Source organism: Conger conger, chromosome 5 (genome assembly GCF_963514075.1).
Source record: "Conger conger chromosome 5, fConCon1.1, whole genome shotgun sequence".
NCBI lineage: Eukaryota > Metazoa > Chordata > Actinopteri > Anguilliformes > Congridae > Conger > Conger conger.
In genome coordinates this window covers 44,910,385-44,981,691 of record NC_083764.1, presented here as the reverse complement: position 1 = coordinate 44,981,691, position 71,307 = coordinate 44,910,385, and the positions used below count along the sequence as shown (strand labels likewise).

The following is a 71,307-nucleotide window of genomic DNA, read 5'->3' as shown; positions in this document are numbered from 1 at the left end:
CACGACTCCCGACAAACCCAAGACGGCTTCTGAACACAGAAAGGTAAATTAACTTACGGTCGTTTGTTATGAGTACACCATCGAGACGTTGTTCCTATTTGGGAATTGTCATCTTATTGTTAACATGTTGGTGCAGTTTCTTACAAGTTGTGTTTGTTGCTTTGTCATTTTAGTCGTCTAAGCCCATCATGGAAAAACGGAGAAGAGCGAGAATCAACGAAAGCCTTGGCCAGTTGAAAACACTCATATTGGACGCGCTGAAAAAAGATGTAAGTAGCGATAGTTATACCATTACTGGGTCTCTAATTGGCAGAAATCGTCTTGTTTGAAAATACTGAGATGATATTACATGCAGTGAAATCCTATTTTTGACGCACTCTTGTTATAAAGCAAGAAATAAGCTCGTAACTTGTGACTGAATGGTTTTATTAATAGCCTACATTTTCTATTATACAGAGCTCCAGACACTCAAAGTTGGAAAAAGCGGACATTCTTGAAATGACAGTGAAGCATCTCCGAAACCTCCAGAGAGTACAGATGACTGGTAAGTCCCCGGTCGGAATCTTCCTCGAACAGATTATAGCCTAGCTGATTTCTTCCAGACATCCGTCTGCGGTTTGGATGCCATTCGGCAGCAGTTGTACCGGTTTGGCACTTAACGCCGTTCCCACGGTCCGGGCGTATTTATAGAATCCACTTTTCTGTATGTGGTGATTTGGAATAGTAGCCTCAAGTTTCGCCTATTGCCATAGTCATATTTTGTTCAATTTCTACAAATATTAAACACGATATTCTCACTATGTCCACTATCACAAGTTTTGCCTCGTTACCAATTAAGAGAGGCCACAGGCACGCGCGATCTCATAGAGAAAGCTACTTTTAAAATTTGATGTTGACGGAATGCGTGGACCATCCATGACCGTGTTTTAATTTCTTCCAACAGCTGCCCTCAACACAGATCCCTCCGTTCTGGGCAAATACAGAGCTGGATTCAGCGAGTGTATGAATGAAGTGACGCGGTTCCTGTCCACCTGCGAAGGGGTGAACACTGAAGTCAGGACTCGGCTCCTCGGTCATTTGGCCAGCTGCATGTCCCAAATCAACGCCATCAACTATTCCACACAGCACCAGATCCCGGCCGGCCCGCCTCAGCCTGCATTCAACCAGCCCATGGTCCAGATTCCCGGAGGGTCTCCGCAACTGAACGGTGTACCTTGCAAGGGTGGTTCAGCCGTCGGTTTACAGTCAGAAGCTTCTAAATTGTACGGCGGGTTCCAGATTGTGCCTGCTTCGGACGGACAGTTCGCATTCTTAATTCCAAACGCTGCCTTCGCGACAAGTGGACCAGTTATTCCCGTGTACGCCAATAACGTCAGCACACCGATTCCAGCGGCGGTCTCCCCTGGCGCGCCGTCGGTGACCGCAGACTCCGTATGGAGACCGTGGTAATGAGCGGCTCTGCTCTAGAGACTCTGAAACGAACACTTATTTTTTAGCTTCTCCTAGAGCTCAATGAGATTATCTTTTAAAAGTCTATTTTTTGTATTGAATTGTATGAAAGTGAAGACGACGCACTATATTTGTATATATAAGGGGAAAGTTCATATTGAAATGCGATATGTATTGTACGTCTGTGTTTAAATTGCATTTTTATATTTGAGGTGTCTTTTTTTCTCATGTGATGCCAAAGATATGTTGAATGCTCTTACATATTTCTTCCTTTTGGAAGGCAAATAAATTCTAAAAGAAATCTACCAGAATGGATTGTGTCCATGTTTACACACAGCTGGGAATGGGAAGAGACAAACGTTTTCAATACCAATAGTTCAGTAATAGACCAAAGAGATGTATTATTATTCGTTTTTTATTCTGTGTACTTCTCTTGCTGGTGGTTGGCTTTTTACATTTATGTGTCTGGGCCTTTGTTTCCTGTTGGAGCTGCAGCTTCTAAATTAAACTATTTGTAAAATAACTGCTGAAATCAACTAAACTAAACCTAAACCTCTGAATGTTATAATGCTGTTTGTAAACCTGGCTATACCACATTACACTATGTAAGTAACTTAATTCGGAGCCCCTTGATATACTATTTTATCCCTACTTTAATTTTACACGGTAGAAATGCCAAATTATTGATTATATGAAAAGGCCTTACCTTAGGCTATTTATGATCAATCAAGAAACATTAATTGGAAAGATCTATCACTTTTTTATTCTTATCAAGTTTGATGAGAAATCAATTATGTGGCTGACAATATAGCTTGTGTTCTTTCAACTTTGCCATAACATAAGTAACAGTTCGTAATATTGCCATTTGAAAGCAGTAGTTGAATGAGCCTTCTTTTGAGATCAGATCTGCATTGCCAAGGGGCTAATGCTGGTAGTCTGAACACGTAAAAAAGAAATGTAATTTTTTTTAGTGGGGGGTTGGGGGGTGTACCATGTAGTCAGGATGAGCCGGATGAAGCCAGCGCACTCGCACGTATCCTGTTTCAGGCCTATGAAGCACAAGACATGTCCTAACTAAAAATGGTACACATTCAAGCGCCTCAAGATTCCAGGTGCAGCGCCCAGCACTAAATCCAGTCTCTGAAGGCACTTTGAATATGGCCCTGAAGCGACCTGGGTATTTTCAGAAACAAAAAACATGCATCAGCGTGCAGGAAAAAGCGAGACTGGACAGGACGAGGGTAGACAAAAATATCCACCGTCGCGAGACATCCGGGCAAAAAAAAAAAACTCAATTGCAGGTCAAAGATTACTGAAGGATTTACCCTTGTGTTACAAACAGAGGTTTCAATACACATCAAATTCTCAGTGTAAACATGCTCACCTGCACTCAGCAATGGAAGGTTTAAGAAGAGCGGATACACTTTATCTAGTACTTCAGGCTATTTTGCCAAGAATATCTTTGTCTTCTGTGCAAGCTATCACATACACATACAAAGTATATGCTCAGGGAGAGCAACACGGTTTTGTGGTTAAGAGCGCTGAAAATCGAAGGTTACAGGCCTAAGTCCCTGGCGATTCCGTGTTTGTTTAACTTCGGGCAAGAATTGCTTCTTTAAATATACAGCAGTGTCAGTGAATAATATCCACATTGTATAGTGATGCAAAGCATCGTGGGTAGTGGTATCCGCTACTCAAATTGAAAATCTAAGGGCATGCAGGGGTGGGGGAAATACCAGTTAAATATCAATAAGTTGTTAATGGAGGAACATTTCTTCCCAGTGTATAATTAGACACCAAGAATGGACCACTAGCGCCCTCTAGAATGATGCCGGCTCATCTTGTGGAACGGGTCATTGCAACTATAAGATGCTGTGACCTAATATGGGATTATTGTGTAGCGGGTGGATTCAGGATTAGGATACTGGAATCGATGGTATTCAGAAACGAAAGGTCTGAGTGTGTAAGGGAAGCTGTAATGGAACGCGTTGGGTTCTTATCCGGTGAAAACGATAGCTTGCGTGGAGGTCATCTGTGTCTTTGTGAAATGATGAAATGGCAACAAAAAAAAAAGCGTCCAGGCTGTGCCCGTGCTTGCGTAACACAACCCCCGTTCCTCCCGTGGTTCCGTTGGCCGAGGCCTCGCCGACGCGCGGCCCTTCTTTGAAGAGAAACGGAGAGGCCGCTCCTGCCCCAAGGGCGTCGAGAGGGCACACATGCCATCCTTTCCAATTTCCATCACACTCGCTTTTTGTGGCGTGGGAGCTCCTTGGTTTGCGCTGGAGTGTACCGTTGCAAACGGGCACAGTTGGGAAATGGGGAGGGGAGGGGGGGGGGGGGGTGGTCTCTCATGAGCCGTGGGGGCTACAGGAGGCTGCCCTCCTGTAGAGAAAGGAGACCCTCAGACGTAGCGGTGGAGAGGTACCCACGTTCCCCAGGCCTTGCAGCTGTTCCAGCTCCGCCTGGACCGGCGGCCTGTAAACAGTTTTATGCCCGTCTCGTGTTACGGGCGGAATGGCGCTAGCCGAGCGACCGTCCGCGCGCGCTACGCCGCCACACCCCCGGGGCCCGGCCATCACTCACGTCAATTAACATTTCCCACACTCGCCGCGCATGTTAGCAGAGGAAAAGCGCGCTCTCCGTTTCCTGCTCGGCTCTTAAGCGCTAGCATATGGTGCAGTCCTCACCCCCCCCCCTCCCTGCTGTCCTCGCCGCTGTCTTTGATTGTGGCCCAGACATGCAGGAGCTTCATGATTTAAGCCTGGAGCTCGCTGTACCAAGCCCCTGGACTCACTCTCTGGCCAAGGTGTTTTTTCAAACCCTCCCCTTCGCTCGATCCCCCCCCCCCCGCACCGCGCTCCTCCTGCAGTTGCGAGGGAGGGCTGTTTCTGGCAGGAAATGAATAGCTCCCAGATGAGCTCAGGAACCTGAGAGGTCGTGAGAACGAGGCGAACCCCCCTCCGCAGCCGGCTTGCTGCCAGCCACCCGGGGAATGTGGGAGAGCGTCTCTCTGACACACGAATCAACTCCTGCTCGCCTGCCTGGAAACGCTGACAGACGAGGCCGCGGGGGCGTTCGGGGGGGGAGGAGGGAGGGGGGGGGAGCGGGCGGGCGGGCGGTGGTGGGGGAGAAGGGAGGGAGGGAAGGAGAGCTCGCGCTGGGCCCCTGCACACCCTCTTGGCGCTGTCCACCAGGCACGCTGCCCGCCCCCGGCTCCTGTCCCACACAGGTGTGGCGTGTCAGGGCGTCTGGCGGGGAAGGGGGGGTGGGGAGGGGGGGGGGGAGAGGCTCCCGCTTCAGATCTCCTCCACAGGCAGGGGGAGCGGGGGGACCGGCCCGTTTTAACTGCACTCTCTCTGCACTGCTTTTCCTCCACAGCTTCTCTCAGGATCCTGCACCCATTCTAGTGACTTCTTATAAATGTTATTATAATTTCATATTTCATTCAGCCTGATAAACATTATCAGAATTAGACTTTTTTTTTTTTACTGATATAGCCCTGATATAAGTTTTGATTTGATACACCAAAATCAGCTCATATGGGTGTCTCTGAACATAACAGAAAGCTGAACAAGGATTAATATGTCCAAAACAAAGGTGTAGCACTATTACATCTATAAACTCCATTTAAGTATCCATGTTGAAAATGTGGACTATGCATATTGCAATACATTGATATGGATATTAGCATTGATATGGAGTGCAAAAATACCAGTTTTATTCCTTTTTCAAAACATTTGTCTTCTTATGCTTGTAAAGCAGACTGGTATATCTCCTCAGAGAGGTTCACAAAAGCATCTCTTTGTTTTTCTTTCTCTTTGCTACTATGGCAACTTCTTGATAAAACAAACAGAAATTGCATGTACCAGCTGTTCTGCAATTTGCATGAAAAAACATGAATACAAGTTAAAATGAAGAAGTTTTTATTAGGTACAAGGAGTAAAGGGGTCTTAATGTTTTATACTTTTTCAAACTCGACAAAACTGACTATGTAATAAATATGTAAACCTATTTTTTAGGAGGCTTTAGTTTTTAACTATTGTGGAACATTCATAGGTCTGAGCTTTGGTATCTATGCTTGTGTCCACCTGTATGAATCCATTCCAGCAAATAGGTTTGTCTTTGTAACTCATTCCAGAAAATCAAAAACCTTGTGTGTTCTGGCAAGCTCAGGGATTTGGTGTTGATCAATCACACACAGGCACCAGGGACCAAACAGGGGGGCCCAATTTAAACAGGGCAACATTGTGTTTCCTGTTTTTCTCACCTCATGAGGACTGCCTGTTTGAGTCCCAGCATGGACACTGCTCTAAGCAGTAGGTCTCACTGTGGTCTGTGAGTCATTTGTGGTCTGAAGGAATCCCCCTGGTGGCTAATGCGCAAAACTACAATTTCATGGAAATTCCCTTTAACAGTGCTTTGCTAGCTGCTGTGGTGCTGTGTTGATATTGTATAGCCTTTAAATGAGAGTTTGAAGTTTGTGGTTTCATTTCAAAAAATGAATGTAAATGTTTAAGTGATGTAATTGTGGTCAATGGAGAAAAATTTGAGAACAGAACAACAACTGATTCACTCATTCACTATGGCGAACTGGATTGAAAAAGTATGTAAGTATTAAATTGTCAAAAGATTTTTAGAGGCAGTGAAATAGATGAATGTGAGATTCTCAAGGTTCATGCCCTGTAATGGGAAAGTATTAGAGTAATAGAGTTCAGGATGTACAAATAAATCAATAAAAAGGTGTTGACATTTTTTGTGTGGAATTTCACACTCCTGTTATGTGATCCACTGTACCGAACTTGACAAACACTGGTTGGCAAGCGGAAAATGTCCATGGTCACATTCCAGGTGTTTAAGGTATTTCTCGGACCTTCATTACTGTCAAGACCTCTAACCCCTCTCTGGAGCCTTGTCCGCTCCCCTGGTTGCTGCTGTCTTGTTGGAGTTTGGACCAGGTCAAAGCACTGACTAGAGCCATAATGGACGCAACCAGGTGTGAGGATGTGAATTTCTACGTATTCCACAAAGTAACATTAATAAGGCCCAGAGGCCCCATGGATTTAGACAGAATGAAAGGAACGCTGTCAAGAACAGTCTATTAACTACTTGAATGTGGGATAGGGGTGTTCTGTGAAGTGAAAAAACACCAATTTCCCCTTTCTATAACTGCTGTTGAATGCCTGCCCTGCCTGTTCCTATGACAATGACATGCATAGTGGCTCTCTGCAGTGGTAGGGCTGCTCAGTGGCTCTCTCAGCTGTGTTTGGGCTGATTTGTGGTGAATTTGTGCTGCCTTCCATACACCAAACGATAAGGACAGAGAAAATGGCATCTTGTTGTGAGGCCAATACCTCTACGTTTCTATTTTTTTGTACTTAGCGATGGAATTAAAAATGTGTTTTTTTTATGGCTTTGACTGACTTGAGGAGAGGTTGTAGAGAGGAAGTATATGATTTGGTCCTGCTTATGCAGATATGAGCTACTTCATGCAGTGTGATTTCTCCTTTGTGTTATAGTGGTTAACTGAGGTTTTGTAGCAGACCTATGGCTATGAATGGGAACCAGGTTCAGAAAAAATAGTCCAACAAACTTTCCATGACAAGGAAAGTTCAGATAGAAGATAAGATATGTAAGAACTTAAGTAATAAAGAAGTGAGAACTTAAAGAGCACTGTCAAGACCATATATGGGGTTTATGGTACATGTAGTATATATCCAACACTTCATGTCAGGGAGAACTCATTGGACCCACAGTCATTTCCTCTGGTTGAGAATGAGATGCATAAAGCAGGGAAGTGTTTGTACATGTTGAGTTCACACGACAACAGTGTTAGCAATAAAAGATAAGCATGTACCTTGAACCACGTTTACTTATTTACAGTAGCTTGTATTTGTATTGCTGTCTCTGAGTATGCTTAAATAGTTCAGAATAAGTGCTCTTCTCAAAGATGCTACTACCTTGAGCTCAAACCTGACACGTTTTCAGACACATATTCTAACTGCTGAAAAAGCTTCGTGCCCACTTGAAACCACTCACGAATTAAATCCTTCAAAGTGAGATTCTGTCTTCTTAAAGAACTCAATATACTATACACACATCAGCAAATAGCAAGCTTAAGCTCTTGATCTTACACTTGATCCCTCTGATATTTATTGATTTCAGTGAACCGTGCTGACAACTCCACCTCTTGGTTTTACAGTACTGTGCCGGTGACAGTGTTTTCATAGTCCTGCTGTGCCACTCTTTCTCCCATTATAAGATATTAGTGCTTGAATAGAGGCATTCACACAGTACTGGCCTCTGAGATAATGTCATACCGTGGGAAGGAAGTGGACTAGCGACACATACTATCTGTGTATTTGAGCCTCCGAAAATAAGCACTCTCTGCCACCATTGCACCATCTCATTTTCAGTGTTTTTGAGGGAGTGTGTGTGCATGTATGCATGTGTGTGTGCAGGAGAGTCAAAGAGAAAAAGATAATATTTGTGTCTATTAATGTGAGAAAGAGTGAATGTGTTTTTGTGTGAGAGAGTGAGAGAGAGTCCTATAGAGAGAGAACAGTGAGATGAGAATAGTAATGTGAGAAAGAGTGAATGTGTTTCTGTGTGAGAGTGAGTTTGTGTGTTTATGCGTGTGCTTATGTACGTGCGTGTAAATGCAGGCATTGAAACCATGTGCGCGTCGATGTTAATGCTTTTTATCCTCGAGGTTGAACATCCTGCTCCAGGCCTGTGTGAAAGTCGTAGCTGCAGTTGCTCAGCGGGGGAGGGGAGGGGGGGGGGAGCTCTGCACTCTGTGGCTCCACCGCAGCTGCCTGCACGCCGAGGTGCCTGCGTGCAGCAGCGCATGTAGGTCACGACCCCGCTGCCTTCCTGGAGTGCTGCAGTGACCGGTGGTATGCCTTTTTAAGTGGCTGGCCTTTACTGGGAAACCCGAGGTCAGAGCGCGCGGTCGTAAATAAAAGCCGGGCCCTTTCTCCAGCCGCTCTGCAGGTGGTCCGTGAAGACGCACATTAGCGGATTATTAGGCTCGCGCGCCGAGCCTCGGCAGGTGTAACCAGCGCTTAACGGCCCGGCCTCTTCCCTCAGGGCGAACTAAAACAGCACTGTGCACTATATGGAGAGAGGGAGAGACAGTCAGAGAGAGAGAGAGAGAGAGAGAGAGAGAGGGAGAGAGAGAGCAGGAGAAAGAGAGAGACAGTCAGAGAGAGGGGGGAGAGAGAGCAGGAGAGGGAAAGAGAGAGACAGAGAGAAACAGTCAGAGAGAGAGAGAGAGAGAGCAAGAGAGAGAGAGATGAAAAAGGAGAGAGAAGCCCACAAACCACACCTTTCACTTCTGTGCCAGTTAAACACAGTTCACACAGTTCTCAGTCAAAACATCTTTACCAGCTTTACCAACTTAAAGCTTTATTTCCTTCCTGTCCCACGACAAGGGGTCGGTGAGTCAGAGCAAATTGTACTGCATGAGAAATGCTACAGCGGAAGAACAGCGGGCAGTAGAACAGTCTAGCAGTGCTTTAAGTCTGCATGCAGAAATAGAGTGTGCTTACTTTTAGAGTGGAAAATGCATTCATTGCCTGCATGGCGTATATCAGTTATTACCACCCCCACCAGGATGGTAATATAAAAAAATAGAACCGGAAAAGTGCATTTACAATGGTTTTGGTTTCATGTACCCCACATTCATCTGTGAACTGCTTAAACCCCTGGGCTTTATTTTCTAATTGACGTCTGCAAATATAATTGGAATTTCAAAGTTAAGTCACATATTTTAACTGTGGGGAGATATTCAACCAGGTCATTATTGCATTACATTAAATTGGGAGACACTGTTATCCAGAGTGGCTTGCAATGCAATAGAACATACGAGATTGCATCCATGCTTGCAGGCCAGCGATGTACTGGAAGTAATGTCCTAAATGTAAGTTAACTTATGGCATAATACAAATGCAAACAATAATAACAATGCAAAATAGAATGCAAAGCAGGCACAGATGGTGCAGTGGGTAGCACTGCCGCCTCACAGCAAGGAGGTCCTTGGTTCGAATCCCTGGGGCCTCTCTGTGTGGAGTTTGCATGTTCTCCCCGTGTCTGCATGGGTTTCCTCCGGGTACTCCGGTTTCCTCCCACAGTCCAAAGACATGCAGGTTAGGCTGATTGGATAGTCTAAATTGCCCATAGGTATGAGTGTGTGAGTGAATGGTGTGTGTGCCCTGCGATGGACTGGCGACCTGTCCAGGGTGTATTCCTGCCTTTCGCCCAATGTATGCTGGGATAGGCTCCAGCCCCCCTGTGACCCTGTTCAGGATAAGCGGGTTAGGATAATGAATGAATGAATGAGAATACAAATCAAATACATAATATCCATAATAATAATAGGTGAAGGAAATCATGGTCATTCACATAATAGCATTTTATTAAAACCAGTAATATCCATGTCAATTTGTCACTCAGTGGACAAAGCACTTCAGTTGAGCTGGTCAGTTGAATTAGAATTTCTGTTTTGTCTGTTCACTAGTAGTGACATTTCCACCACAAACTTGACTCGGTTACAATATACAATTTCTAAATAAACATGTGTAGCACAACCACAGTGAGACCCTCCGATTATACATGCAGCTTGAAACAGCCTTTCATCTTTTTGAAAAGACCTGTTCCTCATAAAAGATGTCAAAATAATGCAGCCTCAAAACTTAATGCTCGATGACAGTTTGTGATACAGCTCAGTGGTGCTCTCCTCTTCAACACTCTTCTGTAATATCCGACTTATAAAAATAGAATAAAGATAAAACATGATCTGAGACAGTTTTATGAACATATTTTATGTGCAGCTTTGAATTTGTGGTTTATGAGGATATCACTAACAGCTGGCGTTAATTACCTTGGCTGTGTAAAAGAAATTGCAGTTCATAGTGATGATGCCAAATGAAATGATCTCCTATTTGAGTCATACAGTATGGTAATAGAATTACTGTACTTTATTTAATTTCCGGTCAACAGGATGTTTCAAGCCATTTCTGACAATTCTGTGTTTGTGTAATTACATTACATTACATTGCAAGGCATTTAGCAGACACTCTTATTCAGAGCGACGTACAATGAAGTGCAGATTGAACACAAGAACAAGTGTGAAGAGGACCCAAAAGGACAGTACGGTTCCGAGTCCTAGCGTGCCCATACAGATACAATCGGAACCCTTGAAGAATACATCAACTTACAAACTAGCATACCACAGTTGGCAGCTAGAATACCCTGAGTACAACAATACAATAGCCAATGCAAAACACAACAATATCTATATATAACTATGTAAGTGCCATTATAGTCTATGGCATATACAAGGCATATACAACTATTTCATGTGCCAAAAATATGATATGTTCTCAAACAAAATATCCCTAATTAAATTATTGTTAACTGCACAATTTGAGATTAGAGAAACTGATTCAATCAATTTTCATTTAATATAGACCATTAAAATACTACTCCGCACTTAATTATCATCACATATTTTCATTTTCAAGTGGTGCTATGCCACCATTACTTCAATCATCTTCATGATTAAAAATTGTTTAAACCGTATAAACTTATAAACTATAAACTTGTCTATAAACAGTTAATATTTCATCATATGATATCTGTACTCATACAAGCAGATTGTCATAAGGGAATTGCATTCAAAAGTTTCATTTTTAAATGAAAATGGAATTCTTGTAAGCTCATTGGGCGGGGGGGTGCATTGTTTTGTTGTGTAAATATCTCGGGACGCACTGGTGGTGTTCATGATTGCATCTATCTTAACAGATGCTCCAGGACCTGTAGAATTTTTCATATAAAAAAAGACCACCTTAAAAATGCATGGCATCTAATTAATCCTTCATCAGTTTCACCCTTCTTCCCTCCATTGGAATTACATGGTACTGCATGTGGTGAAACTTATATTTCTGGTTGGTGCCTTGCATGGCAGCTAACTGCCGTTGGTGTGTGAGTGTGTGTATGAATGGGTGAATGAGAAGCATCAATTGTACAGCGCTTTGGATAAAGGCGCTATATAAAGGTGCTATATAAATGCCAACCATGTACCATTTATGTAAGTAATCATAAGATAATCACTTATGATTATCTGCTTAAGCAGGCGGTTTTAATGTTGTGGCTGATTGATGTATGTCTGATCATAGGATATGACTGTACATGCTTTAGTCTGGAGCAAAGTGATGTGTGATTATCGTCAAAGAGGCCTTGACTGGGGCCCACCAGTCTGTGGTGACAGTAACTCTCATTGTTTTTTGCAGGAATGCGTTATTTACCTTGGCCCAACTGCTTCTATTCAATCATGAAAGTCATCGTTCCCAATGTTGTAGAGTAAAAGGTCTGGGAATTACATTTTCCAATTGTAGAAATCACTTTTAAGCACGTATAAAATTGTTAGCCAACCTTTTGTAGAAAATTGAGGTAAGCAAGTGTCAGTTCTGAGCTAGATGTGCGATTCATACTGACACTTTAGGTGCATTACCATCTTAGCTGTACTAACTGTGTGCTGCATTACCAGTACAGTACATTTCTGTCCAGACTTTGTCCACTCCCATTATTACCGCTTTCAGACAGACACGGTTCTGGTTCTGGCTCTGGTTCCGGTCTCAGAACCTTGGTGCTTTCTGGTGAACCAACCTGCATCCGTACCAGTTTAAGCAGAACCAAAGTTCCACTGCCCTCCATCATCAACGGAGGGCTTTGCTCAATGCACAAGGCAGGCGGAATATGGCACGCCCACTGATGACGTCATGGTTCGCAAGCTTTCTGGTTTCAGCTGACAACCAACTTTTCAGGTTCCGAACCAATTTATTTTCGGTCTGAACGTGCCGGCCAGTTCAAAATTAGGTTTGGGAACCGGTACGGAGCAGAGACCAAAGTGTTGTCCAGTGCCACTGTTTTGGTTCCAGTGCCTGGGTCTTGCCAGCTCTGACTGAGGCTGTGGCATGGTGCCACCTAAAGAGTTTCATGTGGAAGGGTATTCCCCTCAATAACAACTCCTCTAGTCAATCTGGAACCTGTGACCTGCCTGTACCATTTGAGTCACTTGCAACGGCAGCTGAGCAGTTGGATTTTACTCTGGAAAAGCAATCGGCTGACTTACAGAGCAATGTGAACAGTCATGATTGTGCTTATTTGGGAATTTTGTGCAGTTTCTACAACAATTTGGCATATTAGGGAACAGAGACAAAGACGTTAGCTCCCTCAAAACAAAGGCGGACCAGAGGTTATTTCTCAATTAGCTCAGTAATTGGTCAGCTGCACTGTGATAGCTCTGCAGTCCAATGTACACATGAGAATGTTCCGACTCTCATACCCATACTCTCCTTTTCTCCGAAACACACAGATGTTCTCTACAGCTGTTTTTTTAACAGAGAGCCCCTGCAGGTTCTTTCTTCTAATTCAGCCAGTAATTTCATTGCATGTTTTTTTCATGCCTACCACACAATCCCCCCCCCCCTTCTCCCCAACTGATGTCCTACACTAACCAAGTGCAGGTGAAAGGGCATCAGCCGAACCCACTAGACACCACATCCTGTAAAAATGTCACTTAAATGCCGTTTTATACAGAGCCCCTCTGTCTCTGGGCCCCTAGCTCTCTCGCTTGCTCTTACTTTTTTTAAATAAATGTCTAACAGGAGTCTGGGCCTCTTAAGGGGCTCACACTAAAACCCAGAGCCCCCTTCCATAGTAAATGTTTTAGCTCTGTACTCACTCGCGATGGTTCATGGAAAGGAGACGCTTGTTAGTTGGGGTTTTTGTCGTAGTGCCGCAGGTTTCTCTGAGCCAAGCTTTATTTGGACTGCTCGGCTCTGTGTTACAGGATATGTCCTTGAGACTGAAGACTTACTGAAATATACATAAATTCTCCACCTGTGTGTATGATGCTTTGTAACCATTACTATAGCAACTGGCTAGTCAGAAGGCCAAACTAAAAAACTGTGAACTACAGATAGGGGGACAAATGAAAGGAAAAACCAACATAAAGTGTCTTAGCGTACCCTTGTCTTTGTGTACACCGCATATGCACTCTCCCCAGAATACGGTGAAGGATGACTCATCTGGCCATATCACTTTTTTTCCACATGGTTTTTGTACCACTGAATTCTCAAATGTGCATTTGTCTTTGTAACAAGGGATTCATGCACTACAACCCTGGTATAATATCCCTCTCTTTGTAGTTGTCAACGGACTGCTTTTGCCGACAACAGTCTGATCACTTCCTGCATTGACATTCTCGGTGACCTGAGGAAGAGTATTTTTTTCATTGTTCCTATTGAAACACTAACCAGTTGAGCAATCTTTGTGACTGAAGCTCTTGCCATCCTTGCCCCAATAATGAACCCTCTTTCAAAGTCACTTCGATCTTTTCCTCTTGCCGTCTTGATCCAAATTCAAGGTCAACTGGGCCTGCTCTGCATTTTTCTACATGCCACAGAGCATTACAGGATGCTAAATGCTTAATTGTATCATGCAGTACACCTGCACGGAGGCTTCTGCATTCATTCCTCCACTCATTTATTCAGTGTTCTCCTTTTCTCTCTCCTCTCCTTTTCACCTGTCACCTTCCTGTCAACTTTGACCAGTCTGGCCCTTCTCCTCTCTCATTAACAGGGTGTTTTTGCCCGCAGAACTGCTGCTCTCTTTTTGTTTTTTGCACCATTCTCTGCAAACTCTCTGTCTGCCACCAACAGCCATTCCACAGTCAAAGTCATTTAAATCTAATTTCTTCCCCATTCTGGTGTTTGGTCTGAAAAACAGCTGAACCCGTGTTTAGTTGCTGCCACAAGATTGACTGCTTAGATATTTGCATTAACAAGCTGGTGTACAGGTCTACCTAATAAAGTGCTCATTGAGTGTACAGTAGGCCTACTTTACTGGTAAGCAAGGATTCTCAAGCATGTAACAGGTTCTATGCTGGGCTGTGCCATATTTAACGCTGTCTTTTTGTGTGTTTTCTTAATGACGGTGTTAAAGGAGCATGGAAATGAATGGTACTTAAGCTGAGTAATGGACCCCAAGTGCCTTTACATTTTTTATAGTGTAAAAGTGGAGTGCCCTGGCAATTCCCTGTGGGTGGGGGGACGCTTATCTGGGGTGCAGGATGGGAGGGCGGGCCACAACAAGCTCAGTGCCGAAACGGGAGCCCAGCGCTGATGGACTGGGCTGGGCGGGACCGCTTGGGTGAGCAGCATGTTATGCTGGCTGCCCTTCTTGCTTTGGGTGAGAAGTTCCGCTCAAGTGGACCTGAAGTATGCACATGAAGCTTTTGTGATAAAAACAGGTCTTTTCATTGGAACCTACCTCCCTACAAGGAGCAGCAAATAAATAAATAAATAAATAAGTAGTTGGATACAGGTTGTTTTTCATCTGGGGACCAGCTGGATTTCTCCAGGACAGTACGGGTGAATAATGCATATGCAGGTTCTGGTACCTCATCTTATGATGCTGGTCTGTTGGGGCCCCTGTAATTGCCTGTAATGCTTTCCATCTTTCTAGCAGCGCACAGGTGTCTCACGGCCTTCTGTGTTTCTTCTCAAGGCCACTCAGGCCATGAGAAGGAAATTGGTATCAGTGGATTTAGAGGGGAAATAGGCTGAGCATGAAACTATTTTGTGATATTTTAACCCACATGTGCTTAAGTAATTTAATTTAATTCCTTTTGAAGGGGATAAATAGTTTTCTGAAGAAAGACAGCAATAGCAGTTGGGTAGTTTTTCAGGGTCCTGGTTGTTTTCCAGCAGTTTTTGTTGTTTAAGTGAAAAGTCTTATTAAGAGGAATAATCCGGAAAGAAGTGGAGGAGCAGGTCACTGGGCTGTCAGGACAGGGCCTCCTGATACAACAGTAGATAGCTCTTTAGTATGCTTTACGTCTTCCACCGATTATCCAAATTGACGTTTTTAGGATCATCGAACAAGGAGGCGTTATCTGGCTTTTAAGCAAGCTGAGAGTGAGAAACACATTCTTTAATAGCCTTTGGAGAAGCCTCTTTGGATTGGGGGGGGGGGGGGGGGTGTCATTTAGATTGGTGCTGGGCTGGATTCTCTTTTCGGTCCTTTGATGGACACAACAGCAGAAAAAGAAGATCTTTAGGTGAGTAATGTTGGCAAATCCTGGCATCTCACCCACCCCCACCCTTTTATTTTCAGTTCTGTTTTTGCTGCTCATTTATCCCATTGCCTGTCAGCCTTGCACAGGGAGATGCTCATTATGCAGGTAAGACAGGCAACTGTAGAGTGGTTGCTGGTTAACTGGGGGCGGATTGAGAAGCGGTTAGTTCTTTCTTCCCCAGTACCTCCTGCGTAAATTCATAGTGGTGGGATTAGCAAGGCCCTCTGAGCAGGGGTGGGGGCTTCAGAGAGCGGAGTGAGAGGTGTGGAAAGCGGAGCTGACGGGGGCACTAGGGCCTCGGCCCAAATCCAGGGTTCTGTACAGCTGTGGTTTCCCACACCTCCATGGGCCCCAGACCTCACCACCAGACCACAACCATCACAAGGGCCTTCCTTGCCTCATAAGACTGAGGACTGCTAGCCTTTGCTCCCATATTCCCCCTCCTTAGTTAAATTAGTGTTAATTCATTTCTAACCAGACCTGGGTCAAATTCGCAGTTGTTTTGGATTTAAATACTTTTCTGTTCTCGATTGATCTTACCCAGTGTAATTAAGCCGACCAAGAGGACCAGGGTTTTCACTTTTTGAGAGTATTTCATTGTCTGTACCAGATAATCACGGTAAAGCAAAGAAAAGTATTTGAATCCACAATTTTGTATTTGACCCAGATCTGTCTCTAACCAAGGAAATGTGCTCTGACAGATTTTACACTGAACTTTTTACTCTGTGTGTGTGTTCTGGTGTTCACCACAGAAACTGGTGTGTCCGGGGTTTCTGTTTCTGTCTCAAACTTCATTCTCACAGTCAGTAAAGGCCATTTCTGCTCCTCTTGCTCCTCTTGCTACAATGCTTCAAGAACCTACTGCTGCCAACCAAGAAATAACTGAAATAACCACAGGCAACACACCCATGTATCTGTGCTAGTGATTATTCAAAGTTCTTAAGATTTATTAAGAATATATCGCCAATGTAATATCTCTCACCACGTCTATATGGGATATATTGTACACATCTTTTTCGCTGATGTCAGTGCTTCTGTCTCTGTGGACCGTTAATGACAGGTGAAATTCATGTTTCAGAGTACCAGAACAAAGATTTCAGCACAGAATGAAAACAGTTAGTGAGAATGCAGGCATGTTGCCGCAGCATGGGAATGAGTAATCGTACAGCTGCTGCAGGTTCGGGGAGTGGAGAGAGCAGCAGTCATGGCCAAGCTCAATCTTACCCAGAAAGGGCCGGTGTGGGTGCAGGCTCTTGTTCCAACCAAGCGGCTACACTCTTGATTCTACTAATCAAGGTTCTTAGCAAAGACTTAATGGTTGATTAGTAGAATCAGGTGTGTAACTGCTTAGTTGGAACAAAAGTCTGCACCCACACTGGCCCTTTCTGGGAAAGATTGAGTATTCCTGGCCTAGCTTATCCTCGCTCACCAGCTGTGTACTCCTGCATTGACACACAGAGCTTGGACCAGGATCTTAATAACAGGATAAATCCACAGGTGTGAGCTGTACTCACGAATGCTAGGGATCTTTGCCAGTTTGTCCATTCCTCATATCAACCCAACACTAACTCAGTCCCAGGCAGATGTCTTCAGCTGATGTGTTTGTTGGTGTGGAAATACCCGCTGGTCCTCTCTATTTGTACGTGTTTACTCAGCCATTTTGGTCAGCACCTCTGTGAGAAAGCTGTTGTTTAAAATGAACAAGTGTGAAGAATTGGTACTCTGCTGATGCAGGCCTTTAGCAGGAGAGGCATATGGTGTACAGTAGACCGGAGCCATGTCCAGGTGGATGACACTGTAAATAGTGCACTCTCTTGCCTTAACACCTCATTTAGCACCCCTGCCCCACCCAGAAAATTGCAATCGCAGTTGTGAGACTTTCGGTCCTTGGCAAAAGCAAATTGGTGATATCTAATTCAGGATGAGTGTGGTTAGGAATTCATGCTGATTTCTCCACATATTCTTTTCACCTGGTCCTCTCCTGTATCACGGCCCAACCAGTCTCACTCTGATGCCACCCAGACACTCTGATCTATGGCCAAATGGCAGGTACGTTGTTGGAAAGATGGTGTGTGCAGGATTAGTTCTGAAAACAGGATTAAGATGGATGGTGGGATCAGGGGATAAAACATATTTCACTCGTTTCCCTTTGATCAGTGAGGGGACACCGGATCGCTGGGGAGTTTTATTTGGCAAGAAGCTGCCGTTAAGCAAGAGATGTTATCTCCTTTCAGCTGCTGTGTTCCTGTTTGGGTTATCCTGATGACCGCTCACTGACCTCAGCCAGAGGGCTTTTCAGGACACTCTAGTCCAACAGTAGGGATTACATGAAGGACAGCACGGCAACTGTTTTTAGTAATAATAATAATAATACCCGACTGCTGAGATGCATGGAGCTGTTCTGTAGGGCAGCCGACTCTCCAGCCTTACGAGGGTCTCCCCCGCACACCCGGGTCCCAGCCATGACACGTTCTCGGCAGTGGTCCCATCTCTGTCTGCTCTGTTGCCCTCTCTGCTTTCTACCTGTCCGAATGATGCAAAAACAAAACAGGAAAGGAGGCTGGACTAATGAACTGAATAATAATAATAATAATGATAATAATAGTTTTTCTATTTTTTTTTTTTTTAATTCTTCTACATATTGTTACACTACATTACATTACATTACATTAATGGCATTTGGCAGACGCTCTTATCCAGAGCGACGTACAACAAAGTGCATTCCCATAACCAGGGGTAAGTGCGCTTAAAGACCCTAGAGGGAAGTACAATATTGTGTTTTGTTTTTAACATGCTTATACAGTCAAAGGCTATCATATTAAAATCTTGCCATTCACATGACAGAGATAAATATTTGTATACCTTTGGAGTTTTTATTGTTCTATGTGGTTTTTCGTGATACAAGTTTAAATATTTTTCCCAGTTTTGCCACATGGAAAAGGTATTTCTTGTTTTTTATTTTTTTCAGAAAATACCTTTCACAAATACTCCCACTATAGTAATCTTCAAGAAGTAACTAGCTGGTGTTTACTTTGGCAGATAAAATATATTTTCTGTATTTTTCACTGTATTTTTTCTGTATCTTTCGCAAAATAGATTTTGATCTTTTTAATGATGTTATGAGAAGGCATGAGCTTTTTTATTATATGCTTTGTTCGTTCTACTACCTTTATTTACTGCAGTTTGCTGTATCTGGATGCTGGTGCAAAATGCTTTATGTCCAACAGTAAATTATATTTGTCATTGAATTGTGCAGCTGAACTGTGATACTAATGACAACATTCACCATTGTATGCATACACACCCATGTTTGAATTTGATGTACGCAATGGTAACCAACATAATCTTGAATTTATAGTTATTCAATGGTTTACCTCATTATTGCATCAGCATAGTATGTACAGTACACTTGAAAATTCACTCATGAGTAACAGTAAAAAACAAGAAATTGTGGGGTTTCAGGATATTGTAGTTAAAAAAGGTTTGTGCTGATATTGTGAATACACAAGGCCTATGTGTGGTTGTGGTCAACACGTCTTGAGGTGTTAGATTGGGAGTCTCTGTGTGGAATTTCAAGGCACTTGACTGCTCTCACACACTAAGTGCCAGGGCTAGCATAATCTAATAAAGGCCTATGCTGCTGAATGGGGCCTGTAATCAGTTAGTAATGCTCTGAGAGCATCACTCGGATGTGGCAGCTACGCTCCGGCCTCGAAATAGGGAGGGGGGGGCCAGAAAAGTCCTGGAAATAAAGGCTTTTCCAGCATAAATCTTATTCATGGCAAACAAAGTGGTCTCTGCAGGAAAAAGGGTCTTTCTGAAGATGAAGCCAAGTCATTATCTCCAGGCTTTTACTCCCGGCGAGTCCCCTGACTGGACTTCTTTGTGCCTAGCAGCAGGTAGCGCCTGGCAGAGTGGGTCATCGCTGGGGCCCTGCCCCCCATTGTGGCGGCCGCCCAGCCTGCCTAGCCTGACTCAGGGGTCGGAGGTCAGTCGCCCGCTGTGAGGTTCCATACCTGGGCTTTTGTCCTCGGATGACAGATAATTTAGAAAATCAAATTTATTTTCCCATGCCCATGCCTTTTATGGTCCTCCCCCCCCTGTCTCTTTTGTACCAGTCTGCGTATGGCTGCGGTGTTAAATGTTTAAACTCGCACAATTCCCGGCTCATCTATTGAACATCACACAAGCCATTCTGAGACATTTCCAATGTGATTGTGCTTCCTGGAGACCTGACGTTGACAAATCCACCGCTGCGTCTTCTGTTCCTTGGGAGAGTTGATATTTAGATGTTTAGACTGCACTAAAGACAGTTTAGAGCATTGTCTCAGTCTGAATGGGACACCATATGTTCCCATGTGGAGTTTTTAAACTTAAATACTCTATATACAGAGAAAAAACATTCTGCTGTATTAAGGCCGTACTGCTCTGAGAACTGATTGTAATCATTTACTTTGGTGCAGCATAGCCGTTTTGCGAACGTTTGCATAAAATACATTTGCACTGTACCACAGGCATTCCGAAACACTTGGCAGGCAGGTTTATGCACTCGGGAGCATGTGACACTGCAATCCAGTTAATTGAGATGTTTTCCTCCCTTATCCTGACATTACAGTTTAAAAAGGGATTGGTTTTGTGGGACTGATGAAAGAGGGAGATAAGTGACTCTTTCTGTGCAGGGGAATCAGAGGCATCGGGGCTGGGCTGGCACATCGCTACGCGCGTCGTTGCTAATGCTTTCTGAGCTCACCGGGAAAGCAGAGCGCAGCCGACAGCCTGAAAGCGTCCTCCTGACAGGCAATTATGAGTGAAGTGCACCTCTTACCGCGCGTCACACAGCCATATTATTTATATTGTAGGAGCTCGTTCCTTTTGATTTCTCCCCGCCGCGGGTAAGTGTTCGCCTGGCAGGGAAGCTAGCAGCCCGCTCGAGCCGGAGAATGGAGAGACCCACTTAGCAGTTGGCTAATCGAATGACTTCCCCAGCATGGAGCCCAGTGTGAGCTCTGGTCCCAGCGGGGCGGAGGCGAGAGGTTGCCCGGAGGTTACAGGTACCTTTCATCCCGCCTCCCGGGACAGCACCGACATCCTGCTGCTAGAAATTTGTCGTCCCGCTCCGGTCTTTCTCTGAGACTGTCAGCGAGGGCCCCTGATGAGAGATTTGTTGATATGATAACTCGATTAGGCCGCAGGACAGAGGACGTGGTGGCAGACTGCCAGAGGGGCCCGGGGAAGCCCCCAGATCCCGCTGGTTAACCTCTCCTCGGGAGATCGGCTGTTTGACCTCCTTATAATCCGCACCCCCTGGCACTAGACAAATCACTGGCACAGGTCACAGTATGGGTCAGAAGTGGACATATTGGAGCAAAGTGGAGGTCAGAAAGCACCGCGTTGCAATAGAGCACTTCACCGGAAACACACTGGCCGGATTCCAACACACGGGAACTTTGTCGCAAGCCAGCCTCTCCGTTTGTACAGTAGCTGTTTTTGCGACGAGTCTTAACATTCTGTATACTCCCCTTGTCCTAAGGGTCAAAAATGACCTGTCTTCACTAAACCCCTAAAATAAAGCCGCTTAATTGAAATTTGAACCCAAAATCTATTTTTCATGAAGAAATAACCTGTCACTCATCACAAACTTTCAAGATAATTGAGGGGTTTTTCTCTGCTGTTAAACATAGTGGCAGGTAATTTTTGACCCTTAGGAGAACACAGGGGTTAGAAAGGGTTCTTATATTGAATTTTAGGCCATGGTGGTCAAGGCTGGTAGAAGCCCCATTTCCTAACCTCTCACCTCTTCTGCCATCTGCTGTGCCGCTGTGCTTTTCCCTCCCCTTCACCTCTATCTTCACACACTATGATTCAAATTGTTCTTGTTTATTTATGTATTATTTATTACTTACATAGAGTGACTAGCATTGCTATCATGACTATTTACATTCAATATATCTCACAAGAGCAGGAAAACACTTGAATGAAATGGATGATGCCAGTCCTCCTCTGCTGGAGACAGCTGCCATACGAATGAGAAAATTCACTAGAAACCTCCCGAATTTTCACATGATAGCACTGTATACTGGCACCAGTTATTTTGACGGACTAATTGTAAACTTGTTAATTGTGAAACTACCTATATAATGGCCACTTCAGTCCCTTCTTCTTTTGATTATCCTGTTAATTTAATAGGGCATAGTGAGAAATTGTGTTTATTTTCTTCTCTACGGACATTTATTTGGACAGGGAGACCTTCGTTTTGGTGAACACAAGAGGGAGAATGGTTACTGTTTTGAATTGTGCCCAATATATCTCTGTCAGCCCAAGTTATTTGCAAAATCTCCTCTTAGGGGACACGATGTATTAAGCTCACGTCTCAGCTTTATCCGAACAACTGACTTGGGCAATACTGGGGCACCATGAAAGCCAAACAGGAGCCTCCCCTATCGGGTTGGCCCTTTGAGGGAGTTCAGAGAGATACAGAGCGGCCCGCCTTTGTTTGGTGTCTCAATGACCGCTCCCTTTGTGGCCGTGCCGGCCCCCATAAAGGAAAGGGGTTGCTCTTGTTTGCCCAGAAGGAGGTTTAATAGCCGGGGGGCGGAACAATGGTGCGGCATTCAGCGCGCTGACGGCTCATCGCGGGGTGCTCCGAGAGCGGGCCATCCCGGGGAAGCTTGCGATGACACGGGCCAATGGCAGGGGGAGAAAGCGGCCATTGAGGCGGCAAGCAGGTCCCATCTGCCCCCCAGAACCTCCTCACCTTGCCCCTGCACGGCCAGGGCCCTCCCCCTGCACAATGGGCAAATTTAGTGTGTCGATGCGGCCCAAAACGTTCACTTTGGAGAACCGTGGAGGGGAATATCAACGGCGTGGACCGGGCATGGTTTATTCATCGTCCTGCCCCTTTCCTTTCACCCAGTTCCTTTCCCTTTGAGTCCCTCTCTCCTTTCTTCCCATTCTCCCCTTTTCTCTTGTCCCTAAACTTTCGCTTGATGCTATTTTCCCCATACCTTGCAAAGGGGTGGACGACAAGAATTAAGTTAGTTCTGCCCTGGCCTCACTATTCATTTCGGTCCCCCGCGGAGGCAGGTATCTGGAACAATGATTAAAGAGTCATTAATCATTGGGACTTATGATACTTTGACATGAGTCCCTGGACGGACATTGCTAATATGAACTTGCCGTGCTTGCATCGCGGTGCATTGGCCTTTGCGTGTTACGTGCAGACATGCAACTTCTCGTAAGTTTACTTCACACAGAGCTACGAATGTAATACAGTGTAATGTATTGTATTGCCATGTGACTTGATAGCCTCTTTCAGCGCTCGATATTTCATGGGGTACATGCTGTGTTCTATAAATTCTAATGCTAGAGAGAGAAGGAAATGGCATGTCATAGTAGTTTGAAACAGGAGAGAGAGCGAGTTGGCTGTGAACGTGGTGAGTTACTACCAAGGCTGCCTATGTAAAAAGGCTATTTGGTAAAAATCCCATAGGAAGCCGAAAGTGCTGTACACAGAGTCTATTACATATATGCCAGACTGTAGACCTTTGTGCTTCATGAGATCCTCAAAATTTCAGTCTGGTTAAATTGATTTACTGGCTTCTGATGTCTGTCCAACGTACTCTGGTGTTCTACACAAATCCATTTTAGAAGTACAGGAACAAGATTACTATTACACAGATTGACCTAGTTTTTCTCTTATATATGTTATGGATGGAATAAAGGTGCGATATATGGTACATTAAAAACATCTGACAACCTTAAATTGACCATTTCCTGTGATCCTTCTCTGCAGGAAATACTGTTCCTAGACTCACCTCTATCAATTCCATTTCAGTCACAGCATCTGAGCATGACGTGAAGGAAAAAGGCACTGCATTTTGGGAAATGGCATCTGATCTCCTCTAGTAAAAGTCAAAGGCAACACAAGCTCGGGAGGACAGTGGACTCCTTATATGTAAGACCCTTAGTGGAGCGGGCTGACCTTCCAGACTATAGGTATAGGAGTGGATCCACGCTTTTACTTCAGCCAATGTGACTATCACTGCTCTCTCTGCGCAGGAACCTGTCTAACATGTTAGAGACATAAAATCATTGTATATCACGTGATTACGCGTCTTGGTGGCACCATTTTGATAGTCTGAATTACTAACTGAATTTATAATTTATTTCTGAGGCCTGCAAGTTCATGTTGTGTAATCTGCAGGGAAGTAAAACTTGGTTAAAATAATTGCTTTGAGATAAGAACACTGCAAAGTAACTTAGTAACTTTGTTATAAATCTGGGATCTCTTCTCAATACTTCAATACTTTTCAGGTTATTATTTTCACAATTACATTTTTTTAACATTTAAAATTTTTCCTTATCTTTCTTTCTGAAAGCTTACTGGCATGATATTACTTTATATTGATATTTCATTGAGTGACTGACTGGGCATTTCAGTTGACTATGAGTGATTCTGTAAGGCAAAGAAGGGGCAGAGAGCAAGAAAGAGAGAGAGAGAGAGAGAGAGAGAGAGAGAGAGAGATGCTGCTCATACTCAGCCATATTCAGAACCAGCTGTAAATCAGATTAAACTGCCCTGTGCTTAGAGTGTGGTGAACAGTAGCTAGGAGTAGGCACTGACAGCAACAGGAATATGGGGACAAATTGCTATTGCCTTGGCTTTTGTTGGATTTTGTTGCGTGCCATGTTTAAGCCTTACCTTTCCCATTAAAATTGCAACTGAATATTACCCTAATAGACCGCCTGGATCCAGATTTGTGAACACAATATGGATGTTAGTGTACAGTGGTATTACACTGTGCATTCAAGTAATAGTTATCTATAAGCAGGCTATGTATTCAACAAGATTTTGTATCAGACAAATTCAGCATTTATTATCCAAACCTTTTCCCCGGCCATCTGGCAGTGGGAACAATAACTTCTCCCTAGATACCCATCGATAAAGAGCAGTCTTATGTGTGAAACCAACCCAGGGAAAGTTAATGGACGCCAAGCACACAGCCGACAAATGGGACTTGATAAATGTTATGTCTGAGGAAACAATAACAAAAGGTCATTTGTCAAAATATCCTTTCACTGGGAGCCTAAAATAAATGACTATTTCTAATTAGGCACACAGTTTAAACATTTTAGAGGTTAGTGAGGTCAAGTAAGTAAGGGAAGCATGATATGGAAATTCTGGGCCGATATCGAAAGGCAGTATCTGCCTGCTCATGTTGGTCGGTACTGTTGCCAATGAAGCATTATAGCACAAATACAAACCAGAACCAAGTTTCCACATGCATGGGAGAAGTAGATGAGCGCAAACTATGTCAAATGTCAAACTATGAAGGAAAAAGCACATGTCTGGATCACGTAATCAGGCACTGTAGGTTTGTTTAGAGAACAAAATGAAATAAAAGCAGTGTGTGCTCAACAAATTTGAAACAAATGATTCTGTTCTCTTTCTGTTCCCCACGTTTGACTCTGGCAGAACAAGTGTTGGAAATTTCTCGTTGCTTTTCTTGGCTCACAATGAAAAAAAAAATCACCCACAGCTGACATTTCTCTTCATTTACAGCATCAGTGGAGCAATGAACATGTGGTCTCCAGCGCATTGCTGCTTTATCATATCTGCACATCCCATCTGTGGGAATCTCAGCACCAATCACGATACCGCAAAATTCGTGTAAAGATATTATCGGCCGATCCTGATATTATTGTGCATTCTTTTAAGTAAGGGTCTGACTTAATAGCTGTTTTAAAGGCCATTACTCGTCTGTTGTCTTTGTGAATCGTACAGGTAATCACCTCCCCAATGTGTATGGACTGCCAACATTACTGTGTAATGAAGGCTTAATGTTCGCTGTGCTATTAACCCAATGTCTCTCATGTAGACAAGCTAAATTCATGGGTGGCAGTTGAGCTAATTCAGAACTGAAGTGGTAAACTGAGTGTTGTAGTGGAGGAGTGGGGGGGGGAGGGTTTGGCTGGGTGTTTGGGAGTGGGGTTATGAGGAGGTTGTAGGCGAGGGAGATGGTGAGGTGGCACAAAGCCAGGGACCCACGGCTGGATGTCAGAAACCCAGGAGGGGGGGAAGGGGGGGGTCGCCTCTCACTGTGTTCTTCAGCAGGGGGCAAAGCCTCCGGGTGAGAGAGGGGGGGGCTCGTCCAGGCCCATCACAGTCAGAGGGGCGAGGCAGTCAGCCGCACACCCCCTGCTGGGTAGGAAGAAGGGCGACCCAGGGGTTTCCCACAGGGGAGCGGCTAACCCTGGGCGTGGCTGGCCTGGATGGGGTGGGCAGATGTCCCGGTCCCAGCGGACCCCAGCGGGAGGCCGAGGAAGCCCTGCTGTGCGACCACTGGGAAACACGCTCCTATTCACCAGTGGCCTCACTGCTTTTTCAGGGACACCTCAATAAGTGTCCCATCCCTGTCCGCCGATCAGTCTGGAGGAATTTCAATGCTTAGATCTCACTGAAATGTATTCCGTCTTTGGTCCAAAGGGAAACAAAACCTTTACTTTTGGTTTAGCTCCAGGGGGACAGATGGACCAGTGCAATGCTTTGCAATTTCATGCTTATTCTGGGAGACTATTTCTAGTTTTTAACAAAAAAACCTTTCTATATAATTTTCCAAAATCTTTTCATGATCTGATTTCTTAGGATTTTTTTGTATTGGTTTGCTCAGAATATCAATAATGTAATTTGTGAGTTCTTTGAAAGCTTGGTAAAAATATAATTGATATGATTTGTAGAATGCATGGAATGGTTCAAAATGAGCTATTTTATTGATTTTGTGGCAAATATTGTAATAAAAAATCAAATTTAATTCATAATTTTCTTTCCTACCATCAAAATATCTGCAAGAACAACCACCATTGTATTATCACATTTTATTCAGGTACTGGTTGTTGAAATACAACACAAACAAAAACAGGATAGAAATAACCTTGGACATAAACCACCCATGAGATTGCTTAGCATAAATTCATCTTTCTTAGGTAAAAAAATAGTTTTTTCAGCTGCTAACAGCCAGAGGGGATGAGTTGCAGACTAGTGGATGATGAAAGCGTTGGTCACGGGGGATGTTGAAGCCACAGAGCTGAAAGCAGAATCTTCCCGCTTTTCAACGGAAAGCTTTTTTTTCCCCCTTCATCGTTTTCTGGATTCCTAAGCGCTCCACCTTGGAGCAAGAGCCCTCATGAGACTGCAAAGGGGGGGTGTGGACGGATGTGGTTTGGTTTTGGTCCTGGGGCTGTGTTCTGCTCAGTAAAGGCCAGGTCGGGCCGGATGGGGCTGGGGTTTGGTTCAGGTGACCTCTAATCTGTAATGTAACACCCCTTTAGGGGGGTCTTGTGGCCCCCCAGGAGTCCCACTGAATACTGTTGAGCTTGATCAGGTCTGTGATCTGATTGGCCGAGTCCACGTAAGGACACCTGCGGTTTGTTGAAAGCCATGAGTGACAGGACTGAACATTGGACGGTGAGCCAAGGAACCGCACGCTGCGATTCCAGTACTATTTGTGTTGAATTTTATAAGTCGCCCGTTTATTGTCCATTCCAAGTCATAGAGTTTTCCTTCGCTTTGGTTTATGTTCACCCGCGAGACGCTTTTTATGTCTGTGAAATGAAGCAATTCATGCAAGCTGTCAGAAAAGGTGGAAGAAATCACACAAAATTAGTTTCAGAGCCTGAAATCTGTCGAACTGATTTCTGCTAAGGCATACTTGAGCCCGCTCCATGGTGAAATCTATGGCCGGGTGTGTAGTTGAAACAGATATGGTAATCACTGCCATTTGCTGCAGAAAGAGGAAATATGCCGTGTCTCGACGTAATAACTGAGATGTTCCTTTGAATGCCGTTTTGAGCAACACTAGTCAGTTTTTTTACGCTGTGTGAACAGTGTGGGAACTGGGGGCAGGAAATGCGCAAGCTTCATTATGAGCACGTCCGAAGGTTTTGCTAAGGAGCTCAAGTAGAAAATCCCCTGTTAACAGTCGCGGCTGTGCTACCAGAATGGCGGACGGAGGACTTCTCCCAAAAGCCAATGAGTCCCGTATGGGCGCTCTGGCAGCGGTTCCTTTGCAGGAGGCGGAGGGAGGGGTACGGCGTAACCCCTGGGCCTGTTTTTGTTTTACGTCCCGGCGGTGGGGAGGCTTAAATTGAAGCCATGCTGCAGGGGATTAGGGCCGTGAACCCCGGACGGGGGAAACATGTGTCGGGGAGGCTGGGAAGCCTGCCTGCTCCACGCTGGCACTCCATGTGTGGCGGATGTTTTGCACAGGGGGAGCAGCCAGCTTGGCTGCAGCTGTCCAAACCACAGGCCCCGGGACGGGCCGGGACGGGCGGGGGGGGGTGGGCGGAGGGCGGCGTGCCTGGGGCCCTGTCTGGGAGGAGGTCAGACAGCCTCAGATGGCGTGCAGTGTGGGAACTCTGCGGGAAGGCATGTGCGAAATATTTTGAGGCGCAGTATCACTTTTCTGTGGACTGCTTGAGGGAGCGGGTCAGAGGAAGGGTGGGGGGGGGGCAGAAAAGGAGGGAGAGTCAAGAGAGACAGTGGGTTGAAAGCTAGAGTAGGGCTTGAGTGATGATATGTGGTGAGAATGTGAAGTTTAGGAAGGAAAACTCTCATTCTCACTCTCTCTCTCTCTCACACACACACACACACAGGCACACACACACAAACACACACGCTCAGACACACACACACACACACACACACGCTCAGGCACACACACACATACTCCTGCTTCTTCTGCTGGCACCTGTGAAAATGTGTTGCAGATGCTTTGGCCAAAACAACAAACCCGTCCAGGGAGGCTACACCCTGAGCGCCTACGAGGGCCAGATTGAGACGTGAGATGGAGTTTGTCGTAATTTACCCAGCGAAATGAACACCAGAAAGTGTCAGGCGAGACATAAAACATAAACTGCTGCTCCCTAGCTGGATGGTAAGGTGACTTATGCAATGTCAAGCTTCTGGAAGCGTGCAACATGGACTCCACCCTGTTAAAATGAGTAAATGGAAATAGCGCATGTTCTGACTTTGGACTTGATGAATCATCTTGAAGTACGTCATCACTCCATTCCATCCCGTTATTTATTTTGTTTGCACAGGCTCTCAACCCTTTGAGATTTCCCTATAGTGTAGCCCATTGTGTTGTCTTCATTTAGCTTTCTTCATACATTTCTCTCCTTGCGGTGAAGCATAGCTATTAAATATACGACTGTGTTATGTTTTCCTGGAGTGTGGTCGGTGCACGTTGGAAGTAAACTGTAACCTGCTGAAATAAATGAAGTTTAGCTTGGCAGTCTTTTTTTTCGAGAGAGCACGAGTGGAGTGTTTTAACCACTAGCTGTAAGAGTCCAGGGGAGATGGATGTTTGATAAATCTTATCCCAGTAAGCGAGGATAAATATCAAACATCTTTCAAAATGTTTTATAATTTCAATATGGAAGGTTTTACATTCCGCCATCATATCATCACATATTTGGCAATATATTTTACAACATAGTTACGTTGAAGAATTTTCCATACATGTTGAAATGCTTTACTCATTCCTAAGATGTCTATTTTATTCGAAAGGGAAGAATTTAAGGAGAGGGGCTCTTTTGAGACGTGTGCATATAGGCTGTTTGAGACGCACCCCAGAATGCAGCTGTTGACCCCGGCCCGTTTGGGAAACCCCTCATATCCCCACGGCCAGTTGAGTTAAAGACGGCCGCAGAGGGTGTGGCGCTCAGGTTGAGCGGAGTCGACAACGCCATGTCCGCTCAAAGCCATTTCCTGGTCTTCTTGAAGATTGGAAAAAAACTGAAAGGCTGAAAACCGTGTTTGGGTTTGAGTAGTCCGCAGAGATGGCGAAACGCCACTGTTTGTTGTCTCTTTACAGCCGAAACGGGGAGGCTCGCGCTCCGTCTCTTCTCCAGGCGCTGGCGTGCCTCTCTCTTTGAAGTGGATTCATCCTGACTCGCTTTTCCATATGTTTGTCAGATCCAGTCTGAACTGAATTATTGGGGAATACAGGATACAGCTGTAGTACACGGGCGAAAGTTATATGTTTCCAAGGCTGATGTGGTCGAAAATGCGTGGTTTCAATATGGACGAATGCCATTTAAATAGGCGTTAAATTCTCCATTTTAAATTTTAGTTGTTGTGTCTGTACTCACAACAACTATGCTTTCGGCCAAGCATATTTTTTTGTTTCTCGTCGCAACTTCCACAACAAACTCTCAAAAGCCTCCCTCTGAAGAACAAATCATCCAGTTATAGTGTTATTCATTGCCAGTAATTTCACTGTTAATAAAATTGGTGATTTTTAATTTCTGTTAGAGTTGTTTTTCATCAGAACTGCAGTTTATGCCAGGAAGTTGACTGGCTGAGCGCTAATGCTTTATGAATACACCCCAGGGAGACTCCTTCAGTATAACAGCTGCAGGGGCTTCAGTACATTACATGCAGGATGAAGGCTGGCCTACAGAGAGTCCATGGACAAATAGGCCTATTTCTGTATGGTTTCAAAGCGTTGTAGGCTTGTTCACTAAAATGATATTGCTTTTAAATGGACTTACACAGGATAAAATTTAGATACAGTAAAAAAATACAAATTAGATATGTGTCAATTTCACAATAAAATAAATACAATAAAGTATTCTTGAAAATTAGTTCAGTATATTAATAGAACAAGTAACACGTTAATAATAGTGACCTCCAGCATATTAAATATATGATACATGAACCCTCATCTTTGGGTGTTATCTCAAGATGAACTACTTATGTCAGGAATCTCAGGATATATAACTATCCCAGGGGATAATAGTTTAGGCTGTAGTTTACTGCTCTGGTCTACACAAATCATAACAACACCACAGGCTGGATCATTATAGGCCCGATAAGTCTTTAGACTACTGATCAGAGGATGGAAAGTCTTTGGACTTTATTATTATTATTATTATTATTATTATTATTATTATTATCAACATCAAACATCAAGAACCTGTATAATGGACACCAGCTCTGTGATATCGAGAATGCTAGAAGCCTGTGTAGAAACAGGAGCAGCACAGCCCAGTTAGTGTGTTGCTATCTCTGACCCAAAGAGGAGAGGGGTGTTTGTACCTCCTGGCCCTTCGCCCCGGCCCCTCTGCCTGTTTCTGTGAGGTCTGTGTACTACTAACTTTAAATTATGGCTCCTCAGGTCAGCCAAACCGCCTGGAATCAGACGTGAGGGCCAAGCGCTCCGCAGTCATAAAGACTCGGGTTGCGTGCGTTATCAATGTCACAAAAGAGAGAGCGTTTAAGAGGCAAGCTCGTGATGTATGCGAAGTTTGGAAGATAATGCGTCGTGCTAAATAACAAATCCCGGGCGCTCCAGTCGGGTTCCTGTATCGACGTTACCACGGGGGATGAGGTCAGCGGCGAATGCGCTCCACAGCCTCTCGCTCCGGGGGTGAGCGCAGCCACCTATAAAAAAACTTCAAAGGCCAGCCTGCCGGTGCAGCGCGAGGCCGGGCTGAGCGCCGGGATCGGGTTTCGTCCCGGGCCGTAAAGATTCAGTTTCACCGCAGGTGTCCCTTCAAAGCGCGGCTCCGGCGTTCTGGGACGGTGCCGTCCGTAAATGGCCGTGCCGCGGGGTTGCCGTGTCGGGCGCATCGGACCGCATCGCGGGGCCACGTGTGGGGCGTCTGGGCCGGATGTGCTGACCGCATCTGCGGAGGGGGAGGAGGAGGAGCGGGGGAAACCGGAGAGCCCCCTTCCCGCTCTCACATGTCTGTGATTTAAGACGCCTTCGTCACATGGCCTGGGGAACTGGAGCTGGAGGACTGGGTCTGGACCGGAGATGGTTGGTGGGTCAGTACCATGGCCCAGTCGACCACCTCTCCCTGTCCACTTTATCCGGTCGCCTGTCCCAAACTTCTGCGCCAGAAGACAGCCAAAATGAAGGAATACAAGCCACAATGCTCTTCTGCAGAAAGAAGGAATAAAATCTCCTCAACAACTATGGGTTTTGGGGCAGCCAAGTCATTGAAACTTTGGCAGGGGATACCGCAGGACAACATTATCCCTTAAGATAAGAGGTGGTATTAAATAGGCCCCTGGTGTGGTCTTAGTTTACGGTTTTCTGAAACAGAAAGGGGCACGGAGACCATTGGCTGCCCTGAGTGGGCCGCACTGCAGCGGAGGGCCTGGCTTTGACGGCAGGCCTCGTTTGGGGAAATAACAGTGAATAAGAAAGGCAGATGTAATGCGGTTTTCTGTGCCGCTGATAGCTGCGACGGCGTGGATTTGTAGCCCGGTTACCCTGAAAGGGCTGCCCGAATTGGACGGAGCTTAAAAGTGAAGCAGAAAGCTTCTGGAAAATCGCTCCTCAAAGGCACATTTCATCTGGGCGGCTTTTCCTTAAGCTGTCACTCCTCACTGTTTGACAATCCCATTATGACAGTAACCCTTAGTAATTGAGAGGGGGTGGGGGGCAGTATCGTGCTTACTGGCAGTACGAAAACCGCCAACCTTCTAGCTCTATTCATTTATGGGCAATTTAATCATCTGTTTGTTTATTGTTTACATGTTTGCTCGTTCTGTACTAAGATAACAACTTTGAGCTGTCACGTTAAGTCGATAGCGGACGTTGATATTGTCACTTGTGTGTTCCTTGCTGTTCTCCTCTCCTCCTAATGACATCATACGACCAGATCTTTTTATACTATTGATATACATGTCTGCTTGGCCGCATGGTGGATGTCAATCTGCCTGTGTGCTACCTGCTCGGGGCTGCCATTTTGTGACGTATCTAATATGATATGCGTAGCTAAATGAAAAAACAGAACCTTCTGAAAATGGCAGAAGATGAATAAATACATCGAAAAGTAGATAGCCTCTCAATCATCGCCTTTCTTTGCCGTAACATGAAAGGATCACCGCGGAAACTCTGCAGCACGCCGCAAATTGCCTCCTCTTAACTTGTACACAGTGGATAAAAAGGCTTGTTGACAGTTTATTAGCTGCATATAATTGGAAATTCTTTCTCACGGAAGAGCTTCTTCTTGACTTGGGAGGAATGTTACCCCTTTATTGTCTTCTGAGAACCGTCGTCAAACTTCAGTTGTGATCACTCTGCTTTGTGCTTCATACCACTATCCCTGGGAGCCACTCACTGCCACACACACCCCGAGGGAGACACCTGTACTGAGGGCCACTCTAAGGGCCAGTTTCACACACACAGTCTAAATTATATTTGAATGAAGATTCTCCATATAAAACTGGATTTAGTGCCAAGACTATGTTTATTTTTTTGTCTGTGAAACTAGTTCTATGCTTTAAAATGGACATTTTCATTAAAAAGTGGGAATGGGGTTGTACGTGTCAGAATGCCGACTGTGTTTCAGTCAGGTCAGGGCATATCAGTGTAAGCCCACCCTGTCAGTGTCTGTGGAGTGGCAGAGTGTGTTTCATCTGCATCATTTCCCCGTCCTCCAGCACTCCTTCAGCCTCGGCCAGGGCTACCCAGCCCTGCTGCTGGAGATCATGGATGTTTTCACCCCAACCCTAACAAAGCACACTTCATTCAACAGCTGGAGATATTGTTGAGCAGCTAAGTAGTAGAATCATGTGTAAAGGTAAGGCTAATTTAGTTGCTGTGACCTGTAATGTGCAATGGATGTTGCTGGTCACAGCTACATTTGGTTTATGCTCTAGGAGCGCGTTTATATATTTTTGCTTAGGACAAAGACCACAGTCTACATCGGGCAACAGTAGAACTTTCGCGAAAGTTCTGCGATTTCTACTGCGACTATAAACTGGCCTGATGGAAATGAAAACCTCCAGGATGGTAGCTCTTCAGGAACAGGGCTGGGCTGCCCTGGTCTCCGCACTGGGAGGGCGGCGCCCAGGCCATGGCCACGTGTCGCACGTCGTGCCCACGCACTGCTGTCCTGGAGAGGGGGACCGGAGGGAGGCACAGCCCCGCAGCTGCTGTGCCTGGCAGGCTGTTTCTGTGGCCCGGCTCCTCGACATATGGAATGATAATTACTGCCTTTCTCTGCGCAGCGAGACACGGGGGAGATACGCACACATGCATAATTGGTGTTAATGAGCTGTTAACAGGGCTCTTAATTAAGGCCCCATGGAATGTTGCAGTCTGAATTGCCCTGTACACACACACGCACAGGCACACGCACACACAAACACACACATGCACACGGAAGCACACGCACACACGTGCGTTCTCAAATTTGCGTTCTCTTTCACACACATTCTCTCTTTTGATCTCGCTCTCTCACACAAGGAGAGAGGAGATTACTGACACTAATAATGCCTCATTTCTGATTTGTTTGGTTGATTAATGTACTGGCAGATTAATAATACATTGCCAATGACCTGATTAATGTTGTCTTGAAGTATTCTAAAACAAATTCTCTGAGCAAACTGTCCAGAAGCTCCACACGCACATATGCTCTATCATACATCTAGAAAATTACAGTTTAAATTCTGTGATAATAATGCAATTAAATGTGCCTCCCCTACAACTTTATCATCGCCATATTAAGTATAAAAGTGTGAAAAGTATGTTCAAGCACTCTGAATGAATGAATAAATAGCTCTTAGCACTTTGAATACTTTAGGAAAAACAGCTGCTCCAGGTGTAAATTGGAGCCTGGTTTGTCAGATCTAATAAGGATTTCCTCGAGACAGGGTTTTGTTTTGACATTCTCACTAAATCATTTAACCGTCTGTGTGAACAAAATGAAGGCAAGTGGAACTTCAGTCAAGTGTAGAGAGCATTGAAAAAATCTTTTTGCAATTCACCATGTATCAGAAATTCAGCTTCCTCTAAACTAAAGTGTCCTCGACCGTTATTACAAAGCTGCATTTTCTTCTAGAAATGTGGCATGCTTTTCATTATTCTCCTTCAAAGGGGACTTTCGTGTGAATTTTACGAGGCTAATGTGTGCCCATAATTCCTTGTATAATCAAATAGATTATGTGCATCGCAGAGAAGAGGAATTAGTCCTTTTCCTTTCTTCAGAACAAGAATGCAATAAACTTCTGTATAGCTCCTTAACGGGAAATCAGTTGATGCGCAATGAAACATTGATTACATGTGTATTAAAAGCACTTCATCTGTAGAGCTTGTTCACAAAAGCGAGCACGCCCTTATAAAGCAGGTTTCCCCACCAGAGCCCGCCGATTCTCCTCCAATAATTGTAATTCACCGATAAGGAGATTAGAGCCGTTGTTATCCCTCCTTTGGGGGCGCTGGAATAAAGGGCGGCGGCAGCAATAACGCTGGAGATTATCGTTTTGGAGGGCTTTCCTCCATCGCTCAATGTTCCCTGCAGGTCAGCCATTCCTAATTTTGGTCCTATTCGTTCACGAACAAAGGTACTGCCCACACCTCTCTCCAGGGGTCCGGTAAGCACCGTAAATGAGCGAGTGAATATTGGCCCCAACCCCCAACCCCGGCAGCGTGTTAAGCTACAGAGCCCACAATGTTTGAATCCTCTCTCTATGCTTATGCTTCTATTTGGGAAACGTGCAACAGTTTGTAGCACTCTGTAATGTTAGCTACAGTTTGTAGGACTCCGTAATGTTAGCTACAGTTTGTAGGACTCCGTAATGTTAGCGACATTTTGTAGGACTCCGTAATGTTAGCTACAGTTTGTAGGACTGTTTATCATTATCCATCGAATACATATTCAAAAGAGGACCGACAGGTTGTAGAGTTTTATGAACTGTCTCTTCCTCCAATGCTACTGAATCACAGCAGCTCTTCAGTTTGGTGTTAAACAGGAAGCACCAAGGTATCAAAATGACACAAAAGACTCAAATTGAGTTTCCGTTGCAAAGAACGGCAAGAGATCGGCACGGGATAATCAAATCATGGCGGGACCACATGGCGGATGTACAGCAAAGTCATCGTAAGCGATTTATGACCTTTCGAGAACATCGTGAAATGATGAATGTGTGTGTTCACTGAATACTGAGAGGCCAGGTTACTGCTGTCGTTGGTCTGTGGATTTGTGTCTTTGGTTCGAGTCATCAGTCTGTTTCTGCTCTGTCTGCTTCTGTCGACCTGTGTAGATTTATATCTGAGTGCATCGTCTGCGGGGATCCGCCCATGTCTGGCTGTTCAGAGGGATGCTCGCCGCAGAATTATGAATTATACGCATCTGGAATACTGCAAGCTTCCAGCTCAACGAGTTGGCTGCGGTTGATGAATTAACTCGGTAGCTCTGCAGAATCTGGCCTTTGTTTTTTTCGGAGGTGGAAAAGATGAAACCGTCCGGATTGATTATGGTCGCGTGCGACGGCATGGTTTGGCCCTTTAACAGCTTCCTGGCCGCCCCCTACTTCCCCTGACTTCCCATGATTCTCCTCAGCCGTGTCTGTTCGCGCGTGGCTACTGCACACACGCTCCTTCTGCCCTCACGTGTCATTTCCTCCTTTGAGACTCCCTGAGGTTCTTAAGTTCTCCCCTGCCTCCTGATTGTCCTTCCCCCAATCCAACCCCTTTGAACTTTTGAGCATCGGCCATGAGTGATGTTGAGGCCATCTTCTTTCCCCCCTCCCTTTTGGTGTCCCAATTCCTTCTTAGAGTCCATACCCAGTAAAATGTTCAGTGTTAAAGCAACTCGGTCTCTATTGGACTCCAGAATTATTGGCACCCTTGAAAAATATGCACAAATGCTGTAAACTAAAACATAATACAGTTATTGACATAAGCCTTTTTTCTAACATGTGTGAAGCAGTGTGCTTTATTAATGATTCAATGGAATCAACCAAAGTCTTTCTTTTCAAATAAATAAAATATTTCCCCAAAAAATGGGTTCCACAATTATTGGCACCCTGGTTTAATAGTTTGTGCAACACACCTGGCAAAGATGATAGCCATCTTTCCTATTATTTGTGATAGGGTTAGAGAGCACATTTGGAAGGTTTTTTCACCGTTCCTCCATGCAGAACATTTCAGAGTCATTGATATCTTTGCGATACCTGTCCCTTCAGTTCAGACAACAGCTTTTCACAGGATTTAAATCTAGAGACTGAGATGGCCATTTCAGAACATGGTTGTTGTTTTTACTTAACCATTTCTGTGTTGATTTTGATGTATGTTTGGAGTCATTGTCCTACTGGACAATCTACCAATGACCGAGTCTCAGCTTCCTAGCCGATGTTCTGCCAGGACCTGGTGCTTCTCCTTGTATGCATTCCATTTTGCCTGCAAAATTTGCTCTGTAAGTGCTGTCTTCGTGCCACCCTTCCAAGGAGTTTGTTGATATGGGGGTGCCATTTCATGTTTGGTTTTTTTACTTGGTGACCACAAGACACAACCATTACATTACATTACATTAATAGCATTTGGCAGATGCAATCTTTCTTAAACTGCAATCCTTTGGTTACTTATGGCCTTCCTCACCATCTTCCTTCTTTTTAAAGATTACTAAATAAAATACATTTAAACATAAGTGTGTATGTATTGAAATGAAAGTATATAGTTGTCCCATATCTTTGAAGATAAAATAAATATATTATTATCCACGTTGTTTATTATACGCAGTCTTTTTTCTCCATTTTTATTAAGCGTGCCAATAATTCTGGAGCCCACTGTATGTACCCTGTTCAAATTGAATTAACACTGGACATTTTACTGTGTAGAAACTATGATGTCATGTATATTGGTGTTCTGAAATCAAAATGGTTGCCCAGAAATATTCCCAGTAATTAGTGGAAACTGTTTCACCAGCTCCACATCACTGTTTCTTCCTCTGGAGGGCAATTTGCGATATTTAAATGTGGCTTCAGATGAATTTGTTCTGTATTCCTTATTTGTGAATTTAATATTCTTCCCTTTGTGTGAGAGTGGAAGACTGCTGAGTCAGCGCCCACCGCCCTCTGGCTCCCACCAGCATTCGGGCCTCTTGGTCAGGGGATCAGTGTGTAGCCACTGCTGGCTAGCTCTGTTCAGTGCTAATTGTGGTGCAAGCCAGGCCGAGGTCCTCTGACCCAGGGTCAAAGGCCATCCTCCCACAAATGGTCCTGCCCAGCATGTGCACAGCTCTGTTTTCCTGACTTTATTTTTCTTTTTTTATTGAAGATGAGTCCCTGAATTTGGAGAGAGATTGATAAGAAAGATCATTTCTGGATAGGGATATATTCACTGGAGTAAACTGTGTAGGATGTGATGTGAAGATTTCTTAAAACGTTCTTAAAGAAAATTATTTTCGCATAACACGTAGCGAAAAATGTGTGCGTAACTGGAAAAGCATCAGTTGAATTTCATGTTTTGGTTTCAAAACTGAATATCAAGACTTCAAGACTTCAAGACTTCAATATGAACACTTTTTCATGTTGGAATTCCCTGCTCTTGTCTTGTGGTGACGTATTCATTTGAAATTGTGACTAGGTTCACTGAGACAATCCACGATGACTCACAGCTTCCAAAAGTCTGTTATCGCCATGGAAACTCTGTGTGTCTGCAATCCCGGAGTCTCCGCGGCCCCCCGGTGTTCGCTCTGTCACTGAGGCCTCTCTTTTACGTTCTCTCGCTTCTTCCTGCCTTTCAGGAACCCCACGGGATCCACACAGCTTCATTGTGCTCCCGGCCCATTGTGCGTCGAAATTAATCGTACCCCTGCCCTCCTGCGCCCCTCTCCCGGGCCTGAACGGGCGCAGAGAGCAGCGTGGAGCCCAGTGTGAGCTCTGGTTCCAGCGGGGTGGAGGGGAGAGGTTGCCCGGAGGTTACAGGTACCTTTCATCCCGCTTCCCGGGACAGCGCCGACATCCTGCTGCTGGAAATTTGTCGTCCCGCTCCGGTCTTTCTCTGGGACTGTCAGCGAGGGCCCCTGATGAGAGATTTGTTGATGTGATAACTCGAAACTAAAATTTCAGTTAATTGTACACTGTCAGAAAAAGAGGTATGAAATAGTGCCCAGAAAATGACAATGCTTGTAACTGGGATGGTACCTTAAAGGTACATAAAACTGTGCACCTAGCCAGCAATACATAGTTCTGTAATAAGCATGTTTTACAGCCTTTTTTGCTTGTAAAACATGCTTATTAATACCCAAATCTAACATCGTTGTGCTTTCATGGTATATTTGCCAAATTTCCCCCCTAAAGAACAAAAATGTTCCTCCACTGCACCTTTATTACTGTATGACTTTGGAGAGCTTTACTTGAATGACGTTTTATGTCACCTAAATTTGGGGCTGATTCATGAAGAACCGATCAGTGTGTAAATGGGAAACTGAGGGAGCTGAAGAAGACAATGACATCCATGCTGGGTTCGAGTGGGCCTGCATCAGCAAAATTCAGAGGCCAAATAATGGGCCCAATGACCTGCAGAAACAAAACCACATTAACCTATAAGGCAAGCATGCAATGAAGAGAAAAGAGCATTTGGTTGATACACAGAGCTCTAACCAAAGGGGTCTCTTTCCGCAAAACCACTGCACAGCTGGGAAGGAATAGTTTGCTAGTCTAGTCACACAGTGGCCTGCTAATTAATCAATTACTAGCTCTAATTGCTAGTCTCCCTAGGTTACACAGCAGGATGAGAGCTTCCCTGGGCACCATGGCTGCCTGCCACCATGGCTTCTGTCCTGAGGCTTAATGGAGTTAATGTAGTGTATTAGTACACCCGAGAGGCCGAGCGTTTCATTCAGTGCCAGTGAAGATTCCCGTGTCCTGCGGAATCCTTCCGGGTCATATAGTTCACTGCTTCGCCACCTGAGTCGCTGCTCATCTCAGCTCAGGTCAACGAAGCGGTCAGTCACGGCGACCCCTTGACCTCCGTACACCGTGGGTTTTACGATGACGCATTCAAGCTTTCGCCATCTGTGTGCCTCTCCCATCCTCCTCCTCCTCTTCCTCCCCTCTCACACCATACCCCATTCCTCCACGGGACCCTGTTTTCCCTCTCCTTTCATCAGCCCCCTGTCTCTGCCTAAGCTCGACGGGCCCTAATTTCCCCCACTTTCTCAAGATGTTTCTTATGATTCCCATGTGCATAAGCGGTGGCATGTGTTCTGGATGTTTCCGTAGAGTTCCCATTCGAAAATGGAGGCTGTTTTAGAAATGTAAACTTCTGTTTGTGGTTACATCGTGTTTTTTTCTGTTTTACTTGTTTTGTGGTTAGGCACAAACCATGTGGAAGTGTTGTCATTATGGTAGGGGTCTGGTTCTATCAGCACCTACCTGCTTCAGAGACATTTGAAGAATGTTAAAGGACTCAAGGGATGTCGGATCAGGCTGTATTCACTCATGTCCACTTGAAATGAAATACAATAATCTCTGCTTCCCAATACTGACACATTAGCATGATGAAAACATGGACAACCAAGTCCATGTGGCAGTATCTTCTGCCATAGACCGAAAACTCACCTGTTTAAACTGCATCTTGGATCAACTAATACTGAACATTATTACATTTTATCCTAAAGCACATTTGCTACTTAAAACCCTACATGCCTTTTGCACCTACCATGGCACTTATAAAAATGGTGTAGGTTTATGAAAAACTACTATCTACTATGATACTCTGAAGATTTGGCATCAGTTCTGCCCATTGCCTGGAATATTATACCGCCTCAATTTCGGAAGTTACAAATTGTGACACAATATCCTTTTTATGTTGCAATAGTAAATGTGGCATTGATGACATCTAGTGGGCATTGCTTTCACTGCGTGTTAGTCAAACTGCCCATTTTAAATTCCAACACTGATCCAACAAGCAACTGCAGAGGTAGCCCTCTAAAGCTGACCATTTGCTATGTGTTGGCTCAGGTGTTGCTACAGTAAGTGGAAGATATGAATCTAAACATTTCAATAGATTTTTCGGTAGACTGTTAATCTTTATTGTGTTCGTTCAGTAAAATTGCAGTGTGTTCATTCGTCTCTGCTGCTTGTATTTTGATTGAGCCCAACTTGTTTTTGGGGCCGCATGTCAAATTAAGTTTCCATTATAATGCTTAAATATGTACAGTAAGGTGACCAAATGTATACTGTATTCTGCTGAGGACAGCAGAAAGTGGGGTGAATGATGAATACAGGATATCAGTTGGGGCAAACAAGGAATTTAATTTCAGTGAATCTATGGGAAAATCCCATGGTGTAACTCGCATAGAATGTGCTAGAGCTCAAGCTTACAGGTCATTATAACTCTCTCTCGCTATCCGTCTCTCTCTTTCAACCCCCACTCCACTCTCTCAGCAGAGACAATGGCTCCATTCATCTCTCCAATAACATGTGATGACAGACTCTTACCCCCCTCATACCAGGAGAAATAATTGCTCTTTCAGTCAAACACCTGTGATGAATTACAGCTTAATAAAAGTTTAATTGAAGTATTAAATGAGGAGGTAAGAGACAGAGTTCTCCCGCAGAGTTACACAGGGGAGTTATGGGTCTGGGGCCTGACCCTGCTTGTCTCAGACAAAGACCACTCCCACCCTCCTGTCAAGAAACTAGCTCTACTACACGTCCAAAGAAAATGCTTGCTTTTTAAGAACTACCTTTCATCTGTGCAAGGAAGCTGCACTTAAAACACTTCAAGCAAGGTACCATTAACATCACTTTAACAACTTAAATTAAGCAAAGTCTATGCAGTAAGGCTCTTGCACTAATTTGGATTAGTTGACCTATTGTTTCTGTTTGTGCAATTTGGAACAGCATAGTATTGTTATTCTGTATCCAGAATATATAAAAGCTCCTGTTCCTTTTGGGAAAAGTCCTTTGGGTTAAGTAGCAGTAGGTGACTGCGAGGATACCTGAACCCTAAAATGAGAATAATGTGTCATCGCTGACTCTTTATTATGAAAGGGATATATTCGCTAAGGAGACCAAAGCTGTTTGACAGTACATGGTAGCTGACAGCGCATGATAGTTCTGTCGTTTGTGGGGTTTAGGAACACTCTCTCAGACAGGATACAGGATACTCAGAAAGTCTTATGGTGAGCACTGTTGGAGGTGCCATTTCAGTGTGTGCCACAGTCACGTTTAGAGGCTTTATCTAAAAATTGATGGTTATAGTGGAATTAAGACACTCTGTGCCATGATAAAATTCATGTTCTGTGAGAATCTCTTGGTTGCCCTCCTTCTGGTACCAGGTAAGAAGTTTAACCCGGGGACATTTCTGGATGTTGCACTTAACAGAAATGGTCCTGTTGGTTTCCTGGATGGTGCAGACGGCGGTGGGCGGGGTCTCCACGGGTTGAGTGACAGACAGCTCAGTCTCATGGGTACTGTTTGCCGCGCACACAAGCTGCTCCCTCTTCAGAGACGCCACTCCTCGGCCGCTCAGAAAGGAAGGTGCCCCGCAGTACATGTTGGAGATATCCTGACTCGGTCCTGCACCGTAGTCCAGCCAATCGTGGAGGTACAGCAAGTGGCAGTCGCAGGTCCAGGGGTTACCGTGCAACCGTATCATATTACCGGACAAGAAGTTGTCGAAAAAGCCTGTGGGGACAGTCTGCAGTGCGTTGTGGGACAGGTAGAGCTGATCCAGGTAGTCCTGGTCCTCAAACAGCCCACTCTCCAGGCTGCTGATGTTGTTGTTCTCCAGGTGCACCACCGTCAGTTCAGAGAGCCCACTGAAAGTTGTCTCCGGGAGACCCGCAATCAGATTGTGGGACAGGTCCACATGCACCAGGGCGGTCAGGTTTTGGAACAGATCCTCCGGGAAGACGGAGAGCTGGTTTCTGGAAAGGAGCAGGCAGGTTAGATGAGGCAGCCCCTGGAACGTGGTGGGGGAGAGCTGGGCAAGCTTGTTGTCCACCAGGTTCAGCTCGCTCAGCCCCAGCGGGAAGACGTCACCGGTGAGATTTTTAAGCTGGTTGCCGCGGAGATTGAGCTTCTCCAGGTCGGCCAGCCGGGAGAAGAGGGCCTGGGGGAGTGCAGCGATCTTGTTGCCCTGGAGATTCAGCTCCCTTAGACGGGGGACGCCGTCGAACGCGTCGACGGGCAGGGCCTTTATGTGGTTGTAGCCCAGCTTGAGGGTCCGCAGCTGGCCCAGGTTTCTGAAGAGCTCCATCGTCACCGCGGAGATCATGTTGAGCGACAGGTCCAGGAGACGGAGGCTGCCGAGCTGCTGAAAGAGGTCGTCGGCGAGCAGGCTGATATCGTTGCCCTTGAGCTGCAGGGTCTCCAGCTTGTACAGCTTGTTGAACGGCCTGCCCCGCATTACCCGGAAGCGGTTGAAGTTGAGGGCCAGCGTGGTGAGGTTGCCCAGCTCGTTCAGCGTCCCTGCCAGCAGCTCCTCCAGGTGGTGGTTCCCGCTGATCTCCAGCTCCTCCAGCCCCGCCAGCTTGTTGAAAGCTGTGGAGGAGATCCCCTGAAGGAGGTTGTTGAGGAAGACCAGCTTGGAGAGCTTGGAACCTTCCGGAAAGGCACTGTGGCGCAAATTCATGATTCTGGTGGTCATGATGACCAGCTCCCTCACGTCCAAGGAGAGGTTATGGGGCATGTCGGTGAGCTGTTCGTCCGAACAGAAGACCCGGGTTGGAGTGAAACACTGGCATTTTGCAGGGCAGCTATGCCCATAGTAACACAGCTGCAGCAAGATAAATAATGTGACACAAAAGGCTCTGGACATCATTTTGTTCTAAAAAAAAGAAGAAGTGTAAATTAGTGAACAAGTTTCATTGTGGATAACTTTCAGTTTGCCTCTATACTGTAATAAGATTTCTGTATTTTACTCTTTTATGATTACTGATTGGTATGAACAGAATTTCCATCCATCTGTCCATTATCTTAACCCGCTTATCCTGAACAAGGTCGCAGGGGGGCTGGAGCCGATCCCAGCATACATTGGGCGAAAGGCAGGAATACACCCTGGACAGGTCGCCAGTCCATCGCAGGGCACACACACCATTCGCTCACACACTCATATCCATGGGCAATTTAGACTCTCCAATCAGCCAATCCTGCATGTCTTTGGACTGTGGGAGGAAACCGGAGTACCTGGAGGAAACCCACGCAAACACAGGGAGAACATGCAAACTCCACACAGAGAGGCCCCGGCCGACCGGGATTCAAACCCAGGACCTCCTTGCTGTGAGGCGGCAGTGCTACCCAGTGCACTATCCATGCCGCTACTGAACAGAATTTCATTTTCTATAAAAAGTGTTGTGTCTTGGACTACTGTGGCTGACATAACATGATATTTCCAGAAGATGGCGCCAATATTGTGTTAAGATGCTTCCGTTATGAAAGTCAATGTAGAGTTTTCTTTCTTTCGTTTATCTCTTTTTTTGAGCTGACTTTTCAAATATGTATTTTTATGACATTTTTATAGCATGTAATAGCATATGCAGTTTAGTGGCAGAATACTTTCTAGCTTTACTCAATCTTTCTAAAAACTGTGTGACGTGAAACTGTTATGTCTTATGTAAATGAAAGAATTTTGTAATTTTGCTTTTTTGATTACTTTGTTTTACAAGTAATCATGATATAACATTCAGTAGATAATATTTGTCAGTTAGTTATTGACATTATTGACCAAAGTGAGCATTAGTACTTTATGCAGTAAGATGTGCTAATGTCTCAGTATTATCAACATATAATTTGGAACTTAACATTCATAAAAAGATTTGACTTACCTAAGTGTTTCTTGTCCGTGTGATAGAAATGGCGAGAAGAATAAAATGTACTGTAGACTTAAGCTAAGGATGACTGGAACTGAAACTGTATCACAGGAATAAGTAACACAACAGATGTACTCAGTAGGGTAAAGTAGTTTGTAATTGGTTGAAATGGCCTTCAATCACACAAGTAATGATCTGCGAAATACTGTTGGGAAAATGAGGCTTCATTAAACAAAAATGGGCAGAGCCATCTTTTGCTATCAGTAACTCGTGGACTGGAGCTTATCGTGTTGGTCCTCTGGGTGTCATGTCAGTGTTTGCTTTAGTGAGCAAAACCCATTGTTGTCTCACCCATCATGGAGTTCACTAAACCTAACATTCCCATCGCGAAGCAAGGGTGCAAAATAAATCTGCAATTAAAATTGAATTGAATTGAAGGAGAAGAAAATCTTTTTAATGTATTGGTGTACTGCATTTAAATTCATAGTGAGTCTACAATGTAAAAGCAATATTACCGTCTCTACCAGTCCCACTGCAAACTTTGCCTGTACTTTGAACGTGGGTGAAAGCGCACTATGCAAAGTTCATCTACCTATCATGCAGAGGCGTGTATTTGTCTGTGTCATTTTGGGAGGCATTTTGTTCTGTTAGTTCTTCTCTGAAAAACAGCAGCTTGTCGCTTCTGAGTCTGCTTTATGTCCATATACAAAGTCAACGTCGAGTATCTCTGTGTATGCTGAAGTATATCTATAGTGAGTTCCATAATATTCTGGAGACAGATGTGTCTTGATCTGGCTCTCTACTCCACAATTTTAGATGTGTAACAAACAATTTGCATGTGGTTGAAGTGCAGACGTATTAATATGTCCCAAACATTACGATGCCCAGAAAATGGGGGCTCTGAAAATGTATTCTAATAAAAGCAGAGAATCAGCACTTTAATCACATCAGTATTGTTTGATTACAATTGTTTGTTCTAAAATTGTGGAGTAAATTTTAAATTAAGAAAAAAGTATGTCTGTCCCAAACATTATGGTGCTCACAGTATATTAAAAGATCAGTGGCCCAGAGATCAGTAGGGCAAAATACTGGACACAAAATAAAGTGCTAGAGCTGTATATTTGTGTAATTCAGTATGTCTGCCTAACCACACTACTCAGGGTTGATTATTAATATATACTTTTTATTTGAAAATCTGAAATTAAATGGAAACTCTTTTTTCTTTGTGAACTTGAATGCACTTTAATGCGCTTTAAATGAATGTCAAACATGACTTTAAATGAATGTCAAACATGGCTTTAAATGAATGTCAACCATGGTTTTAAATGAATGTCAAACATGGTTTTAAATGAATGTCAAACATGGTTTTAAATGAATGTCACGCATGGTTTGCTTGGGGCTCAGCCCCGAGGTACATAGTATGAGGCACTGCATTTCAAAGAACCATAAGACGTGTCAAATATTATATGAAAAAACACCCCTTTGATTTATTATAAAACTGGTTTGTATACATGCAAATACAGACTTTAGATATTAATGTTGACATATAGGACTGTGTAGAAGTCTTAGGCACTCTAGACTTTATTATATATATGTTTATTTTTTTGTGTGTGTTAGTATAAAAGAACACATTGAGATTTCCAAATATTCATTTTCCAAAAGATTCAAGCATATTACTGTAAGCAATTGACTACTTTTAACATAAAAACTTGATCTAGGCTGTTTAATATTAATAAAATATAATGGCAGTACGTTTATTTAGGACCTTTCATTGTATTATTTTTGAAAGAATCTTATCTATACAGAATGTTATACAGGTGCCTCAGACTTTTGCACAGTACTGTATGTTATTGACATATTGGTTTAAACTAAAAGCATTATAATAGCATGCCAATGTACATGTTTCCCATTTTGTGTGCCTTAAATGAAGCATAGCATTTATAAGTGTAAAGGTTGCACCTTTTTTTTGAAAAAATAATAATACTAATGACTTGTATGCCATAAGATGATTTTCATTTTTACATACATGTATTTCATCTTAAAATGTACAGCTCTGCCACAACCCCCTTATTGTTGGTATTATTTTTATTTTCATAAAAAGTTTTTTAAAAATCTCAAATTCACTTTGTATGAACACACAGCATTATGTACAGTAAGTGATGGGATACAGTAGCAGCATGGCATGCTCAATACAGCGAGATTTGTTTGGCTGTCTGGCTATGAAAAAGGTTGATTAAATCTCATACCTTAGTACCATATACATACTGCTACGGGACATTGTGAAATGGTAGAGAAAATAAGTCTACCACACACACACACACACACACACACACACACACACATACACATACAGAGGCATGCACACACACACAGACATACACATAATGTTGGCATATGCTAATTCTGTCCTGATCGTTAACTGAGAACTGGGCTGATGGTGAATCTTTCATTCCATGTGAACATCATTTTCTGAATCTTGGGCTGGGAGGTTAGATGCCTTCTCCTCCCTGCTTCTGCAGAAGAAGATGATCCCAACAATGATGGTAATGATGGAAGTGCAGGCTAACGCCAGAATAATAAGAACCATATCCTTAATCTTATCCTCAATCACATCCTCCACAGTTTCTGTAATAAAAATAGGGAGATTGCATGCAATGACACTGTAAGGACACTGAAAGGACACTTTGTGTGAATTGATGCGGCACCAGTCTTTGAGAGGACCTATATCCTTGTCACAATGCCAGGGGTTATGGTAGAGGAGCACCTCATCAGCCCTGTCTAGGGAATTCAAGAGCTCTTGGGGCAGGTTGGGTAGAGAGTTGTTGTGGAGGTCCAGGCGCCTGAGGGCAGGCAGGTCATGGAAGAGCTTCCCAGGGAGGTACTCAAGGTTGTTCAGCTGCAGGGAGATGTTGGCCAGCAAGGTCAACCTGCTGAATGTGCCCTCCTGGAGGGTCTGAAGCTCATTGGTGTGCAGGGACAACTCCGTCAGCGCTGACAGGCCCCGGAACGCGTGGACAGAGACTGAATTTATCCGGTTCCGGCTCAGAACCAGCAGGTGGAGCTGGGCCAGGTTTTGGAACACGTCGTCTTCCAGGGAGGAGAGCTGGTTGTCACAGAGCCAGAGCTCCTGAAGAGGCATGTGTTCAAAGACTCCAACTGACAGGGTCTGCAGGCAGTTTTCAGAAAGGGACAGTTTGGTGAGGGCTGTGAGGTCAGAAAAGATCCCCACGGGCAGAACTTTCAGGCAGTTCTGGGAGAGGTACAGCTCCTCCAGATTCTCCAGGTCATCAAAGCTGTGCTCCGGGATGATTCTGAGGGCGTTTTGGGCCAGGTCGAGGAATTTAAGCTGGATCAGACCCCTGAAAGTCTCTCGTGAAATGCCTGTGATGTTATTCCTGTCCAGCAGGAGTCTCTCCAGGTCTCTCAAGTTTTTGAAAAGCTGCCCAGGTAGGCCCTTCAGTTTGCTCCCTCTTATACTCAGGACTACCAGGCCGTGTGTGTTGTTGAAAGTACCATCCAATATCTCTGTTATACCAGAATAGCTGATATTTACATTTTTTAGAGTTTGGGCACAGCTGTCAAAGTCACCGGGCTTTAAAGAGGGTATTTTCGTGTATGCAATATAAATGTAGGTGGTGTTGACTGGAATGGGACTGGGGAAGTCTGTGATATTCTCACCCTGGCACTGGATTTGATTCAACTTTGAGTGTTTCATTTCTTCACAGTGGCATTTCGCTGGACAGTTTCCTTGGACTGCAGTGACAGCACACACGCTGTAGAGCAGGTACAGGTACACAGCCCAATCCATGTGCTCCTGGATGGAGTATAGAAGCATTTATTAGAAATGATCTTGCCTCTAGATATACTGCTAGACAGACTGAGAGAGACATACACAGTAAACTTATAAGAAAGTCATTCAAATTTGTGATTAAACAAAGCTCCCAAATAAAATAATAATCATAATAATTTTTTATTTTTTTATTTTCATACTTCTAATAAATATATATTTACTGTGACAAAACATTTCAGTTCACACACAACCGTCATCAGTACTTTCCAACCATTCTTTTAAAAAATCTAGCACTGTTGTATCTTAAAAGGGATGTAGATAGATTATTTGATTCTGTTGCCATTTACAGCTGGAAAATTTAAATTGTCAATAGTAAAAAAAAAAAAAGAAGAAACCCTACATAACACAATAGTTTATTAATTTGGGCCATTTTCAGTAAAACCTTCAAAGAAACATAGCTTCTGCTAAATAAACAATTCTCAGAAATGTGCTGACAGAGGTACCCTATGGTTATTTACAACTTGTTCTTCACAGTGACTTACCCTTGTATTCAGCTGGTGGTTCCGTTTAAAAACTGACTGGAGTCTGTACCTCTGTTCCTTTGAATCCTCAAATACACCTCATGGATTCCAGGCTCCTCTGTCACATGTGTCGTGATAGATATACCGACAGTTTCTTTCCATACCCCCCCGCCCACTACTAGATTCAGGGTAGAGTGCCACCCAATTTTGCCATCAGGATACAGAGCCTTATACAGTATTAGTGGCAGTTATATGAACAATTTAATATTTTTATTTTTTCTTGCCTAAATAATAAAAATGGAAACATGAATTGGTGAATTGCACACATCATACAAGAGGGCACAACAAATACGAATAGAAGTGGAAGCTATGCAAAGAGGCTTCTGCAAATAATATGAGGACACAAATAACTTTTTGCTCTAAGGAGTTTGCAGCACTGGCGCCATGAGAACCCCACCCTCAGGGCTGCTCAGCAGTGCAGCATGTTTTCAGTGCTGATAACAGCATCTCACCACATCCAGACACAGGACTTTTTACTGGTAGAAGCACATGCCATTAGTCAGATCACCCATTGCCATTAGTGTCTTGCTCAGGTATATAGGGATCATTCTTAATACATGTCACAAACCTTGTGACCTTGACTCATGGAGGACAACTTTCCCATATTTTTTTATCCCGTATTTTTTAGCCAAAAATATGTTTTTTTTAATCTCAGGTCAACGACAAAGGATAAATACAGCAATAACACAGATTCATTATGGCTATATTCCTGTGCAGTTTATGGTTGCTCAAATCGTTTGCCAAAGATTACCCACCAGGGATAAGAAAATTGAAGGTTGTCAACAGAAACAAGATCACAATTTAAGTAGGCAATATACTAGGTTTTTCAGATCACTTCATCACTGATAAGCTTACTTTTAATGCCTTGTATCATGTAATGCAGTGATATAACTAACCAGTGAGCCAAAATGGTTTGGCCCCATAATGGCCCAAAACCAGAATTTCCAGCATAGGGCCGCAATCACCCCAACAAAAACGGCAGAGCTAGCCTATAACAGTCTGACTCTGGGTGCCAAAACGTAACCGACACTGCCAGCATTGGGCTGCAATCACCCCAACTGATAGAACTGGCCCATACAAATTGGCACAACTCCGGAGGCCAGCTTTGCCAGAACTGACCCATATGTAAGCCAGTTGACAGCCTGTGAAAATGCTGAATAATGAATAATGATGCCAGAGCATTCTGCCAGAGCTACCCTAATATCTGCCTATGACTGACCATGTATATTGCCAGAACTGATTACTAACAGGCGGCACTGATGGTGCAGTGGGTAGCACTGCCGCCTCACAGCAAGGAGGTCCTGGGTTTGAATCCCAGTTGGCCGGGGCCTCTCTGTGTGGAGTTTGCACTCTCCCTGTGTTTGCGTGGGTTTCCTCCCGGTACTCCGGTTTCCTCCCAGTCCAAAGATATGCAGGTTAGGCTGATTGGAGACTATAAATTGCCTGTGTGTGTGAGTGAATGGTGTGTGTGCCCTGCGATGGACTGGCGACCTATCCAGGGTGTATTCCTTTTGCCCAATGTATGCTGGGAGAGGCTCCAGCCGCCCTGCGACCCTGTTCAGGATAAGTGGGTTAGGATAATGAATGAATGAATGATTACTAACACAAAATCACATATATCTAATAAAAACAAGAAGGGCCCTTCCCTTTATCAATGCAATATTAGCTTGTTTGTCAGCATAGCAATGAAACACTGTAATGACTTGCTTTTGATATTTAGAGTGAACACAAATTATTAATTTTACTGAAGATAAAAACATTTATAACTACCAAAATTATTGTCAAGTGTACCATGTATGTTTTATTCATTAAAGATCCCCTCCAGACATTATTTAGGATATATAAAAATACTATGTTTTGAATATTTTGTCAAATGTTTTTTCCACATAAACATTTTAAGAAAAAAGTCATTTTTCTTAAAATTACATCTACTCCTTGTCCCTCATTGGGACAATCCAGAATCTATGAATCTATGAATATGGAAATATTTTTTATTTCAAAAGTTTAACTGCAAGTAATGTCTCCTACTTCACTGAAAAGTCCATTCTCAGTGTATGTGACCTGGAGGCTTCAAGTATCCACATCACACTTAGCAGATGAATGTGAAAACAGCCTTCTAGTGTCAACTAGACACAGCCTTCTCCGGCTCAGGAGCTGCACGGCACCCAATTGCCGTGGGTGTGTGAGTGTCAGTGTGTGAATGGGGGAATGAGAAGCATCAATTGTGCAGTGCTTTGGATAAAGGCGTTATACATTTACTATTTACCACATCATTCTGCACATAGCGTACATCATTCTGCACATAGCGTACATCATTCTACACATACCGTACATAATTTTGTACAGTGAAGCTCAAACATCCAAGTGTAGTCACAATACGTGATCTTTTTTTGTGGCATTCCCTCCTCACCCTTGCATTACCATGCCTAGTACCCCCATAACACCTACTTTCCAAGTTAAAAATCACACCATGAATATCATGAATATAAGAATTTATTTTAACAATCAAACAAGGAAACAAGTTACCAAGTAACATAACACAACTGCAAAAAATGTCCATGAATGAAAAGATAAAGATACACGGTTAGTTACACAGTTAGATAGATAGATGGAACAGTGTACATTCCTTATACAATGTGACAGCTTGGTTTTTGTGTAAAAACTGAAAATGTGCCACTAGGGGGAGACAAAGCTCATTCCATGCACAGCAAATGTGAACGTTTCAAAACGTGGAAGTGCAGTTATACCTTGCAGGTTACAGCTTGAATTAATATATGTTAGGTTGAAGGGAGAGAGAGGGAGAGAGAGAGCAGTGTTGATCACTTGTCATGCAAATAAAATAAAGCATATTTGAATTTGAGGTTTGACAGATAGCAAGCGCAATGGTTGGGATGAATCATGTTAGTTGTTTCCATTGCAATGTTATTTGTGCTTTTATGTGTATTATTGTGTTGCCTTTATTTTATATTTCCAATGTCAATAAAGCAGGAAAAAAAAGACAGAGAAAATGATTATTTATACGAGAAAGAGAGAAACAGATAGATAGATAGATAGATAGATGGATAGATAGATAGATAGATAGATAGATAGATAGATAGATAGATAGATAGATAGATAGCAGTGTTGTACACTTGTCAAGTTAGAATTTGATTTTGATTTTGATTTTATGAAATCTTCCTTGGTCAAATGGTCTATTACACAATAACAATACATGCTATTTTATTATTATTATTATTATTATTATTATTATTATTATTATTATTATTATTATTATATCATATTATATTTCTAGTAGCAATATAATAACAACCAGGGTCCCCATCATAATACATTATAAACAGATTAATAAGAAAACAAGAAACATCTGGTTTATTAGTTAACCTAATATAACATATTAGTTTATAGGTTAACGTAAGTAAACATTCGGAAATCTTCGAAACATTCGGTAACCTACCTGTTTGTTTCAAAAGGCGAATGGCCCGCCCTGCTTTCCGTAGCAAGGACTTCAGGAGCGGTATCATGACATAATTTCACCCAATATAAAGTCCACATCAGCAAAGGACTGAGGGAGGGAAGAACGAGAATGTGCTCTCCGTGACGAGCTATGTGTTGCTGTTGATACCTTGGCTGCTCACGTTGGAACTAATCAACTTCAAAATCTTAGTCGTGTCGGCTACCTGTTGATTTTGAGTCATTCACGGTTAAACTAAAAAAAAAAAAAAAAAAAAGAATCTGCAGAAAGCTTTTGGAAAGCCATCACCATGGCTGATTTCAGTATTGATCAGGAAAATCTACCCGGAGTAAAACAAGGTAAGTTGGAATCGATGTAGATGGCTAGTTACGCGCAGGTATTTGCCACCTGCCTTTTCCCGCTAGGAGGATATCGCTTGTGATAGCCAAAAATCTCAGCTGCTTGAATTGACAACTAAAGCGATCTGTCTTTAAAGTGTCCCTCATGTCGAACTGTGCAAGTATGAAGGCAATGATCAAGCTGGATAGCTTTATAGCAGGCTACGTATTCAATCGAGCAGTTTGTATTCACTGGACTTGTTTTTGAAGTGTCGCAAATGTTTCATTTTCGAAATAATGTCGTGTGTTGTGTATCCATGATGGTAGTGAGATCCACGGGGTGATATTGTTTTTCACACCGTAATGCTTATTCTAAGAAGTAAAAATAGCCTAGTCTACAGTAGGCTATGTAAACAGACAATCTGAACGAGTAATTTGTGGAATGGAGACAAAACAATACAGAAACCGACAGCCATTGACTTCGCAAGCATTGGCTATTCTTAAACGATTTGTCTGAAATGCATTTTGTTTCAGCTTGCCATCCTAGGTCTGAAATAGTCTATCCGGCATTGCATTGTTTCTGAACCGACTGTATCGTGGCTCTATTTTCGAAACCCTGCTGCCTCTTTGACTCAGGTATTATAACGAAAGTCGTTTGTATTTAAAATGTGAATGTTAACACTACATTCCTGAAATGTTTTACGCGGGGTATTCAATGGGAACTAAATACCGACCCTACTTCCAAGTTGCAAATGCTTGTTACTTTTTAATATGTTTGTTTCAGTACACCGCGTATTCCTTTGGTTTTTATAGCTTTAAGATTAGACTCTGAAAGTCTCAAAACAACGTAAGCTTTTTCGTGCAAATTATGAATATTTTGTGGCTCCCCAAGATGGATCCTGTAATAACAAAACAAAGCTGTTCATTTCCCCGTAGCTATATTTAATTTACTCGGTGCATACTGGCCAAGATTACAGTACATACTGTAGGTCAGCCTCTGAAAATTGCATGTTTCCATTTTGAAAGCACAACTAATTCCAACTTTCTTGCACCAGGCTTTAAGGAAAGTTGAAAACAAGATAAATTCTACTGTAAAGACATAATAAAGTTAAGAATGGAACCAGGCAAGCTGCGGTTGAATAGCTGTAAAAAAAAAAAAAAACACATATGTTGAAGTTACTGCCTGGAGTCACACACAGATAGGATTAGGTTGTATTGTGCTGTGATTCTACAGCAGTGGTCCTAAGATTTAGGCAAATAATGTGGGGGATGACATACAACTGATAAGTAAACTTAAGTGATGATCTGTGTGCTGCCTGTGAACAGGATGTTGTGTCTTTCCTGGTGTGGGAAAAATCTTTCTGAAAAGAATTGTTTGTTTACATTATTTCATTAGATGTTTCCCCTAGACTTCCTCTGATTTTCCTCTGTGAGCCTCAGGATGGAAGAGCACTCTTCAAGACCAACTGGTCCTTTGAATGCCTCCCAACCGGTCCCCTCCCCCCTAATGCACATTAGTTCAACAAGGCTTATCAGAAATTAATTTAATTTTTTTCAGACAAGACATGTACGAAAAGAGGACTGTTTTGGTTAGGCTACACTTAGGTATGTTACAGTCTGTCGTTTGACATGCTTGAATATCGGTTACAAAATACTTTTGCAGAACTCTTTGCTCCATAAGTATACCATACATGTGTTTGTCACCCAGTTGTTCTCTGTGATCCTGGGTTTGAAAAATATTGCACGCACAATGATATCATTGATTTGCTATTGGTGTAAAGTTTTTTTTAAGTAGCATTTATCCAGAGCTTCTATTTAGTTGTTTGCCTAGTGCTTGCCCATTAATTTGTCATGTAACATAGTAGCTTCCAAATCTGCAGCAGAACAAGGACTTTTCTCACACTACAGAGCCACAATCTTGTTGGATAAATCCCTTTCCAGGGGGTTGTAATGGCTATCTCTGGACAGGCTGGCTGTCCTTCCCGACGGTGGGAAACAGCTGCTCGTAGTTTAAGGAATGTCAAGGATGCTGATCCTGTCTGGAGGCAACAAGGGGAATAAGCCTTTCTTTTGTTATTTCCTTTACATTTTTAGTCTTCATTTTTCTTTTCTTCCCCAGTCTTCCCCCTTGTCTAATGTATTTTTACATTACATTAGTGGCATTTGGCAGACGCTCTTATCCAGAGCGACGTACAGTTGATTAGACTAAGCAGGAGACAATCCTCCCCTGGACCAATGCAGGGTTAAGGGCCTTGCTCAAGGGCCCAACGGCTGTGCGGATCTTATTGTGGCTCCACCGGGATGTCTTACCTACCAGCTTACCAGCTGTAGCTGTATATGAACCAGGTCCTCCAAATGCAAACAACATTTGTTTGACTACACACATAAAGAAGCTTTATTTAAGAAATATTCTCTTCAGACTTATTACCACTTCAGTATGTTCCCACTAGGCAAGATGAGCATATTTAAGATCCATAACACAACATGATTTGTACTTGTAGCTCTGTTCTCACTCCAGGTGTTAAGTGGGGCATTTGTCAATCTGCACTAATGTTCATTGTCACTGGCTTCAGGCTTCTGTGAGGCGAGGATAATCCTGCCAGGAGTCAATGTGGAGGGAGGGCAGGAGTCAATATGAGGAGAGGATTTGAGGGGTCCCCTAATGCATGGCCGCCCACCTCCTATTACTGAAAAAAAAATAAAATAAATAAGTCTGTCTCAACAAGTACAATATTAAGACGTAATGGGCAGGTTAAGAGATTATGCACAGATTAAGTTTAGTCCAAGACTAAATATACTTTTGTATGGATGGTCTTAATCTCTGTCTGTGAAACTGGCCCAATATCTTATTTCTGTTACAAAAAAAAAAGACAAAGATATCGCCAATGAAGTGAGATGGTTTTACTCATTTCAAGAGTTCCATTGGGGTAAGAAATTGCTTGTCAAGCAAACAGTAACTAGTCGAATAAACAAGCTGATACTTGTCTTCTACTTGAGAGAAAAAGTGTGATTTTATGTCTCTTCACAATTCAAAACTTAAAACGGGCTTTTTTGCAGTGCACAACTGTTCTCCCTCAGCTCTGCTCCTCCCTGGCTCTCCGGCAGAGCACTGTACTCCAGCCCAGCTCACCACTTGCAATATGCCTACTCAAGCTGTTATCCTACACAAGTGTAAATTGGCTATTCATTTTAAAAACCTCTTTTCTTGTAGTTTCCTCTTTAAGCCAGTCTGAAAGTGATAAATGAGACTGATGGATTAGAATGAGCTAAATCGCAACTGCCAATGGCAGTTATGTTGCACCTAAGCTAAAAGCTAATGGTTTCACTAGCTTACTGCTGTGTAGTAACTTAATGGCAGTCCGTGGCATCAATCATTAGTTATGTGGACAGTGAGTTCAGCCTTGTGTTTAATTTAAGCCATCACATACTCAGTAATGAAGATTTACTAACCTTGATATGTGTGATTACACATGGGGCATGGAAATAGTCTCCAGTCTGTGTTTTTGCCATGGTTTTCCTGTGCCAAATTATTCCAGCTGTGATTGTGTATGTGTTGTCTTCCTGATTCATGAATACTGAATATTTACAGTACTTGCAGTACAGTTATGTGATGGCGGGATGATAATAGGGAATGGATCCTGTTTTAAACTCTGGCCTGTACCATTATTTTAGACTGAAAAGGGTTTTAAATCCCCAGGGAAGGTGATAAACATTTTCCTCTTTTGAGCTGGAACTAAAACTGACTCGGTCCAGCATGATAGATTTTGTCTAAGCCTGCCCATGACTGAAAGTTTTGTATATGATATCACACTAAAACAGGCTTCTGTCTGAACACAGTGCACTAGCATATGCCAAAAGTAATAATGGGAAAACCGGCTGGAATCTGAACTCTTATAACACATAGCACACAGACGGGGAGCATCATTGTTTATTATGGTAGATATCACTTAGGATAGGGGAGCACAGTGGCGCAGTGGATAGCACTGTCATCTCACTGCAAGAAGGCTTGAATCCTGGCCAGGGCCCTTCTGTGTGGCGTTTGTATGTTGGTTTTTCGGACCAACATGCAGGTTAGGCTAATTGGTATAGGTGTGAGCGCTCAGGGTTTCTGACTTTGAAACTGTTCAGTGATGAGCAATTGAGACTAGGTTTATACGTCAATTTGTGTGAGCACTATGCCATTTGGACGTAGACCTGTAATGTACAAGTGCAATAACGCGTATGTAGGAACCATCGTCACAGCTGTGACTTCAACCAGATGGACTATATTATTTTTGTCCTCACATCCCTTGTTTAATATAAAGATGTTTCAAATAAACATTAGCCAAAGTGGTTTGGGCACTGGTTGGTGAAGAGAGATCAGATCCGAAGAAAGATTCTGTTTGACAAATGCTATTGGTGATCAACATTTAACATTGTTAAAACTTTTTGATTAAAGCGACCCTCTTTAGCAATCATTGTTCTTGATTGAATTTCCTTTTTGGACAATAATGTTAGGTTTAGCTGTTATAGGTATGGAAATTAACACTGATGTTGTTTTGTACTACATTTATAAGTGTGCTCACTGACTGTTGCAATGTAATCTAATATAGTTTAGGTTCAGTCTTTCCTATTTGTTTTCCTTTTGTTACACAATGTGCATTTGTGGCCATTTCTCTTTAATAACCACTATAAAATAAGATTGAAATGAACTGCATTGAATCAAAGGTCACTTCAGCCTGACTGCCCCCTTTGTGTCTGCAGTGTGCCAGGACTTTGCCGTGCTGGAGGACCACTGTCTGGCCTACACCCTCCAGGAGCAGGAAAGTACGTCCCGAGGGTTCCTCCGCAGGACCTTCTAGCAGAAAACAGGAAACCACTTTTGTGGTGGGGTGTCACAGAGAAGGATTGAGCTCAAGGCGGCTTTGCCTCTTGCTTGCTCTCTACAGACTGTGTGAACTTGGCCTTGATGAGGTTGAGCCTGTTTACCAATGCTAGCTGGCTCCATGACACTGTGTCAACAGAGCCTCAGTAAGAATTCCCAATTTACGAATGTTAGCTTTCTCCAAGTAACCGTGTGAACTGAGCCTTAATAGGTATGCCTCAGTTTATGAATGCTAGCTATCTCCATTAAAACGGTGTGAACTGGGCCTTGATAAGTATGCCCCTGTTTACTGATGCTAGCCATCTCCGCAAAACCATAAATATTGAGCTTTTCTGACCTTCAAGTGGAGAGCTGTGTGGAGGCAGTGTGATTTCAAGAAGTGAACTCAATGTCAAGGGGTCATACTGAACCTTATGGCACAAGAGATGGGGTAAAGTAAAAGCAATAGAGATGGCAGTGTGAGGCCAATATTTCAGTCTCTTGTCCTTGAATGCCACAATTTAAGTCTCGTTTAAACTTTGTGACTCTCATACATATAGGCTACATACAGAGGTTTCGACTGCTCTCTTGGCTAACATTTTTGGGAGATCTTAGAAAGCTTCATGTTTGTTTGTTTTTTAATCAGATGTGGAGGATTTATACGGTAAATAGTTCTCTGTCTGTGATGTGTGTTTATACAGTATGCAGCAGTATGTCTACGGGTGGGCTGGGGCGGGCGTTGCCCTCTCAGAGATAAGCCTTGCCCACCCAAAGGAAGAATCTGCCCATCCTTTTTTGAGCGTTCATAATTTTTTCATTGGTCATCAGAAAATGCACTGCTTTCCTATTGGCCATTTTTAAGGTGTGGGTGTGCTTAGTCCGTGCTCCTCCTTCTTCAAACATACGGTACAGACATGGTTAAGTGAACTGCAAAACATGTTTGTAGCTAGCTGCTCTCAGCAATCCAATTAAAACTGTTAATACCTTTGATTCTTATTCATTCTCTCTGGTTATTATACGTTATATTAGTAGTCTTGTATAGTTTCGCAGTTGAGTTTGTATGTTTTGAAAGCTGCGTGTTTCTTTTAAGTTACCTACACATCGTTGTTGGCCTCCCAAATACCCCAGATGCCCAAACACCTCTGGTATGCAGTTTTGCTTAACAGCTGTACTGAACTTTCTTCAAAGGAGCAATCCAATGTATGCATTGTCCACATTTGTTTCACCAACTTTCATCAAGTCTTCCAAGATTCCTTCCACAGCCCCAGATAGAACGAGAGGCCCACTGTGAGGACTGGGACTTAAAGACCCACTGACATGCTGCCTGTGCTGTGTGTGTACGCAGATTTAGTGCTCACCAGGGTTAACACAGGAAGTGACATGACCTTCAACCACTCAGGCTTCTGATGTTGATAAAGTGGCACGAATGCATACAATGGTTTTCACTGTTTCCCTCAGTCAGGGATTTAAGAGTATCTTTCCACACAGTGAAATTAAGGGTAGGCACCCCATGTTGGTGGGTAGTAAAAGGTAGCTCTCTGTTGAAGTCATGTTCGCATTTTTATGTAGTGTCATCTTAGACTTTCTTTATCACAGAGTAAAAATGGTTCTGAATTCTGTCCTGTCATTTTAAAAAAGACAGCCTTGTAACAGATGAGGACTTCCATATCATTAGTATCTAAGATTTTAGATGGTCAGTTCCATTATTTAGATGTTTTTAGACTAAGGCCTTTTAAGTTACAAATGGACAAATACACAATTTTTCCCTTTTGTTAATTTCATTAAATGTAGACTGGATAATGTTCAGTATTTAGTTATTGGGATCTTTCATCACCAGGGAGTCAGCACCTTCATAAATATAGTCCGGACCTCAGTTTAACATCTAAATACCTTCTGCTACAGCACAATGTTCCCTTTGCTGCACTTTGGGTAATGGAAAGGAAATTCCTCAACATGAAGCATAGAGCCAGGGTGTTTGAAGGCTCTCATAACTGTGTTTGTTGCATTCCATGCAGTTAAGAGTCACTTGGATTCCAATGTCCACAAGAACCGCCTGCTCCAGACGGACCTGGTGGTGGCCAAGCGTATACAAGAGGAAGAGGACGACCAGGCCACGGCCCTTGCCCAGAAGCATCAGAGGGTCGTGTAGGTATCCTGAGCTCCACAGTCTCCATGACACCCAGTGTGCTGTTCTGTCCATGTGGAGACAAGACAATATCTACGTAAATCAGGGGTGCAGAACTCCAATGCCAGTCCTGAAGTGCTGGTTTTTGTTCTAACCAATTACTTATGTTTTTGTTTTTACCTATGCACTCCTGTCCCAAATAGCTCTGTACAATTCTACTCCCTAGAAAACTGTAAACTGTTGACTTTTAAATCCAGCTACGCCGTTTTGACCAGCTTGAAAATTGAGATGGTCAAGCTGGTCTAGTTGGGTATGAGCTGGCAACCAGCTACTAGCTATTTCAAAACCTAGCTTGAGCTGTTTTTCTTTCACCATACATGTGATTCAACCTAAACACTTACCACTCATTTAGTACTTGGGTTGAATCATATAAATAGTCAAATTCGGTATGTTTCTGTGATAGCCTGTTATTAATTAATTTTCTGATAGAAAAGATGAGCTTCAGAGTCGCAGCAACACTGGGGAGAAGTGTTGTTTTGGTTTTGCGGGCACATAGTGGTCTGGAATGTTAAGCATATGCACCGCAGGGACAGACAAGCCCATGAGGGGCAGGCAGCCTGTAACTGGATACAATAATCCTGAAACCCAAAACTGTAACGCCATGCAAGCATGTTCTCCCGAAAACCTTTAACCTGAAAACGTTTAAGCTTTTATGGTTTTGAATTAAGGGTACTTGGAAATAAACCCCCAAGGAAAGTGTTGGAGTTAAAGGTGCCATACACACAGGGATGATTTTCATGTCTCGTTGAACCTTGCTGGTTCCCTGCTGGTATGGCATGGGAAATTTACCTGTTTTCCTTTACTATTATTATTGTGCTCTGTGTTGTCCAGGCTTCATGAGTGCGAGCTGTAGTGTTTTGTGTTGATTTAGCCGTGTCCTCCCCCAGAGAGCAGAGTGATAGTGACATTGCCCAGGTGTTTCAGGACAGTCTGGTCAGACAGGCCAAGCAACAGCGGCAACAGGAAGAGAAAGATGCGGTAAGAACCAATCACAGCTTTCTTCCTTCTGCAGGCTCCCTCCTCATTGGGCCCCGTGTAACCATTGTAACTCTGTTACATAGCGTTCCCTTTGATAATGTTCTCATAATGTTCCCTCGGTGCTATGTCATCATATTCTCTAGTGTTGAATGCTATGTAGTGCTTACCTTTTTCAGGACACTTGATTAAGTCTTCCCAATCAGCCATAAAAAACACCCTGTGACAAGTCAATACAAGACAAGTCAATCAAAAAATGTAATGCCTTCTTAGAATTATTACATAACCGTATAGCTGCCAGAACTGGTAGCAGACGTTGTTAATGGAGCTTCATCTCCCTTCCCCACTTGACTTGCTTGTGAATCCAATTTACTGTGGTCCACCTTAAGTGGCCTCCTTGTAGCAGAGGTGGTCCAGGGGTCGGAAAGTAAAAGTCTTGCAATGTGTTTCTTCCACCCATGAACTCAGCCAGCTGATTTCACTAATTGGTTCTACCTCCTGACTGAAGAATGTTTTGCTAATTAGCAACTTCAGGTGATTGTGGAGGACTTTTACTTTCTGAACCTGGATTTTCCACCTCTGCCTTGAAGCCAGATTTTATGTTTGATGTATGGTATTTACATCTCATGAATGAGCTCTTTGTTTCAGTAGCCACAGTCTGTGTGTTTACATAATGATGTCACTACCGCCAGTGCCCTGTAAACTCAGTGACCCAGAAACTCATGTCAGCATTGGGGCGGGGCTGTGCTGACCCTGTGTACTGTGACCTCCCCCAGACATTGGCTCGCAAGCTACACAAGCAGATGATAAAGGAGGACAAGAAGCAGAGTAAGAGGAAGAAGAAGCAGCAGGAGCCATCTCATTTTGAGCCATACGGTAAGGCGATAGGAGCTGTTGCCCTCTCACAGCGCCAGGGTGATTGGTTGGAGAGGGGGTCAAATGCAGGAGAAAGTTTAATTATGGTCGTCCTAGTGGGTGAGTTTTCGTTCACAATGGGCAATGATGGAGGCCACATCATGACACATTTCTAATACTGAGCAGTTTGCTTGTAAATTTGCCAGCCTCAGCCTACAAGGCTAAGCTGACACATGCAATTTGGTATCATGTGTCACATGACATCCAGTACTCAAGTTGGCAAGCATGGCTGGTTACAGTTCAACGGTAGAAAAGAGTGTGTATTGAGCCAGCCTGGTTTGAGCTTTGCAGTCGAAGAACAGCATAATGACCAAGCCTGGTTTGCTCTTTGTAGTGGAAAATGGTTATTTTCCCTCCCCCTTCCCTGTCTGTCATTTGTTTTTCTTTAGCCTTTTTTTCTTGCTGTTATGCAATCGCTCTCTCATGACATCTCATACACATGTAAACGGTTCATTGGGTAAGCCTGACACTATACCAGGACTGTGCACTGCAGCATTATTGTACAATAAATAACTTTGAATGCACCAGAGTGAAAACTCCATTCTGTAAACCAGGGGTGTCCCGGAGGGCTACGGTGTCTGCAGTTTCTGTGTATTTCTTCAGTCAGTAGCACATTTGGAAGAACCCCCTCAGTAATCATTTCATTGCTGTAATGCACTGTAGAGCAGCAGGCAGTGTGGTTCTCCAGTGTAGCCTTGCTCTGAACACTCCCTCTGGCAAAGCACTCCCCCTTTGTGTACGCTAAACCTCAGGTTTCACACTTGTCAGTCATGAGGAATGTACACTCATTTCTGTCTTGGGAAGCAGCCTCTTACGTTTAGCGTATTGCACAATCAGCTTTGATTAATATGTGAAAGCGATATGGCCACAGGGCAGAGAACAGGTCAGAACACACTGATTTACGAAGGAACTTTAGAATGTGCAAATCCTTTTAGTGCACACAAAGCTAATAACACAACCAACGATTGGTACAAAACAAATGGCATGACCAATCACTGGTTGTGTTGGTGTTCTAAAAGGTTTTGCATATGCTGAAGGATGTGAGTCAGGCCTGTAGGTGTGGCAGCTGGACAGAACTGGGCTCCACGGTCCTTATCGCAGTCGCCATTTCCTGTTTTTGGTCAGCAGCCGGACCCGTGTCAGAAAGCTTGGGTAGCGCGCTTGTTCTGTAGATTGAATCCAGCATTTTTGAATGGAAGTGTTGGGAAACCAACCGTGACATGACAACTGTTGAGTCACAGGTAAATGAGACATCCCAGCACTCAGGCCAGACAAATAACATTTCTGTGGGCATTCTCACCAATTCCTTTACAGGCCTTCATTGGGTGATATTTAGTGAAAGCATGTTAATGAAAGAATGTTAAAGAGGTCACTCTTAGAGAATGCCTTTGATTTCATCCATTGCATCTGAATGGGTGCATAAGGGCGTTTTCAATTAATTAGGCTTGCTAGGCAAGACTCCAGTGGCATTTAGTCATTACTCCTTTGTTCTTCTGAGGTTACATTGCATTCATTGGCTTGAACATACAGTGGAAAGTAGTCAGACCCCTTAACTTCGTAAACATTTCTAAAAACATGTTTTCACATGTTGGGTTATTGAGTGTGGCTATTTTATCCATTTAAAATAAAATCTACAGCACATTAAAGTGTGCAAAGTGAAGGGGTCTGAATACTTTAAAGTATGCCCATAAATATTTATAAATAAAGTATACCCATCAAAATAAATTAAAAGTTAACATTGCCAACCTAAAACGATAATACAAATCAAATAATACAAATAAGCCATATGTACACATAAACAGATGATATCATCATGCAGTGAACATCCATGTACAGCAGTACAGCCGACATAATAACATAATAAATGTGGGCATAGTAAAAGTGTCTGTTAGTGTCACGTCTGGTTGTTTGAACCATTGTCTGTCCCTCTGCAACTTTTTTCCTTTGTTAGACGTGTATAATGTCAGTGCCACCATTAACCCACCCCATAAAGCTTACGGTCCCAGCCCTGTGAACTCATGTGTGCCTGTTCTCATTCCACCCACCCATTTCCTCCCAGCCTCCCCACCGCCCTCCGGCCCCCCCAGGGGCTCCAGAAACTGCCCCCCAGAACCCAGCCGGAGCGGATATCCACAGAGAACAGGGCGGGGGGGTCAGGGCAGGGACAGAGGTGCGGTGGAATCCCACCTCTCGCAGTCAGCGTTTTACACGGACGGCGGACGGCTGAGGGGGCCAGGCAAGCCGTCAGAGACGGAGAGGGCGGCGCCCAAAAAAGAGAAACCAGTCAGACCGCCCCCGCCCCGGGACCAAGGCAGGGGTGAAGAGAAGGAGGTGGAGGGGGAAGGGGAGAGACGGGTAGGCACAGGCCAGAGGGATACAGCCCATGGTTCGAGCAGGGCCTGTCCGGAAGAGGTGCTAGTGGACTTGCGGGGCAGTGAGGGCCTGATGTCAGGGTTCGAGGAGTCAAGCCAAAGGGGAGGGGGTACGAAAGAACCCCAGGACCCATGGGATCCCCAGGAGGAGGTCCCAAAAGCCGGTTCCCTCCTGGGGGAGGACAGATGCCTGTCTCAGCCCCCTGGGAAGCCAGGTAGACCCCGGGACCTGTGTGTGCCCTCGTCAGCGGTGCTGGGTAGTGGCTGTACTCTGCACCCTGGTCTTGTGATTCTATAATCAAAACCACAATCACTGATCCTGAAGTAATCAACCTTTTAACTTTTTCAGCAAATCATTAACTCAATCAAGCGGGATTGTCCTGATCATGAAATCATCTGTCTTTTTTTTTATTCCTTTGGTGTGATGTAATTGAGACCACACCTCGGGAAAATACATAATTGTTATGGATTCAAATACCTTTCTGTGCTCGATTGATCTTGCCTGGTGCAAATGAGCCAAGAAAGAGGATCTGGGGTCTACCCTTTTTGAGAGTATTTTATCGATTCCAATAGATATGCTCAGTAAAGTGTAGAAAAGTATTGGAATCCCAAGCAATTTTGTATTTGACCCAGGTCTGATTGAGACTTGCCTTGCATTAACACATTGTTTTTGGCGCCCCCTGTAGACCAGATGGCAGTAAGCAACATGTGTGCCGTGACCCAGGGTGTGACTCAGATGGACCTGCGGGAGGAAGAGCTTCGGGACATGGAGGTGGCCCGAAGGCTGCAGGAGGAGGAGCTGGAGGTTGGTCAGACGATCCGGAAATCCTTTGCACAACTGTCCAGGTTAACCTGTGTGTCAAAACTGGAGCTAGCAATGATTGCCCCAGTTCACTTGGGTGTAGTATTTGAAAATATAAGCTCAGTTGTGAACACTTATTTCATATATCGGAAGGACTTTTCAGTATTTTTTATTTGTTTATTTTTTTTTATTGTGTGTGAGTTCAGTAAATTTGCAAGTATGTCTTTATTCAAGTGAAGGGAAGGGTGTTTTCAGAAGGGTGTTTTCACACAGTTATAATCATTGAGATCATTGCCCATTGTGAGTTATAATCATTGCCCATTGTGAACGAAAACTCACCCACTAGGACGACCACATTAATTAAACTTTCTCCTGCATTTGACCCCCTCTCCAACCAATCACCCTGGCGCTGTGAGAGGGCAACAGCTCCTATCGCCTTACCGTATGGCTCAAAATGAGATGGCTCCTGCTGCTCTCTCTTTTGTTATCTCAAGTCTTTTGTTGTGTTGCCAGTGTGTTTTAGGTCATTGTCTTGCTGCATGATAAAGTTCCTCCAAATTAGTTTGGACACATTTCGCCGTAAGTTGGCTGACAGAATATTTTTGAAGACTTCTGAATCCATCCTCCTGCTACCATCACGAGTTACATCATCAATAAAGATTAGTGAGCCCACTCCAGAAGCAGCCATGCAAGCCCAAGTCATGTCTTCAGTGTATAGCAAAAACAAAGGAATTGACCTGGTCCTTATAAGGAGAGAAATTCCTCTGCTCAACACAAGCCATGATGACAAGGTGTAACAGAAAGTTGGTTGTTCTCACTTGAGGCAGGAGAACCCAATGGTGAGCATACAGCCGGACGCAAATGGTGACTCTTTTTGTTTTTCTGTTGTTTTTCTCCCAGGCTCGTCAGGCTGACAGACGGGCGGCCCAAGTGGCACAGGACGAGGTGGGTGGATGGTCTCTCTGCCTAAAAATAGCCTGTAGGCCCATTGGCATGGAATCCTACAGTCCATTGCCTTGCCTATTGGATTGTATCTGTAAGGATCTCCCATGTAAGTCATTTCCAACTGTTCAACAGGAAATCGCTCGACTGCTGATGGAAGAGGAGATGAAGGCTTGCAAGTCATCCAAAAAGTGGGGGAAGAAAAGACGAGATGGAGAGTGGAGGGTGACTGATTTATGCATTTATGTTTAATCATATAGGTTTATATTTTATAATATATAGTGGAAGTGAGTTACAAAATCACCATGCTGAATTCCTCTGTAAATATAATTTGACTAGAATTTCTTGCCTACAAAGTACTCATGAAATAATGCTGTGAGTGTATGTGAAACTTATAATAATGGAAGCAGTTTTGTTGTAAACGAACTGTAGATATCATCCCACTGTGACTGATAAATACAGCATTAATACACGCGAGGGCCTCCAAAGCCACGAAAGCCCATCCCATGCCTACCCCTACCAGTCCGACAGGAGGGCATAGTAGCAAACACTGTGACTGCACTGTGATTGTGCATCCAGGCGTCTGTGTGTATATACTGTATCTGTGTTTGTGTTTTAAATTCTAGATGACAGAGTTTTCTAGTTACGGAGTATGTATACTGTACAAGATGCTCAATTCCAACAATAACCGTTCTCATGTGTGTGTGGAAGTATAATGGCGTTTGATGGAGTTTAGCCAGTAACGTGTGTTTGTTGCAGTGTAAGTAAATAAAGGTGTGAATTACTGTGTTCAGGCAGGTGCAGAGGTGGCAATCCCCCAGTCTAGGGAGGACTGCGAGCAGCAGAGGACCCTGTGCCAGAAACCAGCCAGGTACTGTATCAGAGCCCAGCGCCCTCTGAGCCAGAAACCAGCCAGGTACTGTATCAGAGCCCTGCGCCCTCAGAGCCAGAAACCAGCCAGGTACTGTATCAGAGCCCAGCGCCCTCAGAGCCAGAAACCAGCCAGGTACTGTATCAGAGCCCAGCGCCCTCAGACCCAGAAACCAGCCAGGTGCTGTATCAGAGCCCAGTGCCCTCAGAGCCAGAAACCAGCCAGGTACTGTATCAGAGCCTAGCGCCCTCAGAGCCAGTTAAAGATGGTATTTCAGGTTGAGGTTAAATTCAGGCCCAGCAGTATTTTGATGGACACTGATGTGAGCCATCGCTTGCTGTCTTTCTCTCTGACTCTCAGACCGCCACCACCAATGCACAACTATCAAAATGTTCAGTCCAGCTCCCCCCAACCCCCCGCCCGACCAGAACCAACATACAGAGGTACGGTAACCCCTCCGGCCGACCTGCCGCAGTACAGCTTGATCATACAGTGCAGAGATGAGCGGAAACTCCTCTTACGATGTAGCATCAATGAGATTTCAGGCTCCGCAATGAAATGGAGAGTATAACACTTGAAATATGAAAATGTCATCCGATCCTATTTATACATTATAAACAACGTTATTAAAAAGGTTAAAAACCAAAATGCAAACCCCAAAAATGTGACTGATGTACTTCCAATGTAGCTGACTATTATTATAAACTAAATAAAAAACAGCCTTTAAAAAGTTGGGAGTTGGTTTGCAATTATACAGTTACATTCTGTTGTCAGGTCCAGGTTCCATTCTATTGCAGTGCCTTGTAATTCTTGTGAAAAATCTTGACCTTCAAGGCTTATTTCTGTCTGATTGATGAAAGAATTCTACTGTCTGTTTCACAGGCTCCCATGACAAACAGTGACCATGGAAACATGCTGCCATTTTTTTGTTTTGTTTTACAACCATGTCTTCTTAATTATGTTTCATTTTAATTGTGTAGTCTATGGACTGTTTTATCCCTGACTGAACTTTGAAATTGAAATTTGGAATGGAATTTATGAAATTTCCCATCATGCTTTGAATATTAAGTATTAAGTATTATTCCCAGTTCAGAGGGAAGAGGAGGACAGAGGACTTTGAAACCCTATTTTTGTGTGAGTATGCTACACTTATGAAAGAATGATGAGGATATGACCTGGCATGACGACACAGGGATGTATGGCCTCGCTCCTTATCACTGTAGTTGAAAGTGAGTTTGTCCTAAGAGTGTAAACTCTGTCTGACACTTAGCATGGCCAAGGCCAGGCTTCGTAAAGGTGTGGAACCTTCATGACTCATCTGTACCATCACACCAGAATGAAACTGCCACTTTCAGGTATATCACGCATTCCTCGCATTTATCCAGGGGATTGTTGTCATTTCCTTTAGAAACGGCATCTGGACTTGGTCTGAAACTTCTGTTTTTTCCTCTCAACATGTGTACTTTATGCAGTTGAAAGTGGTGGAAGGAACTCCTCTTAGATTACAATAGCTGCATTCTGTAGGTCTTCAGGATGACAATTTCAGAACATGTCAGCATATGGGCATTTTGGTGCTTTCCAGTAGTTCTCAGTTTCCCCCTGGGTGGCCTTGATGCCATGGCTTAAGAGAGAACAAGCATTACGGTATTTATTTGTTGTTTTTCTAATGTGTTTTTTAAAATAAATATTTTCTTTGAACAAATAACTGATTTAAATTGACAGAAAACTACCTTGGTTGATATACTGTACCCATAGAAATAACCTGCTCAGTTGCTTACAACCATAAACCACAACCACAACTTTGAAGTACAAAAAAAACCTAAATCTATCTACATTTACTCTGGCTATTGTGCCATATGTGACATTCTGTGTTATGCAGGTGCCATGCGATCAAATATATTTATGTCAAGTTTTATAACTCTGACTCTCCATCGAACAAGGGAGAATTTGGGGTTGGACCTCTTTACCAGTCAGGAGAGGAATACCGGCTGCTTAACCTGTTCATGTGCCAGCATGAACTGCTCAGGTAGGAGCGTTGGCACAGGGATGTCAGACTCCTTCAGGGAGGTAGTGTCTGCTGGTTATTGGTGTGTTTCAATGTGATTGGTTGAAGTCATTGATTGGCTAAATGAGTCTAAATTCTTCCCAAGGTCTTAATTGGTGGCTGACTGAAGGGAAGTAACAAAATCCTTGAGATACTCCAGGGCTCAAGTTATATTTTATTTAGCATATTGAGGAAATCTCCTCAAGCTTTCCATGTGACAGTTGAGCCCGTGTACCCTATTTCCTTATCAGATTATTGTATATGGCAATTACTAGGTTAATTGTGTAATAATACATTCACAATTCCTTCACAAGTCCTTTCCTTTCTGTGTTTGTGCATTTATGCACATTGTACAGTATTGAGTACTAGGTTAACAATGCGGAACATGGAAAATCACCCAGTTTCTGCCCATCACTTTGTTGTACATCTGTTCTCTAAATACAAATTTATTTAATATTTGTGTCAGACCTAGAATGATCAGTTTCTTGTATCTTCTTCTGGGTTGTGGCTGTTGAGAAAAGGTATTACTGGAACGACAAGGGAGAAACTAGTAGTTCATTATTTAACTATGTTTATTTTTATATCTTTTTTTTTTTTTTTTTTTTTATAAACAGCCATTTCCATTAGTGCTTCTCCTTGTGAAATGGCATTTTCATGTATTTGTATTTTCCTAAGTATGAGACATTCATGTGTGTGTGAGTTTGCACTTTTGTACAAGAATGTTTTCCATGAACATAATATATGATGCAATTGGCCTTTTTTACCAAATAAAAGTCTATTTTAGTTTTATATTCCAAAGAGTGATCTACTGTGTGCTTTTTGGTGTGTTAAATATCAGCTGGCTCATAGGCGCCTCCTCAGATTGTCTCTACAGTGCTCAATGCATGGGAGCTAGTAGTCGTAGCACAGCCTGACTCCTGAGACTGGCGGGGTTGTTCTTTTAACCGACAAGGCAGAAATATTATTAGGGCTCCCCCTGGTGGTTAGCAATATCAACATGGTTGTAGTTCAGTAAGGTATTCAGTAAGATACACTTTTTATGTCGTGAGAGCATTAATTCCAACAAAATATGATCCCATAGAAATATAGGTTGTGAGCCAAATTTGAATGTGACCTAGACAGAGATTCTGATTTAAATGCTTTTAAATGCTTCCTTTGAAAAGGTTTCTCCAAAAGAAAAACTAACAAGATTGCAAAATGTAGTCTGATGGCAAATCTCAATGACATGAGTCAAGCAGTGCCTAATTACAATAGCCTAGCCTAGTTGTTCTTCCAGAAAAGACTGCCATTTGTCATACCTGTCATGTATGCATACTCCCTCCATAAAAAAGAAACTGCCATATATTAAATATTACTTGTTAATTGTCAGTAGTCATGTTGCTTGCCATTTCATTAAAATATGCTAATCTTTTGTCACCACTTCTGGTGATGTACTGTGTTCAGATGCTAACTTCCACCCTTCTGCCCACATTATGCTTTGTGAAACTTAGCTTGCCCTCATTGCTTTACGTATCCTGAAAAATGGAACAAACAATGAATGAATACACTTGAATTACCGAAAAGACTGCATCTCTCTCCAATGGTTCCGGTATCATTTAAACTGATAATCTCCTGGCTAAGCTCTTGCTTATTCGCTGAAAGGAACTGGTCCATGTACAAAACCTTTTGAGGAACATTTCAATGTTTGGTTCTAGAACAGGTGCATGTATTTCAAGCTATGACACAGACCTGAACACAAACAAAAAAAATACTTTTTATTCTTACAGACTTGTAGTTTCTTGCCCATTTCGTATCTTTGCATCCTGTGGTTGGCAATGAATGTGTTACTTGTGAGATCATAAAATCTGGAATATACCATGGAAAAAATGTAGGCCTATATGCCCTAAGTCACATTAAGATCACACTTTCCTTGTGATCTAAAATATTGAAAAATCACAAGGCATGTTGTAACATTTTTATTATTTATAAGAACCAACTATTGATCAATTTTGGTTTATTAACATTTTAATTGATGATTCATTGTGAACATCAGCCCTCTATTTAAAGAAAACAACAACACAAAACTACTTCTAAACAGGACTGTCACAATAACTGACAATAAGAAATCAATTTATATTTGTTCAGATTATTGCAATCATGAGGAGAGAACACTAGAAAACAAACAGAACATTAGAACTTAATTTAAATCTTAAGTTCACTAGATGGACATTTTAGAGCTCAAAAGAACATGTTTTCTAAGTATCTTTTCCACTTAGACCAACGAATTGTATTCGGATTCATGCATATTCATTCATGCATATTCACATGCATATATGAATAAATATGACTTTCACCGGGCCAGATCTTAAATTTCTGTGTGATTAATATACTTACTATATGTCTCTTGTTTAAGCAAACCAATAAAAGTACGCAAAATGTTACAATCGACATCTATGATAAGCATCATAATCTGACCTCGTTATATTATGGCGTGATTAAATATTGTTTCATGCTTTGCTGTGTGCTGTGTGCGTGCGTTCAGGGGTGTATTTTCTATATTTGCATATGTTTTCGTTTGTGACTTAGTGAAAATATTATATTGTGCAATATTTCACAAAACCCACTTTTGGCGATTCTGCAAACTGGAACTCAAGTTATTCAGTATGTGCTAAACCAGTAGTCTGAATTAAGCAACATATGCATGTTCATCTACATGCCTGAGATGTCCCCGAACCTTTAGCAATGGAAATGTCAGCAGGGTGCTCTAAGAAAGCTATGTCGCGAGGCTGAAGAGGCTGATGTGGAAACCGTAACGCTACCATTAGTCTTGATAATCGGCCAGTTGGTACGTCGAGCGAAGTCACTGCTTCTGGTTGTCTGCCTGCTGCTTCCAACTGCTCACGCTACCAGAAACAATGACTGAAATGCACGTGCACATCTCAGGCAACGTTTCCAGCCGAGTGGACAGTTGCGTTGAATCAAACACGAGGAGATGACATTCATTCATAAATGGCATGCATTTATAAATGAATAAAATACCATTTTATGTTGCGAGGCTTCTATT

General features: G+C 43.4%; 4 protein-coding genes across 5 annotated transcripts in view; 2 read left to right on the top strand and 2 right to left on the bottom strand.

The window, feature by feature from the left end:
* Positions 1 to 1,750, top strand: part of LOC133129119 (transcription factor HES-1-like) — a 2,126-nt gene extending 376 nt beyond the window's left edge. The window contains exons 1-4 of the mRNA XM_061242964.1: positions 1 to 43; positions 174 to 269; positions 457 to 544; positions 944 to 1,750. The exon at positions 1 to 43 is cut by the window's left edge and continues 376 nt beyond it. Of these exons, the coding sequence (XP_061098948.1) occupies positions 1 to 43; positions 174 to 269; positions 457 to 544; positions 944 to 1,449 (733 nt within the window). The 3' untranslated portion in view covers positions 1,450 to 1,750. The remainder of the gene's footprint in view (positions 44 to 173; positions 270 to 456; positions 545 to 943) is intronic.
* A 39,617-nt stretch (positions 1,751 to 41,367) lies between these two features.
* On the bottom strand, positions 41,368 to 44,349 carry zgc:153913 (carboxypeptidase N subunit 2). The gene is made up of 2 exons (XM_061243647.1): positions 44,171 to 44,349; positions 41,368 to 43,173 (listed from the first exon to the last, which is right to left on the bottom strand). The coding sequence occupies exon 2, from the start codon at positions 43,165 to 43,167 to the stop codon at positions 41,584 to 41,586; it is 1,584 nt and encodes a 527-aa protein (XP_061099631.1). The 5' UTR covers positions 43,168 to 43,173; positions 44,171 to 44,349; the 3' UTR covers positions 41,368 to 41,583.
* Positions 44,350 to 45,617: 1,268 nt separating this feature from the next.
* LOC133129449 (leucine-rich repeat-containing protein 15-like) lies at positions 45,618 to 48,611 on the bottom strand. The gene is made up of 2 exons (XM_061243556.1): positions 48,488 to 48,611; positions 45,618 to 47,969 (listed from the first exon to the last, which is right to left on the bottom strand). Exon 2 carries the CDS (start codon positions 47,961 to 47,963, stop codon positions 46,602 to 46,604), a length of 1,362 nt encoding a protein of 453 aa, XP_061099540.1. The 5' UTR covers positions 47,964 to 47,969; positions 48,488 to 48,611; the 3' UTR covers positions 45,618 to 46,601.
* Positions 48,612 to 52,075: 3,464 nt separating this feature from the next.
* Positions 52,076 to 69,062, top strand: LOC133129846 (coiled-coil domain-containing protein 50-like). 2 transcript variants are annotated; one of them, XM_061244195.1, is made up of 12 exons: positions 52,076 to 52,336; positions 57,059 to 57,121; positions 59,174 to 59,303; positions 60,231 to 60,321; positions 61,095 to 61,194; positions 63,293 to 63,820; positions 64,292 to 64,410; positions 65,308 to 65,352; positions 65,485 to 65,574; positions 66,144 to 66,220; positions 66,581 to 66,663; positions 67,103 to 69,062. In XM_061244195.1, exons 1-12 carry the CDS (start codon positions 52,288 to 52,290, stop codon positions 67,120 to 67,122), a joined length of 1,395 nt encoding a protein of 464 aa, XP_061100179.1. In that variant the 5' UTR covers positions 52,076 to 52,287; the 3' UTR covers positions 67,123 to 69,062. The 2 variants fall into 2 exon arrangements, 1 of the variants encoding a protein (XP_061100179.1); XR_009708859.1 differs by having other exon boundaries at positions 66,144 to 66,663.
* The last annotated feature ends 2,245 nt before the right edge of the window (positions 69,063 to 71,307 follow it).

Excerpts from the sequence above, each read along its gene's own strand:
- zgc:153913 (XM_061243647.1), bottom strand. The coding sequence starts at position 43,167 with ATGATGTCCAGAGCCTTTTGTGTCACATTATTTATCTTGCTGCAGCTG.
- LOC133129449 (XM_061243556.1), bottom strand. The coding sequence starts at position 47,963 with ATGGATTGGGCTGTGTACCTGTACCTGCTCTACAGCGTGTGTGCTGTC.
- LOC133129846 (XM_061244195.1), top strand. The coding sequence starts at position 52,288 with ATGGCTGATTTCAGTATTGATCAGGAAAATCTACCCGGAGTAAAACAA. Across the intron at positions 57,122-59,173 it reads CACCCTCCAGGAGCAGGAAA|TTAAGAGTCACTTGGATTCC; the intron begins GTACGTCCCGAG and ends CATTCCATGCAG. Across the intron at positions 64,411-65,307 it reads TGCAGGAGGAGGAGCTGGAG|GCTCGTCAGGCTGACAGACG; the intron begins GTTGGTCAGACG and ends TTTTTCTCCCAG.